Source organism: Sus scrofa, chromosome 18 (genome assembly GCF_000003025.6).
Source record: "Sus scrofa isolate TJ Tabasco breed Duroc chromosome 18, Sscrofa11.1, whole genome shotgun sequence".
Taxonomy (NCBI): Eukaryota; Metazoa; Chordata; class Mammalia; order Artiodactyla; family Suidae; genus Sus; species Sus scrofa.
Genome location: NC_010460.4, coordinates 48,062,696 through 48,134,784, shown reverse-complemented (window position 1 = coordinate 48,134,784; position 72,089 = coordinate 48,062,696).

Sequence of the window (72,089 nt, the reverse complement as noted above, 5' to 3'; positions counted from 1 at the left end):
TATGTAAGGAGAGGGAGAAGGATTGCAGTAGAAGCAGTGATATGAGGTTATTATGGACAGAGCTGAATCTACATGGATGAGGAGGGATTGTGAGCTATCCAATAAGAAGGTTGAATACAGGTTACAAAACTTAAAAAAAAAAAAATAGCCAGGTTATTCTGGGCTCTTGGGAACGAGGCGATTTCCCAGAAGCAGGATGTAGGAACTCTGAGTCATAAGACCCATTATTGTGCAAATTTCAGCAACAAAGCAAAATAAATTTATAAACACCCCATTAAAGCTCCAGGAGAAGTAAGCAAAAAAGTTTTTAGTAAGTGAGGAACAGTTTGCGGAAATTAGTAATGCAGCACCTGTTGTTACTAATTTAAGGTATGTAAAGTGTCATTCATATTTTTTTTGATTTAATGGACTTTTAAAAAAATACTTTACTTTTTAGCATACTTTAGACTCACAGCAAAATTAAGCAGAAGGTGTAGAGATTTCCTTTGTACCTTCTGGCCCCACACACGTCTAGCTTCTCCCATACCAACATCCCCCATCAGGTATATTTGTTACAATTAAAGAACTTACCTGGAACCATCCTTATTATCCAAAGTCATCGTTTACCTTATGGCTCACTCTTGGTTGCGTACATTCTGTGGGTTTGGAAAAATGTAGAGTGCATGTATTCACCATTCTAGTAGCATGCAGGGTAGTCTCGCTGCCCTGAAAATCCTCTGTGCTCTGCCTATCTTCCTGCTTTATTTCATGACAAGAAGACTATCCACAAAAACTTCCATTGCGTCACTTCCAATATATTTCTACATTTCTGTTTTGTTATATATTTCTCAAATGCAAATTCTCTTGCTAAGGGATTTCTCAGAAAGTTAACCCTATTACTGGGAAGCAAATACTGTGATACCCAAAAGACCGATCCCAGCTGCCATGAACTCCACAACCCAATCAAACCAACTTAAACCTTCCCACCATCTGATCTTTACCTGGTTCATGTACAAATCTGTACTCCATCAGTTTTTTTCCAAGGTCATCTTGATATCTCAAGTAAGTTTTAAACTATTTCTTTAAGGAGTCAGTTCCTAATAGTTCTAAGGATTGTAAGCTATGCACAGTGTCTGGCTCTAGAAAGTTCTGTCATGCAGTAAGATCTTTTAAGAATATCTATTAGAAATAGAATGGAATAATTGACTCTTACAAAAACAAATGTTTTGAAGAATTTATCACTTAACATTTTAATTTAATATGTTTATTTCTCGTTATTCAACATTAAATTTATACGTAATGGAATTTCCAACAGCTTGATTTTATGCCTTTGTTCTATCTCATAAAAGGGAGCAGTCTTGTTTTAAAAGAAGAATAAGATGAAGAAGAACAATGTAGCTGTTTAAATGTGCCCAGGAATGGCAAGGAATCAAGATGATATATTCTTAATTAGCAGCTGCTTTATAACCATTATTTTTCTAGTAACAGAAAATGTAGAAATACTTTAGCATTTACAGAGGAACTATTTGAAACAAAATTATGAGTATTTTGTATGTTTTACGTGGATATTAGAAAAAACCCTCTCTTCCATTTTTCTAGGTCTCAGAAGGCTTCAACATCTGTAAATCTAACACTGTTCTTAAAATAAGGTGTATTTTGTGAGATATTTTGGAGGACTCCACAATAAAAATGAAAATGTGATAGCCAAGGAAAAATGTCATAGCAGCAGATTCAGAAGGAAATTAAGACAATAGATAAAAAGGATCACCTCAGGAATTGTGAGAAAGGCAAAAAGGGGGAAATCAGGTTTAGAGAAATGATGCTCCCTGGACTGTGGGGTCAGCCACCTGAGAGACCACTCTGCCCACCTCACTAAGAATAAAACTGAAGGAAAGGGCCTGACGAATCACATCGTTCAGTTTTGCAGTATGAAACCCAAGGAAGCTGCAGTTCAGCTTGACTGAGATGAGGGCAGGATCGCTAGGGGGGGCAGCCACCTGTCCTCGTACCCCCTGCCTAGTTAGTGAGTCTTTCCTCAAATTGTTCTTGGTTGCCCTTTTCAACTCAAAATGTATCATGATTCTAAAGCAGTCAAGGCACAATCCCTAATTAATCATTTTGAATTAACCTTGTGTCATGATAAACCAGCAGCAAATATGACTAGTGAGAGGGGGATGGTGGATACTGGGCAGGGAGTGAGGGGAGGTGGGAGAAGGGGTGTGTGCATGCATTGTGACTGGGCGAGAATGTTCCAGAACACGGGAACTGCTGTGTGATGTAGGACGTGTTGTTGCAGCCACCCAGTACCCCTTGTTTTAAATGGTTGGCTTTTACGTAATAAAACAATTCTGGCTTGGTACATTACATAATAATGATTATCACATAAGAGCCAGCAATAGGCTTTATGTACATTGCAAACTAATTAAAGAGCTTGTGCAGGCACATCTTCCTTTCTTAGACGCTCTGTTTTTTTTTTTTTCCCCCCTTAAATACCTGAGGTGAGGAAAAAGCAATTTTACTGACAAATGAAGACGGGGAAGATTAAAAGCTGAGCAGGACGTAGTACCTCTGAATTCCCTTCTGACCTTTATGTGGCAGCCACTGCTGGTACATGTTTTGCATTTTGCATTTTTCTCTTTCCCTTAACTTCATATCAGGTTCCCACAGCTGGACACAGTCCACGAGCTTCTCATACTAATGCTGCCCTGATAGATGCCCATGCCAGTGACACTCGAATTCCATCCACTGGCACTTGGATTGTTTCCAGGTTTTGTCATTGCTGGATAGCTCTGCTAGGAGCTTCTTTTTACAACCCACCTTGGCCGTCTTTTAGCTTAATTCCTAAGGATGTACCTTGCAAAGTGAAATTTTATTTGATTATTTTTTTACAAAGATGACCAACAATTTAATAAAGTATCAAAGTGAAATTTTAAAGTATCACAATATAAACATCTTCTAGTTCTTCTTCTGATATTACCCGATTTCTCTTTGGGCTGAAACTTATAATATTGACAATACTAATCACATTTTTTCCATAGAATTGTGGAAATATTGGTGTTTATTATTTTTACAGGTTTATAATGTTACCCCCAGACCTTTAAAAGCTGCGTTTCCTGAATTGTTACTGAGACGATGGATTTTTTTTTTCCAGTGTGTACTTTTTAGCATGTATTTCCCTTTTCCAACTATAGAATAAGGTCTTACGTATTTGTATCAATTATTTATGCATGTTGAATGCTAAGCTTGAGTTATATTTATCACATTTCCCTCATTCTATTGCATTCCTACTTATGTGACAGGTTTTTTTTTTCCATATTTTGTTTTCATTTTTAAATTTATGAAAATATCCATCGTTTCTCTGAAGACTTCAAGTATTTTCAGTATTTAGAGTAGTTTCTTCTCTTTACAGAGAATCCATGTGCTTTCTCTAATTTTATTTTAGTTTTTAATTGCTGAAGTCTTTCAACCCAGCTGGAGTTTACTTCAGTTATATTGTAATATTGGATTCAGATTACATTTTTTTAATTAAAAAAAAAAGACTGACAGTGAGCCTTTCTCTGTGTCCAGCTCTGTACTGGGAATTGGAGATATTAAAAAAAGGTAATATCTCAAGGGAAATTCCTGCCCTCGAGGCGCTTGCAGTCAATGGGCTACACAGGTGAGTGTGTGTATAGTGTTAGGGTGTTAATAGGGTGAGGCTGTGGAAGAACACCAAGCAGGGTTATTGAACCCAGGCTTGTGGAGTCGAGGAAAGACTCCTGGAAGGAAGGGATGTCTAATCTGAGACTTGAAGACCAAGTAGGAATTGGTCAGGTAACAAGGAAACAGGGAGAAAGACTGTTGCAGGATGGAAAAAAACAAAGCCTGAAGCAGCAAGACCCGACACTTCTGTAAGGAATAAGAAGAGACCAGGGGCCGAGCATGCTTCCTATGCACTGAAGCACTTTGAAAAGGAAGCCAAATAACCTTGTACTCACCTACCATTGCCGACTGCCAAAACGGGTTAGTTTCTAGCCTTGCTACATTTTGCTGCTCTAGATCAATAAAGCCCTGGGTTCCGGGTGCCTGTAGCCAGCCTTGGGCAGAAATAAGACTGTTTGTCTCTTGCAACAAACTCAAAGAGAGCAGGAAAACAACAGACGTTTGGTGCCTTGTCTGGATTTCTCAGCCTCTCCCAAATAAGCCACTGAGGTTAGAGGATCTGGCTGTGCCTCAAGAAGAGTCCCTCCATTGTGTATCTCTTGCCATTTCCATCCCAGAGAGAAAGCCTGGACCTAAGGGTGGAAATACAGGGCAAAAGATGATTTGTGCCAATCTTTCCTGTGAGGCGCTGAGAAATGGGCCTCTTTCTTAAGAACCTGGTGCTAAAAGAGCTAAATTCAGTTGGCTTTCATGAAGGGACTGGGAAGGACTCAGGATGTCTGGAATAGAGTTTTGGCAAACGGCAAGGATTTGAGCATACACTGCAAGGTGAGGGGAGAGGGGACAGGTACTGTCTAGGAGCATTCCTTCCCCCCCCCCTTTTTTTTTTTACTTTTTAGGGCCCATCTGTGGCATATGGAGGTTCCCAGGCTAGGGACTGAATTGGAGCTATGGCTGCCAGCCTCCACCACAGCCACGGTAACACCAGATCCTTTAACCCACTGAGTGGGGTCGGGGATAGAACCTGCATCCTCATAGATCCTAGCCGGGTTTGTTACCACTGAGCCACAATGGGAACTCCCCTTCCTTTTTTTTTTAACATTCATGGAGCTGGGCACATTTTAATGCTTTAAAAAAAATCAGTTTTCCTGATGACGGGAGAAATGTGGCAGGCTAAAATTTTGACTTTAGTTTTTCTTAAATACATGTTATATGCTAGAATATTTTCAGAGAGGAAACTGTCTTCCATCTACCCCCCTAGATTCTTTGCCTGGCACCCTACACATCAGACTGACAAAAGACAGATTAACAAGAGAAAAACAGAAGTTTATTAACACATGCAGAGCGCATGTATGTGGGATGAATTCAGCAGAGTAACTCCAAGGGGTGGTTAGAACTTCAGGCTTCTTTAAAAAAGGACAATCAATTTGTAGAGAAGTGATAAGACGAAAAAACGAGTTTAGGCTTTTAGGGTACCAGACTGTGGCAAGGTATATATATGGAAAACTAATGAAGGTTAAGGGTGATTTTTAGTAAAGTTTTGTAGATGCCTCGGCTGATAAGAGTTTAAAGTTGTCTCCAGCCATTAGAGGTATCTTCCCTCCCAGTAGAGAGGATGAAGACAGCATGTTTTTCTGTGTTGGCTTCTTAATTGTCTTCAGGCCAAAATAATCCTTATATCAAAGTGGAATATTTTGGGGTGGCGTATTCTGATCTCCTATAATATCCAATTTTTGGTGAACCTTCCAAGGATATACCTGAAAATACTTTTAGTTACATGAAAGTCTCCCCATGTGCTGTTACAGAATTGCCCATTGTATTGTTCAGCTTCACAGTCTGTATTAAGTGTTTGTCTTCTTGACCCACTTCCTATCATCAGCCGTGACTTTGGTCTGTATTCTCGTATATGTCTCCTCTGAATGGCTTTCATCTGTTTTCTAGTTTCCATTGTTTCTCTTAATGATCCTTGTAGATCAAGACATTGTGCCAAATTGTTTCAGTCACTAGGTCTTGGGTGACGGTCCTTCTTTTAGAGAGAAGAGTCAGCTGGGTTGGTGTGTGTGCTGATCTCCTGTTTTCTGATCTGTGGATTTTCTCCCCAAGTCCCTCCTCTTCTCACTTGAGGCAAAGTCATACACTGTGCTTCCTCTCTCTGCTTTGTGATTTGTGAGTAGTTACGTCTTTAATGTCTAAAGCTTGGAAGGCTGTTCTGTTGAGAGGGGTCTTTGAGGATTACTCTTGAGTGGAATGCATTGCCTCTCCCTGCTTCTAGTAAGGCTTAGCTTTCTTTCAAGCCAGCAAAATCATCTGCTTTCTCCGGCCGTGCTCTCCACGTTCCTGGCCCTTTCACATCCATTGGGTCCTTCAGTTACAGGTGGGAGGGCTTCTCTTTTCCAGGTGCATGGGTTTGTCTTTATTGTGGTCTTCTGAGTGAGTAGTTTGCCTTTGGGCTTGCCCTGAAGGGGCATCTCAGGAGGGCTTCTTCTTGGCTGTTTCCACACTGAGGGCTTTTCCAACTCCTGCCTTAGGAGGCTGCCGAAGCTGCGGAAGTTCCTGAGATCTGTACAGAAGATACCAGAAGAAGAGCACAGGTGGAGGAAGTGTGCCCTAGCCGTGTCTCAGGGGAGGGCGTGAGAAAGAAAAGATACTGAAGGGGTGAAAGGGCAGTTAGAGGGAAGGAGGCCTAGCAGTGCTTCACTTTCAGGCGGGGGGGCCCTCCACACCTTGGAGTTATGACTAATATGATGTTTTTCCTCAGAGGAAAAGTATTTGAGACCCTCTCGACATCCGTATCTTTTGAAAACAGAGGTCTCCAAACCCTATCTCCTTCCAAGGACTTATCGATTGCCTGTGCGTGCTCAGGGTCCCTTGATGCTTGTGAGAGTCTGGGCTGGGGAATGTCTAGTCGGACTCAATCCTGTCTCAGTTCTGTGACTGTGAAGAGCAGAAGCCTATCTTGGATAATTGTGTTTAAATAGTAGTGGGGTAAAGACCCAGCTCCCCCAGTGGCCCTAGGTGTCAGGGCTCAGTTCCTGGTGTCTCAGGACAGGGAGGTTGTGGAGGTTTGAGCCATGGTGAACGAGTGTCCCAGCTGGTTTAGAAACGCTGGGGAGAGGGGTATTAGGTGTCTTCAGTGGCTGAGACTCAGGGGTAGAGTGAGGTCCTTGGCTAGACGGAGGGGTGCCCATCTGTGCCAGTAAAGCAGCCTTAAAATTAGGGCTCAGACCCCACTGGTGGAGAGTGGTCCTCTCCTCCTATGGATGGTCCTGGGGCTAGTCCTCTCCCCGCATTTCCTGGAGAAGAAGTGAGCTTCCAGAACCACACTTAGGTGTGGGCACTCAAGGCCTGGAGGCTGGGTGCTTGTGTGTTTTCCTGCTGGTGACAAGGGTTTTCAGATGCGCACAGGGCCACCTGGTAGAGCCAGAGCAGAAAGCAGAGGTCCCCAGTCAGGATATGGCCCCATCAGTACACCCCTTCTCGCCTCTTTTGTGACCATACTGGGTAGTTGCCTCTGTTTGATACATCTTATCTCTGGTTATAACCTATCTCATGAAAATCTCATAGTCTTGTACATGCGCCTATTAGAATCGCCCCCTTCCCCAGGAATACACTGATTGGTCCAAGTCCTACAAACGTGTCGGCAAGGGCCTCAGAACAGGGATGGGCAGGTGTATACCGCACAGTGCGGGGGATACCAGTCACGATGTTAACAGTGTCCCTGAGAGTTGTGAAGTACACAATCCACACAACCATACACAGCAGCCCTGATTCTAGTGCTGTTTTGAAGCAAAGACATTCATGTGTGTTCCATTGTTTATTTGACTCAACATATGCCTTTTTTGTCTGCCAAGGTTGGGGAAATAATGCATCTGTCTTCTCTCATTTATGGCCAGAGTATAACTATGATTAAGAAATAAATAATGACAAAAAGTAAATCTTATAAACATATCACTGACAGTAATAGCCATCTAGAGGAGAACATATGGTGATTGGCTGAGTATGGGATAATAAACACACAGAGAGAAATTCAAGGTCATTTAATGTAATGATTATCCATTGGCTGGTCATACATAGTTTTTTTTTTCCTCCAAGCAATATTCTTTGCTTCACAGAAGTAAACAAGGCTGAACACATAAAACATCTTGCATAATCACAATCCGGTGGAAGCATTAAGCGTGCTTGAATTTAATAGCATTAAAGCCATGGGGGGAAAGGTAACAATTGTTTGTAGAAAATTCATTTTGATGTGTATTAACGTCCCGATATATGTTAAGTACAAAAGTTAAACCGATGAATATACATAGAACATCAGTGAATGAAAAATAACTTAATCCAAACTCCTCATTTTGCAGAAGAAACCGAGTCACGATAAGTCATTTGCTTAAAGTTACGTAACTTGTCCATATTGAAACCAGGGATAGAAGATTATCTTCAGATGCTATACAAGGTACAACTGCCAGCAGTTATGTATAAAAGCAGATTTTTACGTGTAAAAAGGCCTCTAATTAAGAGAGCTTAAAGGGATTGTTTTGCTAAAACTAAACTAAATCCATATACATCCGACTTCGAGCAAACATGACACGTAAAATCCCAGATCTACACAAGGCGTACATTAGAGGGTAACTGGTTTTGAAGATGATTATTCTCCCAGTTATAAAACATAGCTATTGGATTCTTTTAAACAGCAAACCCATTCTCTCTCTCTTTCCCATATAAATGCCATCTGACTGAAAAAGCACAGTTAGCACATGTATTTTTAAAAAAGGAATCTATCATACAAAGCCAGGTTTATCTCTAAGTTATCTAATTGTAATTTTTTAAAATCACATTTTTTTTTTTTGCGTAGACCATAAAAAGCAGCCAAGCACTGATAAGGATTTATTCGTTTTCCCGAATATCTGTACCATAGTAAAGATTAGCGCTCAGGAGTTGGCAAGTTTGAGGCTCCTAATTAGGACTTTAGCTGTAGTGAGATCTGAATATTCCACTTCTGTTTCCTGAACCTCTTGCATGTGAGTTTTTCCTGAGTGGTAAATGCGTGTATAGAAGACGGGTGTTTTTTTCATGTGGACCTGATTTAAGCATTAGAGACACAGTGGTATTAGAGTAAGTTCCCTTGCCTGAGGTCTCATGGCAGGATTCAGCCCCCACTGAAGGGAGTCCTGTGTGGCTGTCTAGAGAGAAGCTTGTGAGGACGGATGGAAGTGGCCTCAAAAGGGTTTGAATCCCATTGGTGTGCAGGGTGTTCTGAAAAATTTTGCTGAGGTTTCCTGCACTATTGAGGGATGGATGCACAGAGAGGGATTTTATCAGAAAATGAATTCCTGCTGACCTCACAGGATTGTCGGGAGAATCCAATGAGGTGATGGGAGCCCATGCGCTTTGTAAATGATAAAATGCTGCATTAAAATGCCGCACAACCAGATTAAGCTTCAGCCCTGTGGTGAGTAAGCAGAAGCTTTAGGAAGGAAATATTTGAGGACTTGGAGAGTCACTGCAAGCGGTAGTGAAATGACTTACCCTCTTTGTTCTGACTTTTTGGGAGGGCAGGAAAGTACTCTTTGTGGTGGGCAGTCCACGGTCGGCTGGTGGTGGGGAGGGGGAGGCAGGGGACTTTTTGCAATTAGAAGATCAAGTCTGGGGGGAGGGATAAAAGGATAGTGTGAAAAATTCTTTGCTTTTCTGTTTGAGTTGCCTCTCAATCTGCTTTGAGCCAACTGCCTCTCTCTCCTGCATTTCTGCTCTCCTCTCTTCAATCCCATCCTTTCTTTCTTTCTTTCTTTTTTTTTTTTTTTTTAATGTCTAGTGTTTTATTATGAAAATCTACTAGCCCTGAGGCCTGGAATTTGTGGTGGTGGTGATTCCAAACCTGAGAAGTGACTCCTAGCCCTAACTCTCCTGGGGCAGTGGAGGAGCTGCTGTGTTCACTGTGCCTCCTCTTGTGTGCAGCTTTCACCTGATTTCCCGGAGGGGGGAGGACAGAAGGAGAGGCTTTGAGGGACTGACTCTACGCCACTTTTTTTTTTTTTTTTTTTTTTTTTAATATGGGCAGCACCCAGGACATATAGAGGTTCCCAGGCTAGGGGTCAAATCGGAGCTGTAGCTGTCCGCCACAGCCCTGTGGGATCCAAGCCGTGTCTGTGACCTAGACCACAGCTCATGCCAATGCTGGATCCTTAACCCACTGAGCGAGGCCAGGGACTGAACTGATGTCCTCATGGATGCTAGTCGGATTCGTTTCTGCTGAGCCACGATGGGAACTGCCCCCATGTCATTTTTAATTTTGACTTTCTCTCCTCTTTCAGTACCATTTGAAAAAGTGCCCTCATTTCTTAATGCCTCTCCATCTCCCCCCTAGACCATCTGTCATCCTGCTGCCTTTGCTTCTCCTCTCCACGGGGCTGGCGGTGGAGAGGCTGTGTGTTCTCAGGGAGGAGGGAGGAGGCAAGGGGCCCTTTCTGGTCTGGCCTGGGGCTGGCATGGTAACAGGGTAAGCGTTATAAACGTACCCAGGATTTGTCTTAAGCTGGTGTGTTAAAATTCACAGACAGGACTTCCCATGGTGACACAGTGGAAAAGAATCCGACTAGGAACCATGAGGTTGCGGGTTCCATCCCTGGCCTCACTCAGTGGGTTAAGGATCCGGTGTACCCATGAACTGTGGTGGTGTAGGTCGCAGATGCAGCTTGGATTGGCATGGCTGTGGCTGTGGCATAGGCTGGCAGCTGTAGCTCCAATTTGACCCCTAGCCTGGGAACCTCCATATGCCGCAGTACAGCTCTAAAAAGCAAAAAACAAACAAAAAACGCAGGCAAAAAAGTGATTGTCATGAGGAACAAAATTTACACACAGCCCCCTGGAAACAGGAGGTATGGCAGCCACACAGGGCCACAGGCAGAGCACGCGGTTAGAAGCAGGGAGGAGTGAGGGGAAAACTGGGCAAGAGGCTTTAATGCGGTTTGCCTGGGAAGGAACAGGTGCGGCAGGTGCGCTGGTTTAGGGTTGGTAGTTGGAATAATTTCAGATGCTTTGGGACGGCAGGGCTGGTCCTAGGTGTCTCGTACTTGGCTCTGGGACGATTAGGGGGTGGAAGCCCATAGAGGAGGTGGGTGGAGGTGTGGGCTCGGATTGGTTGGTTTGCTTATGAAAGACAGCCTCTAAGGTGAGCTATTTACTGTCATTGGGAACTGGCTAGCCCTGGGAGGCGTAGGCTGTCCAGGGTCAGCCACCCCAGATGTCAAAGAAGGACATGTTTAATATGAGAGAACCCTTTAAATGAACATTTATTTATTTATGTTTGCATTTTAGGACCACACCCGTAGCATATGGAAATTCTCAGGCTAGGGGTCCAATCAGAGCAGCAGCTGCCAGCCTACGCCACAGCCACAAGGGATCTGTGACCTACGTACACCACAGCTGGCTCCTTAACCCACTGAGCAAGGCCAGGGATCAAACCTGCATCCTCATGGATACAGTCAGATTCCTTACCGCTGAGCCAGCACAGGAACCTCTAGATGAATATTCCTGTTGCTGACATTGGCGGCCTTTCCACACAGCCTCCATGCGTGTACTGTGTCCTCTGAGAAAAAGCCTGTGTCCTTTTGAGAAATCCCTTTCTCTGATCCTGCCTTGCGATGGGTTGGAGGGCTAGAAAGGGAGGGGGCCAAGAATACGGAGGAGGCAGGAAGACACACCAAATAGTGGCCTAAGCAGCAGTGGAAAGTCTGAAAGGACTCCTTTGGGACACTTGGTTTGGTCATTAAGTGACATCATAACCTGCTTTCCTACCAATTTCCTAGACACCCAAGAAACCGCTGACTCCACCGGGCCAGATTTTCAAAAGCACGTTCATCTGGGTACTATGCTTGGGTGCAGTATTCGGCAACTATAGCAAATTGTATTTTTCTTACTAGAAAGATCGTTCTCCTGCTTCCTTAAAGGTCCCATAGAGAAATGTGGGCCCTTGTTCTCTTTGGCTGGGCTGTCTTTAAGAGGAAAAACAGGCTTTCTCTACTCAGAATGTATGGGGTCAAAACCTCACAGAGAACAGCGGCATCCTGCCCCAGAGAACAGCAGTATCCTTTATTTCCTATAACTAGACTGGGAACAAACCCTCCTTCTCCTTGCTGAAGATGGTGGCATGGCCAAAGAAATTCAAATTTGCCATTTGAAGATGCTTAGCTTTTTTCTGCAAAATAAAAAATTCTCCTTTGAGCAAATCACCTGTATCGGTGTCGTGACTCTCCCTCCCTGCCCTTTCCCAGCCAGGATGGTGTCTGGATGCAGAAGGGAGCTGGACCCCGGTGCTGGTCTCTGTGGTCTCTGGATTTCGCTTCCTCGCTGGGGATGTCCCTTATCCCTCTCGTTACTGGGCACCCTGTTGTTAGCTGCTGTCAAAGTCCACTTGGATCTGCTGGCATGATCCAAGACCATTGCTTCATTTCGTGCTCGTTCTCCTTTGAAATGCTCTCTTTTCCACCTGCAGGGCTTCTCCTTCCCGCCCTGCCTCTCCCTGTTCCCTTTACCCCACCTCGGCATAGCCTTTCTTCTGTCCTTAGTCAATGGATGTCCCTGACGTAGGCAGGTCCCAGCCCTTCTTCTTGGTGTGCTAATCCTTATAGCTCAGGTCTTATATGGCTGCTGGGACCACAGAGAAAAAGCAGCTTCCTTGCGTGTAAACATATTTAAAAAATATGTTACTGGTACATAAGCACTTAAATTGAGTCAAGTTACTGAAGAAGAAAAAACTACCTTGCTTAAAAAGAAAAAGGTACGATGAAGCTTCTCATTTTTGATGCAGCCATCTCATCCTTTCGTATATGAGTGAGACTGGCCAGAATCAATTCTCTTGAGGCTCTCAGGCAGTGGTTCTCAGACCTGGCTGCTGAGGGAATTCTAGGATGTTGATGCACATTCTTAAGCCCCACCTCCAGCTCTTCAGAATTTGGGAGCTCGGGGCCTGAGCTTTAGTGGGGTTTAAAAAGCTCCCAGGTGATTCTAATATGTGGCCAGGGTTGAGGATGACTACCTGGTCCCTGGGGCCTGCCGCATGGGCTTCACCTGGGCACTTTATCAGCCATGAATGGCTTGGAGTTTTAACCAGGTTCCCAGACAATTCCTACGGGAAACCCTGAGAGTTTGGGGACGCCCCCCTGGAGGAGTCTGGACCCAGCCTTCGCTCTAGGGCGCTGGACACACCCAAACCATCCCCCGTCTTGTGTCATAGGTGACATCAGGTTAAAACACACATCGCTTGCAGCCTCAGTGATCAGACAGTCAATCCAAAGCACAGAGAGGGTGCCAAGCCTGTGTGCATGGCACTGGTGGCCATGGGGTCACAGGAAAATGAGCACATGCTTGTGAGCCCTTGTGTTTAATAGGGGTTCTGCTGGCCATTGGCTCATTGGAGCCCCAGGCACCAGAGCCACCTCCTCTGGACCCTCCCTCTCTCAGTTTTCCGGAGCAACCTGGCTGTAGAAGCTGTACACACCGAGGTGGGGGTGGTGGGGGAGATTAAGAGAAAATGCACAACTTGAAGGCAGACAGAGCTGAGTCTGAATTCCAGCTTCCCCGTGTGACTTTGGACGGTCGCAAGTCCCACTGAACTCGCCGTGACTCAGCCTACTCTGGAAGGAGCACCGTCCCCTTACAGGTATCGAGCAACGCTAACTGTGTGACAAAAAATCCACAGTCCGTTTGTTCATAAACTTGTGCAAGACCGCCCTTCGCTGCTCTTTCATCTCAGCAGAGGTTCAGCGGCGTTAGAAAGGAAAGTGGGTTTACAGAACAAAAAAAGAAATGTCGGGAGGGTGTCTGATCGACAGCGACAGCCCGGGAAACATTCTCTTTGGGCTTTAGGTACCTTGACAGCCCTGGTTGGCTGCGAGGGGGCACGGGAGCAGTCAGGGGCCTTTTCAGAAGAGGCAAGGCTGTTGGGTGGAGGGTTTTCTGGGGCAACCACTGCCTGAAACAAGTGGGGTGGGGGGCTGCTGTTTCAGAGTGAGGATCTTTGGAGGGGTGCACTGCGGGGGCGCTGTCCTTTCTCTCGGGATCTCAGGAGCGACATCCTTTGCCTCTCGGGTCTGGACATTGTAGGCAAACCGTATAAAAACTCATCTTCCCATGGCTTCATCCTCTAGGCACAGTTGGGATCCAATCACAAATCCACTTTCGTTCTTCTTCCTGAGAACACAGAGCTGGACTCCGGGTTCAGGGTTGGGTGTTTGAACTTGGGCTTCTGCCCGCAGTTGGGAAAACTGTTTGAAAGTTATTTTCTAAACAGATTTTTCTTCAAATGAACCCCCCCCAAAAAATGTGCAGTGAAACATTTAATGGCAGCAAAGCAGCACTTTTTTTTTTTTTTTTTTTCAGCTGGGCCATTAAATCCCCATCCTTTTGGCTGAACCCGCGTTAAATTACATGTCATCCCAGTCATAGAAATTATCCCCAAAGATGGATGAGCCACTTCTGGCTTTCTAAGTACTGGTAGCCATCCCTGCTGCTATGAAAGCAGTGAATTGCCTTTTGATGGAAGTGGCGTGGGACTGCCTGTCCTCAAGTTAGCCTCTTAATCGACACGGCTGGCTGAGAACTGGGAGGGAGCTTAAGGACTTTGCTGGATAGGAAATGCTCTCAAATGGGTCTTTGGAGCCTGCGGAACCCCACATACGTGTGTGTTTCCAAATCTCTTTTCTTCCTGCGGCTTCCAGGAAAGCTAGGCTTTTACAGAGTCACATTTGCCATGGCGAATCCCCACTTTAAGACAAAATCATTCCCTAAGTCTGTTCATTTACAGGTACTGCTATTGACTCTGAACATGTCTCCCCAAAGAATTGAATAACTCCCCTTCCCTCCCTGGTCTCCCGCACCCCCCACCCCACCCTCCTTTATCCGACGCTCCTGGCTGCCGTCACCAGCTGGTTGCTCCGGGAGGAACCTGGAATCAGAAGGGAGGGAAAGAGTTTCTAAAATGGGAAGAAGAACGCCCATCCTCCTAAGAAATGAGGACTTTAAAAGAAGTCTAGCATGCCTGGGGCAAGAGTAAATGACTTTGTGTGTTTGGAAGGAGGGTAAAACAGATCACTACGTGAATGCTTGCAGAGGTGAAGGGCAGGGAAGGAACACGTAGGAACCCACTCTGGGGGGAAGGCCACCCTCTAGTAAGTCCCTGTCCCCACTGTATAAGCAGGTCTGTCCATGAGCAACCTGGGGCTGGGTCATACCGAGAGACCCATAGTGTAGCCATTGTAAACCATAAACAGTCATTCAAATTGTTGTTCAGTCTCTTGAGAAAATATATTCTTTTTTTTTTTTTTTTTCTTTTTAGGGCCACACCTGTGGCATATGGAGGTTCCCAGGCTAGGGGTTGAATCGGAGGTGTAGCTGCCGGCCTACACCACGCCAGATCCGAGCCGCGTCTGTGACCTACACCACAGCTCAGGGCTGAACCCACTGAGCGAGGCCAGGGATCGAACCCACAACCTCATGGTTCCTAGTTGGATTTATTTCCGCTGCGCCACGGCAGGAACTCTACAAAATATATTCTTAATGCAGTGAAGCCTCTAAAAGTTTTTCTCTCTCTCTTTCTCTCTCTCCCTCTCTGTCCCTCCTCCCCCTTTCTCATGCTCTCAGCCATTCTCAGCGAATTCTGTCTACCCAGACCACTGCTAAACACTGAAACTCTCTTTTCTACTCGCTCAACCCTGAAACCCAAACTTCCTGAAACCTGCCTCTTCTTTCCTCTGTCCATGACTCATCATTTTTAATCTGTTTTTATTGTTTCTATTTCTATTTTTTTTCTGTTTCTACTTCTATTCTGTTTTCCTTTTCAGTATGAATCTTCGATCCATCTTCTATCCACTGCTCCTGACTCAGGGTGCACAGTGACGTGAGGAGGGGAGAGGCCGGGGACAGCAGACTGTCATGTCCTTGAGGGGGAGGCAACAGGCTGTCAATTTCCAGACATTTGTAATTTTTGTCCTTGTCTCCTCACGTTGAGAGGAGGAAGAGGATGCATCAACCTCAAGGAACTGTGGGGTCCAGAAGGATGCAGAGGGAGGAGCGAGGGCAAAAGGGCAAACGGGCAACCCAGCTGATTCCTGGTAGGAGAGGGCCCTGCCTGGTCAGGTGCTGCTGAAGGCAGGAGGCACTGTCTGTGGCTGGGTGATGGTGGGATGGGCAGCTCCTCCCAAAAAGGATGCACTTGAACATTAAGAAGGAAGGTCATTGCTCTCCTGGTGACGAAGTGCTCTTTGAGCAGGAGCTCTGCGGTGGCGCAGAAGTAAGAGGGAGGGCAGGATAGGGGGAGCAGCCTGGGGTCTGAGGCCGTGGGAAATACTGCGTAACCTGGATAGAGCGCAAGCACTTGGATGAGGCCCTAAATCCCATCACACTAATCTGGGAGGACAGACTCTGCGCCCATAACTTCTTCTTCCGATAATTGGCTTATGATCTGAGATGCTTCTTCCCTCCCCAACTTGTTGAAAAGCCCCGTGGAGCTATTGTTCCCAGGACAGTGTCTCCAGCCCTTCTCATGGGGGTTAGAGAAGGATCTTGGGACTTAAGAAAGTGAACAGAGTGAGAAGTCATGTATTATTCTGAATCTGCAGCAGTACTTAAGAAGCCCGCCTTCCTTCCATTCCCCAACATCATTACTTAAGTGTCTGATGTGTCAGGCACTGTGCTGCTCCAATTCTGGACGGGAAGCTGAGCCTCAGAGACGCCCAGCAACTGACCACTTAGCTGTGAGCAGAGCAGGGACTAGATCTCAGGTCCCCAGATCCCTGGGTCAAGACCCTCGCTATCCCACCCCAAAGGCCTGTCTTAATAAAGTCACCTTGTCGACTTTCAGTCATTTGCATGTCTTCTCTCCTCTGTGAGCACAGAGGATCCTGGCCTAGCCTAGGGTGTCTTATCCTTGCTAGCTTAGTCATTTTCCATTCCTAAACCCAGTGGACCTTCCCAAGATAGGAGCTATTGAAAATCTCTTCTTTAATTAAAAAGTTTTCCCTAGAATGAGCATGGCTCTGTGGCCATTGCTCATAACATGAGTCACTGGTCAAGTTCAAGAAACATATCCGTGGTGTCTTGTAAGTTGTATACCACTTCTGTTTCTGTACGCCAGCCCCAGTCAGGGCTGGGCTCTGGACCATCCGTGCATGATAGTAGCTGCAAATTCTGACCTAGGAAATAGTCCATTTGTTTAAAACAACAGTGGCATGCACCCCGAGGGTAATGGGATTCCTTGACAGGGAGGCAGGAAATAGTTCAGCCAAATGGCAGGACAGACGCAGCAATAATTTCACAGTCGGACGTCCCAAGGCCCTTTCTGTTGCAGTGTGTCGGGGAAGCCTCTAGGTGTGCAGTAATGCTTCTTAGTTCTTCAGAAAATACGCCCATGAAATCCTTGAGTCTTTTGACAATACATTATAAAGGATGTGTATTTTATTTCTTCTTTTGGAAGGAAAAATACTCAAGACTGGGACATAGAAAAAGGAAAATATTTTCTTTTTTATAGAAAACAGTGACAAAATATTGCTTTGAATCTAAATGTGACTCACATGAAAAAACAAACCCTCAGACTGGACTCTGAATTATGTCAAGTCCGACCTTACCTATGAAGCCCTGGCAGGGTGAAGGGAGGGGAGAGGCTGTGTTCTCTTTTGTGGGGGTGAGATGTGTGATTATATGAGGCTGGGATGAAGAACTTCCAGCCTTTCTTCCTCCCGACTCAATGACGTAAAAGTCCTTGAGGCTCGGCCACAGGCTAGACCTCTGACGGTCCTGCCCCACACAGGCGGGTCAGAGGACTCGGTGGGGACAGAGGCTCAGGAGAAAGTTTCAAGGAGCCAGTGTCTCAAGTGCCACAGGCTGAGCAGACCCAGGGGCCTGGAGGCAGGGGATCTGGATCCAGGAGGGGAATCTGTGTCCGTGTGAGTTACCGGCAGTGAATTTACCTGGTAGTGCCGGTAGCGGAGGGAAACCAGCCTTTGTTCCTCCCTTCCTTCGCCAGCAAAGACTTACGATGCCTTGAGTGTTCAAGGTGGTGGGGGGGTATGCAAGTTTAGAGAAAGTTCTCCACTTCAGTAGCTAAGTTCGTATGTTAGTTTTCTCGGAGGCTTGGAGCAGCACGCCTTAGCCAAGCATGCTTTTGACCCAGAGTCCTGCACGGGATCCTCTGCTTGCAGGGACGTGGTCTGCCAACGTCTGGACTGACCGGGACACCTCTATTCTTGCCCTGTCTCTACCCTTCTAGCCTCATCCTGAGGACTCACCCGAGTGATGTGCTGGCTTTCCTTTAAGGGACTCTTGCAAATATTCCTCCCCCGGCTCTAGGGTAAACGTCATGTTGGCAAGTCTCCTCCTCCGGGAGGAGAAAGCAGAAGCCCAGACCAAGCAGTGCTTCGCCCCCACATGTCCCCACAAGTCAGGAACTGGCTTCTCGGGACTCCTGAGGAGCCACACTCAGCGCCTCCCCCCTGGCGGAGCGCACGGTCTCAAAGAGAACATGTACACAGCCAGAAGAGCCGACGGCCAGGGCTCAGGGATAAGGGGAGGGATCTTATCCATAATGGGTAGAGCCCATACTCTGAGCCACACTGCCTGCCTTCGACGTCACCCTGCCCCTTGTTAGCATGTGAACTTGGACTAGTTCCACAAGGGGTCTGTGCTTCAGTGGCCTCCTCTGTAAAATGGGCTTAATGACAGCACCACCTCACACAGAGGTTAAACACCCATGTGTAAAACGTAGAACAGTTTGGTGCCTAGTAAATGCTGCCTCATGGTATTATTATTGCAATCTGCAAGAGCGCATGGATTTTTCTTTGCTCTCTTTCTCTCGTTTCCTAGCTGGTCTTATAAAGAGAGTGTGATCTGAATAGCGGTGCAGGGAACCTTTAGAAACGGCTTCCACATCTTCCAAAGGCCAGACCTCCCGTGCTGCTCCACTCCTCCTTGCATAAGGCCCTTGCACTCACGCAGCTGAACAGGTGGGTCCTCCTGGCTGTGCCATGTTGTCCAGGGACTCAACCAGCATCGTCCCCAGTCCTTCTGGACCCCCGAGTAACTCAGTCTTCAGTGCTGTGGTTCCTTCCCTGGATTATTTCAAAACACACTCTGTATACCACTTGGGTTTCTAACAAGCAGGAAAGGGCTCATCAGACTGCAGCCCTTACCGAGGCTCCATGCCTTGGCCTGGAGATGCCTTCCTGTCTCTCGTCTCCCCACCCACCTGCAAGTCTTTCCACAGCGTGTCGCTGTCCATGGCTGCCTAGCACACCATCTCCAGTCTTCCCAGGGGCTCTTCTCAGAGAATCTGAGCACCTTTCATCCCAGATACCCCTCTACCCCTTCACAGGGTGTGTTTCCAGTGTATAAATCACATGACCTCGAGATAGCCATGGACTAATCTTAGAAAGCTTCCAAGTATGTCTGTTTGAGAGGACAGAAAGGAGACACGACAGCCAGCTGTTGAAATGTCTGTAGGGTGAAATCAGCCAGGGCGGGAGAATTGACCTCATGGAACCTGGCAAATGCAGAACTATCCCTACCCCCTTTTCTGGCATTTCTGGCAAAAATAAGAGAGAACTTGGAGCCAGAAGCAAACCAGCAGTGTGATCTCTCAGCTGTCTTCTCGAGAGGCTGGCTCTGCTCATGTCTGTAGAATCCAAGCCTGTCCCCTTCCTGTCACTTCCTAAAACAATAACTATAAGACCTTTTAGATATGGGTAGATTTAAAGAAAACAAAACAGGCTATTTTGCAGACACTTATCTTTGTCGCCCTACTAACCAAGCTTCCCAGGGAAGTTCCTGTTGTGCCTCAGCAGTAACAAACCCGACTACTATCCAAGAGGATACAGGTTCGATCCCTGGCCTTGCTCAGTGAGTTAAGGATCTAGTGTTGCTGTGAGCTGTGGTGTAGGTTGCAGATGCAGCTTGGATCCTGTGTTGCTGTGGCTGTGGCGTAGGCCGGCGGCTACAACTCTAACTGGATCCCTAGCCTGGGAACCTCCAGATGCTGAGGGTGCATTCCTAAAAAAATAAAAAAAGAAAGAAACCTCCCTGCATAACCAAGCTTCCCAGGAAACTCCAGCCAGATGACAAAGGAGATCAACTCAGCAGAGGGGTGGAGTCTCCCAGGATAAAGAAGCCAGTGGGGGGTGGGGAGCAAAGGCCACTATAACGGAACAGGTCCACCCAGAGGCATCTAGCACCACTGTCGGTGGGGATCCCCCCAGAAGGCCCGGGGCAGCTGGAAGGGTCCTGCTCCCAAGCCTGCGATCCCTGTTTCTCTCTTTCTCCGGCCTGAGTAATGCCCACACGGCTTCCCTTCTCCCTCTTCAGATGCCTCCTGAAGAGGAGCAGCTGGGGCTGCTTCATTTAACAGTTGGCTTCGCACTGACCCATATATTGCTCTGCAGACTGGGCTCAGGTGCAGCGCAGCCACCTGGATGTCACATCCCGTGTCGGGGACCTGGTGAATGGAGTGGAATGTCAGTCCTGGCCCAGAGCAGCTGCTTTGGCTCATGTTGTGCCAGCCTGGGCTCCCCAGCCAGAGAGGCTGGCCAAGTCTGCCATCGAGAGAGGCCCGGATCTGTGGAGTCAGCCCTGGAAAGTCGGCCTCGCCTACGTGTTAGAGTCACCTGAGTCAGTTTTTTCAGCTCCGGATGCTGAAGATGCCATTTGAACCAATTAAATCAGACTCTCTGCAGGTGGCACTCAGCCATCAGGGCTTTTGAAATCTCCCCAAGATTGAGAACCAACACACCGAAGAGGGAGGGCAAATGCCCAACACAGAGCCAGCCAGTGGTTCTCATTCTAGGGGGACACAAAACCCCTGGGGGACACTGGGAAATACCAGAGGATGTTTTTGTCTATTACAGCAACCGGGGCTACTACTAGCTTTTAAAGGGGAGTGCGCCAGGGATGCTAAAAACCTCCTGCGCTTTGTAGAATGAATGGTTCTTCGCAATGATAAATGTCAAATCTCTGAGACACATGTGAGCCCGTGTGGTGTGGTGTGGTGTGGATTGTGAGAGACACTGAGTACACACCTCCTCGTCTTTTGTGTGGAGGAAGATAGCCTGGTCACTCCCGGCTTGAGATCCTGGTAATGCAGAAGCAAGATGTAGGTGCTTTCCCTGGAAAATCAATAACCTGCTTGCCAAAGCCCCTCCTCAGTCATTTGTCTAGAACACTGGCTGTGTCTCTTTGTGTGTGTTTAAAGCAAATGGCAAAATTCTTTATTATTGTCTCCCAGAATCTTTGTGAATATTAAGGTAGATCATGGCTGGCAGTGGGTGCTGAGGGGCTGAGTGGGTGGGTGGGTGCGTAGAGGAAGAGGTATTTTTTGGAAATGGCATTGGCCAGGATTGACTGAGATGCGGGGGTTTCTTAATTTGGCAGATTCCACATGGTCCCCTTGGTGTCCAAAACAAAAACAGATGACACAAACTGGCCATCACCGTGACGGTTATGAGATACATATGTGATCTGATGTTACAGGCAGGGAGTCAGCTCCGAACTATAAAAATGTTTGTCCACATTTTATTGACCACCTGCCCTGCCTGCATGGATCGGCCAGCGTTTCTGTGCTATTTCAGAATCTCTCCTTATTGCACCACTTCACCTTGCACATCATGGCATCCGTACCTCATCTCCACGCACGGCAGGTTTTCGCCACAGCTGGCATCCCAGGGGAGAGTGCAGCAAAGATGATGGAGCATTCAGCTAGACCAAGAACCGAAGGTCCGAGGGTGTGTTTCTAAGCTCTGTCTCATGGGCTGGGATCATTCAGTCCTAAAGGAGAAGAACCTGCTTTTGCTGAAATCGCCATCAGCTGATTTTTTCAAGAGTGTTGATGGACCATTTTGCTAAAAGTCACAGAATGCAGAAGTATGAGAGTTTTATGACATGGAAGTGAAGGACCAGACTAAGGGTCTCCCTCCCGTCTGGGTTAGAATCCGCTGAGGGAGCTTTAAAAAAATACCAGTGTTGGGTTCCCACCCTAGACCATTTGAATTTGTGATTTCTGCCCGGGGTTCAATATTTATAAACTCTCTAGGTATGGTATATAGACTTTAGGGTGTTCCTTAAGGACCAGTGAGTCAAGTCCATCAGCCCTTGGTCTTCCACAGAGGACAGCTTAGACGTCTGCAGGGTAATTCAAATCAGGTAGCATCATCATATGGGGACTGGCCAGAGGGTGAAAGGAAAACCATTCTTTCTACTAAGGGGACAGTCTGCCCCCCCCCCCCCCAAGCAAACTGAACTATAGTTTAAATCACAAGTTTTTAGGGACAACATGGAATATTTAGATTATTGAAAAATGGAAAATAAGTCAAACATAACATCTGTATCTCACATTTCTCTAGTTTTTCTGTATCGTCCACACATTCATCTCAACTAGATAGAAATGCCCTTTTCTGCTGGAACCTGCTCACCATATACCTGTCCTGGAGGGGGTATCATGCTTCCTTCTGGTTGTTGGAAAACCATCTCTCTGGGGCATCAAAGAACATTACTTGGCTCCAGATAGTTGAACCAAGGCTCCAGAAGGTTGAAGGTTCCCAAACAAATTTTTAGCCATCCGTCACCCAATCATATTATTCATGATCTTATGGGGTTTCAGCTTTCTTCTTTCTAAACGGAAGATGTCCAAGTCTTTAGTTGCTAAAGAGCTAAAGCATACAGCCATGTTGTCTGCAAGAGCCCCCAGCTGAGGGCATAAATGGGTTCTGAAATCTCCACTGAACTGGCCAAGTTGGACATTGGGAGATGGGGTTACGTTTGTCTGAATTCTCCTTCACCCACAGGCACTATATGGGCAGAGTTTCTGCTATAACTTGTTCTCACATGGTAGTCAAAAATGGAAAATTTCTCTTTAAAAATAATCAATTCATAAGTCAAAGAATGTTTAAATATTTACCTTGGCTGAAATAACTTTCTAGGCCCATGATGGAGACACTCCTGTCCCAGGGGTGCCAATCAGCCAATGAAATTTTCCCAGGGGTGCCAATCAGCCAATGAAATTTAGATAATGTGCGTGTCCCTATAAATGCTCCATTGACCGGAAGTATAGTGTATCACACATGCGGTAGGATATCCCGTCGCCAGTCTCCAAGGGCCAAGTTAACTCTGGGCTCTTCGCTTCTCTCCTTGTTCCTTCTCACTCCAAACAAGGTTGACTATGTGCCTCCAGCCATCAGATATGTTCTGTTTTCTTCATCCTTGTTCTTTATTCTTTACCCTAGAAAACCTTTCTGCCTTCTGCTCCATTTCGCTGTTCTTCAAATGGAGATTTTTTTTCATGAACTATTAAGGAAGGTTTGTTTGTGTCACCTAAATTATCTTCTTTAATCATTTTTTAACAGCCTATTTAAAGAATACTCCATCTTAGAGTTCCCACTGTGGCACAGAAAGTTAAGAACCTGACTTCAGTGGCTCAAGTCGCTTTTGAGGCATGGGTTCAATTCCTGGCCTGGAGCAGTGAGTTAAAGCATCTGGCGTTGCCTCAGTAGGTTGCAGTTGTAGCTCAGATTCAATCCCTGGCCCAGGAACTTCAGGTGCTGCAGGTGCCCTGTCTTGAAGGAAATCCCTCCAAATCTCCGCCTGTGTTAGAAATACAGCACAGGAAGTCGTGTCAACATGCTTCATTTTCCATGGAAACAGTATTTTCAGGTTAAAAACCATCTTATCTATGCTCATGCTCATGTTTACTTGAGTGAATTTCACTTTTATCTCAGCCATGTAATTTGGCTGAGAAAATGGTGTTTCTATAATGATTAGTTACAAATTATATCTAGCTACATAGTCTCCAAAGTAACCAACCACTATTGAGAAAATGATTAAAAAATTGGCTTGCTTTTTTCTAAAATAGCACCCCGCCTCCCAAAAAAGTAATACTAGGAGAGGTTACATGTACTAGTTTTGTGAAGATGTTGCTTTAAAAAGCATTGTTCCCTGAATTGATTCCTTTTTAAGAAAGTAAATAAGTATATGAATTGACCCCAATGCTAAAAATTCCTCTCTTGTCATCTTGTTTCCTAACAGATATAAAGCCAAAGAATGCTTTTACTCCATATCTCAATTTATGGCCTTTTTTTTTTTTTTAAAGACAGGTTTATTGAGGTATAGTTTCATCCAGTAAATCTTTTTAGATTATAGTTCAATAACTTTTGGCAAACTCATCTCTCATTCCTAAATATTTATCCAAGAGAAAGGAAAAGTCAAGTCCACATAAAAACTTGTATATGAATGTTTATAGAAGCTTTGTTCATAATCACCAGAAACTGGAAATGTCCCAAATATCTTTTAACTGGTGAGAATAGATAAACCAACAGTTCTTTCCAAGGTGGCTATGGGAGCTTGCACCCCCATCAGCGATGAAGGCGAGTTCCAGTGGCTCCACATGGCACTGTCATTAAAAAAATTTTCTTTAGCCCTTGTAATGGGTAGGTAGTAGTAACTTTTGTGGTTTTAATTTGCTCTCCTTTAACGACTAATGCTGTGTGCATCTTTTCATATGTATATTTGGCATCTGTATATCGTCTTTGGTTGATAACTGTTGATTCTTTTAAAAGGTTTAGTTATTTTCATGATGTTATGTATTGGGAGTTCTCTACATATTCTGGATACATGTTCTTTATCACGTGGTGATTTCCAAATATTTTCCGCAAGTGTATGGCTTGTATTCTCATTCTCTTAACAGTATCTTCCACAGAGTTCAAGGTTGTAATTTTAATAAATTTCAGGTCTTTTTATTTATATATCTGTCCCTGTCAATACTACACTGTCCTGTTACTGTAGTTTTATAATGTCTTGAAATTGAGCAGTGTGAATTGTTTAACTTTGTTCTTCATTTTAAGAGTGGTTTCAGCTAGTTCAGCCTTTTTTCCCCTTTCCACATATATTTTGTATCTCTCTCTCTTTTTTTTTTTTGTCTTTTTAGGGCCACACCCATGTCATATGGAGGTTCCCAGGCTAGCGGTTGAATTAGAGCTGATGCTGCAAGCTTATGCCACAGCCACAGCAACGTGGGATCTGAGCTGCATCTGCGACCCACACCACAACTCACTGCAACACTGGATCCTTAATCCACCGAGCAAGGCTAGGGATCGAACCTGTGTCCTCATGGTTACTAGTCAGATTCATTTCTGCTGAGCTACACCAGGAACTCTGCTTTCCATATAAATTTTAGAATTGGCTTGCTGATCTCTATAAGAAATCTTCTTGATTGATATTGTCTTGAATCAACTAGAGAGAATTGACATCAGTATTAACTCTTTTAATACATGAAATGGTCAATCTTTCCACTTATTTAGATCTTTGGTTTTTTTTAATCGGTGTCTTTCACCAATGTTTTTAGGGTGTAGATCTTGCATTATTTTGTGAGCTTTACATCTAATGCTTCATTTTCCATGTACTGCTATAAATGGTATTTTAAAAATAGACCAAATTCCAAATGCTCACTTCTGGTGTATGAAATATGATCGACTGTTATGTATATTGATTTGCATCCCTACTAATCTTATTCATAAATTCTAGAGCTTTTGGGTTGATTAGTAGATTAGTTCCAGGAGCTTTTCCTGTAGATTATTTGGGGTTTTCTACAAAGACATATATGTTGTCTGTGAACAGAGATAGTTTTTTTTTAATTTCTTTTTTCATGTTCTGTTTGCTTTTTGTTTCTTTTTCTTCCTTTTACATGGGCTAGTGCTACATGCAGTATTAAATAGGAGTAGTGAGAATGGACGTCTTTGTCTCGCCCCAGCTGCAAGGACAGCCTTCAGCCTTTCACTCTCAAGTACAATGTTACCTATAGATTTCACTGAGAATTTTTGTCAAAAATGGAAATTGTATTTCATCAAATGATTTTTCTGCCTCTGTCGATCTGATCACTTATCTTTTCTTCTTTAGTCTGTTAATATTGTAAATTATACTTGATTTTTGAATGTTGAGCCAGTTTTGTATCCTCAGGATGGATGATACCAACTATTCATAATGTATTACCCTTTTCATATATTGCTGAATTTAATTTGCTGTTTTTTTGAGGATTTCTGCATCTATTCATTAATGAGGATAAATGAGAGAGGAGTCTGATTTTGGTGTTAGGGTAATACTGGCCTTGTAGAATGAGTTGGGAAGTGTTTCCTTCTCTTATATTTTCTAGAAGAGGTTATATAAAATTGGTATTACTTTTTCCATAAATGTCTAGAAGCGCTCACCAATGAAACTGAGTTGGTGTTGTTTTCTTTCTTATTTTTTAGAAAGTTTAAAATAAAATCCAGTGTCTTCGAAGGATACAGGGCCGCATCCCTGAGTCTCCTAGGCAGGGCTTTTCATCTTTCTCCTCCTTCAGTGGGACAAGTTCTCTAATATTCCAGGCCAGGACAATTTCCTAACCCACTCTCAAGAATAGAAGTGTTTTTATTTCTCTTTCCAGACTATGAATTTTTCTTTTTCAGACACTACAGATTTTCTGTGCTCCGAGGCCACAGGCTTGGCTCCCCTTAATTCAGAGGGCTTAAGTCTTTTTTCTTTCTCAGAACTTGTGCATCTGTTATGAACACGGTGCTATCCCCAAAGGCTGCATGTGATACATAGGTGTAATCTCATCCGAAGATGGAATCGCATACCTCGCTCTAGCAGGGAGAGAGGAGTAAAACAAATGGCTTATGAAGGGTGAAGTGAAGTCAGTTCTGCACGAGATATAATCAAGGGGCTCTGGGCCTTCAAATGTAGGAAAGCCTTGCTCTTTCTCTCTCTCTCTCTTTTAAAATGCCTTGGCCTTAATTTTTTTCTTCCGGTTTGATTGAACTATAATTGGCATAGAGGACTGTATACGGCCAAGGTGTACGCTGCAATGATTTGACTGACTTGCATCTTGAAATGACTGCCTCAACGAGCTGAGTGGCCATCCACCACCTCATGTGTGTACAACATTAAAGGACGAGAAGAAAATTGTTTTGTCCTTGTGATGAGAACTCGGGATTTGCTCTCTTAACGACTTTCACGTGTAACGTACTGCAGTGTAAACTATATTATTCATGCTGTACATTATACCCCTGGTACTTGTTTATCTCATTACCGAACATTAGGATCTTTGGATTTACTTCATCCACTTTTCCCCTCCTAAGCTACCCACTTCTGAAAACTACCAATCGGATCCCTTTTTCTATGGGTTCGTTCGTTTGCTTTTGAAGTATAATTGGCTCACAAAATATGTTAGTTCCTGGTATACAACATAGTGATTCAATATTTCTATCCATTTCAAAATGATCACCATGACAGGTCTCGTTACCGTCTGTCACCATACAGAGATATTACATAATTATTGACTGTATTCCTGGAGTGTACATTTCATATTTGTAACTCATTTATTTTGCAACTGGAAGTTTGTAACTTTCCATCTCCACCTATTTCTCTCATTCCCCCATACCTCTTCCTCCTGGCAACCACCTTTGTTCCATGTATCTATAACTGTGTTTCTTTTTGATGATGTTTGTTTATTTGTTTTCTTTTTCCTACATATAGGTGAAATCATACATTATTTGCCTATCTCTGTCTGACTTATTTCCCTTAGCATAATACCCTCTAGGTCTACCCATTTTGTCACAAATGGAAAGATTTCATTCTTTTTTTATGGCTGAGTAATATTCCATTGTGTGTATGTATATGTATAATATACATACATATATATACACACACATATATATACATATACACACATAATAGATACATACCACATCTTCTTTTTCTATTCATCTATTGATGTGCACTTAGATCGCTTTGATATCTTGGCTATGAAAAAAGAAGTGCTGCCGTGAATAGAGAGGTACATATCTTTTTGAATCAGTGTTTTGTTATTTTGGGATTAAAAACCCAGGGGTGAAACTGCCAGGTCATGTGGTAGTTCCATTTTTAAGGTACAGAGCAATCTCCATTATGTTTGCCATAGTAGCTGCACCAATTTATACTCCTACCAGCAATGCTCAGTCATATCATTTTCTGCATATCCTTGCCCACACTTGGTATTTCTTATCTTTGTGTGATAACAGCCATTCTAACAGGTGTGAGCTAGTATCTCATTGCAGTTTCGATTTTCATTTCCCTAGTGATTAGTGTTTTTAGCATATTTTCATGAACCTATTGGTCATCTGTTTGTCTTAATTGGAGAAGTATCTATTCGGTTATCTGTTATTTTTCTTTTCTTTTTGCTTTTTTTTTTTCTTTCTTTTTTAGGGCTGCACCTGCAGCATATGGAAGTTCCCAGGCTAGGGGTCAAGTCGGAGCTGCAGCTGTCCGCCTCCACCACAGCCACAGCAATGCCATGCCTGTGATCTACACCACAGCTCATGGCAACGTGGATCCCCAACACACTGAGTGAGGCCAGGGGTCGAACCCACATCCTCATGGACTAGTCAGATTCATTCTGCCGTGCCACAGTGGGAACACTGATGTTTTTTAATTGATGTTTTTGATATTGAGTTATATGAGTTCTTCATATATTTTGTGTATTAACCCCTTATCAGGTATGTTGCTTGCAGATAACTTCTCCCACCGGTCGGCAGTTTCTTCATTTTGTGGATGGTTTCATTCGCTTTGCAAAAGCTTTTGATTTTGGCATGGCTTCCATTTTGTTTGCCTGAGGAACCATATAAAAAATATTGTTAATAATGATGTCAAAGAGTATACCTCCTTTGTTTCCTTTAAAAAATGTTATGGTTTCATGTCTTACCGTCAGGTCTTTAATCCATTTGGAGTATATTTTTGCATATGGTGTTAGAGAATGTTCTAATTTCATTATTTTGCATGGAGCTGTCCTATTTTCCCAACACCATTTATTGAAAAGGCTGTCTTTCCCCCATTCTATATTCTTGCCTCCTTTTTCATAAGTTAATTGCCCACATAAGCACTGGCTTATTTGTGGGCTTTCTATTTAGCTCCATTGACCTATTCATCCATTTTTATGCCAGTACAATGCTGTTTTTTTGTTTTTGTTTTTTTGTTTTTTCTGTCTTTTTGCCTTTTCTAGGGCTGCTCCCATGGCATATGGAGTTTCCCAGGCTAGGGGTCTAATTGGAACTGTGGCCACCGGCCTACGCCAGAGGCACAGCAACGTAGGATCCAAGACCCATCTTCGACCTACACCACAGCTCACGGCAATGCCGGATCCTTAACCCACTGAGCAAGGCCAGGGATCAAACCTGCAACCTCATGGTTCCTAGTCAGATTCGTTAACCACTGAGCCACGACGGGAACTCCAGTACAATGCTGTTTTGATTACAGTAGGTTTGTAGGATTGTTTGAAATCAGGGATCATGATACCTCGAGCTTTGTTCTCCTTTCTCAAGATTGTATTGGCTATTTGAGGTCTTTTGTATTTCCATCCAAATTTTAGAATTAGTTGTTCTAGTTCTGTGAAGAATGCCATTGGTATTTTGATAGGGATTGCACAGATCTGCAGATTGCTTTGGATAGCATGGTCATTTTAACAATATTAATTTTTCCATTCCATGAGCACAGTGTATCTTTCCATTTGTTTATGTCATCTTCAGTTTCTCTTAGCAGTGGCTTATGCTTGTCTGAGTATGAGTCCTTTACTTCCTTAGTTAGATTTATTCCTAAGTACTTTACTATTTTTGATTCATTATAAATGAGATTATTAATTTCTCTTTGATGGTTTGTTGGTGGTGTATAGAGATGAATCAGATTCTGTTGATTCCTTCCAGGATGTTTTCACTTCAGTTGTTGTCTTCTTCAGCTGTTCAGTTCCTATAGTTTCTAATTCTTCAGTAGAAACTTCTAATTTCTCACTGTTTTCGTGCATCCTTCTCCCAGGGTCTTTGCATTTTTAGGATTGTTCCCTGGAACTCCTTACTGGGGACATGACTTACCCTCCATTTCACAGAGTTCTTTGTATGGGGTTTTATTTTGTTCCTTCAGTTGGAATGTGTTCCTCTGTTGCCTAATTTTCCTAATTCTCTATTTTTATTGCTCTGGATTTGGTAGGTTGAGTACATTTCCCAACGCTGGAGAAATCATGTTATGTAGGAGACATGCTGTGGGGTCCAGTAGTGTGCTCCCTTCTCATCACCAGAGCTGTATGCTCTAGAAACGCCCTCCATGGAGGCTGCCTGGGCCCTTCTGTTGTGGCTGGCTTTCTACTGGGGGTGTGCTGGCAGATATGGCTGGCCCCCAGGCTGGTTGGTGCCAGGCTCCACCTAGCGTGGAGTCTGCTGGCTGCTGGTGGGTGGAGCTGGGTCCTGGAACTGCTTGTGGTCTGGGCTAAGTTATGAGGTGGCTGGCTCTGGAGGCCCAGAGCTCCTGAGACTAGTGCTGGCCCACTGGTCATCGGAGCCAGATCCTGAGGTAGCTGACTGTGGAGCTGGGGGTCTCAGAGCTGGTGTTGACACAGGGGTTCTGGGGCTGGTGCCTCCCTGCTGGAGGGTGAGGCTGGTCCTAAAGTCTCTGGTTATGGGGCTGGGGTCCCAGAGCTGGTGCTGGCCTGCTGGTGCCTGGCCTGCAGGAGAGTCAAGTCTTTTGTTCCATGGAGAGAATGGCTCTGGAAGGGGTGTCTGCCTTTCTAAATACGTGGTCCTTCCCCAAGCCCAGATCTGTACTACTGTGGAGGCTCTCTTCCATCTACCGTCTTGCCTTCCTCTGTGCATGGAGAAGAGCCTGCAAACTACCCTTGTATCTGTGGCTCTTAGGGTTTCTCTTCTCTCATGCTAGTCTGTATTTAGCTTTTTAGTATTTTATTAAACATGTTTAGGAGTTCTCGTTATGGCTCAGTGGAAACAAACCTGACTAGGATCCATGAGGATGCGGGTTCAATCCCTGGCCTCGCTCAGTGGATTAAGGATCCAGCATTGCTGTGAGCTGCAGTATAGGTCGCAGATGAGGTTTGGATCCCATGTTGCTGTGGCTGTGGTGTAAGCTGGCAGCTATAGCTCTGATTCGAACCCTAGCCTAGGAACTTCCATATGCCTTAGGTGTGGCCCTAAAAAGCAAAAATAAATAAATAAATAAGTTTAATTGCATTCTTCTTACCTACTTGTGTGGTGCTTGGCTTTTTTCTTTCCCTGCTTTGCCACTGGTGAGTCTGCTCATGTCTCATCTATTCTTGGAGGCATGTGTCTTTCCTTAGACTTGATTGTCTGTGACCTCAACTCTCTGATAGTTTCAAGAAAATGTGGGTATTTTTTATTATGTAGATGTTCCTTATTGCGAGGGTAGTATCAAAGAACTTTACAGCTGTGTACATCCTGAGCAGGGGCTGGAACTCGCAATCCATGTCATCTTGACCAGTAATAAAAGGCAGAATTAAGCACTATCTCGTTCATGTTAATGTTATTTTCTCACCTCCCTAGTTCAACTTTCCTGTTCAGTTTATCTTCTCTTGTCTGCAAGCCACATTTTTATTTAAAAATTTTTTTATTATATTTGATTTATAATGTTCTGTCAATTTCTGTGGTACAGCAAGGTGACCCAGTCATATATGTATACACACACACACACACACACACACACACACTCTTTTTCTCATTTTCACATTTCTTTTTCGCATTTTTAGTAGCAAGGATATCTAGTAGTGATTCTCAGTCCCCATTCTCAACTGTGAAATCATTTGGGGACCTTTAAAATGTGATGATGCCTGGGCCCCACTCCAGGCTAATTGTATCAGTTTTGTGGAGTTCCAGGGTCCACATGTAAGTATTTGTTGTTAATGCGTCACTAGTGATTCTAATATGAACCTGAATATTAGTCGTCTAGATACTTGATATGTAGATTATTTGCCTCTGGAATTTTTTTTGCAGATTAAAAGAGAATAAGCACTGTGCCTAGAGAGTTACTATGACAGCATTTAAGGTCTCTGTGGCAAGCTAGGAGGGGAGATATTTGGAGGCAGGGTGGGGAGTCGCATGCTTCTCTGGGCATCTCTAGGAAAGGAAGATATGCCTGAGGAGAAAGAAGGAAATGACTCTTGAGAGAAAGTGGGGGAAGACCAGGTAAGCTGATTCTGGTGTTACACAGGTTGCCTCCCCAAGGCAGAGATGAGTTAAGACCAATAGACCAGTAGCAGCTTTGCAGGTTAATTTGCAAACATAAGAAGACACTACCAGGTAATCTCTTTCCCGTTTAGGAGACCAGTGGTGCAGTCTGAGGGCAAATGACCTGGAACAGAATTCCTGGGGTCTTCTCCAAAACCTCCCGACAAAATGGCGCCTTTGGTCTCTTCCTTGGGGGCACATTGGGTTCACCTGGGGGCATAAAGAACTGAATGATACTGGATCCCACTGGAGAGATTCTTGCCAGGTAGTGGAGGACCAGGTGCACTTTGGGAGGTTTAAAAGCCCTCAAGATGATGTAAAGGTCCTGTTTTTACTGAGATTGCATATGTGAGATTCTCTCGGAACAGATAAATCATAAAGGAAACTGATTGTTCAGTTGTACAGTTGTGGTCATCAGAGAGGTTGTAGGGAGATGTAATGAGGGAATGGGCTTTTAAACAGCTAGTCCCCTGGAAGAAGGCAAACCTGGGCATGAGAAATTATGATTTGGGAGTTCCTGTCATGGCTCAGTGGTTAATGAATCTGACTAGGAACCATGAGGTTGCAGGTTCGATCCCTGGCCTTGCTCAGTGGGTTAAGGATCCGGCGTTGCTGTGAGCTCTGGTGCAGGTGGCAGATGTGGCTCAGATCCTGTGTTGCTGTGGCTCTGGCATAGGCCAGCGGCTACTGCTCCGATTAGATCCCTAGCCTGGGAACCTCCATATGCTGTGGGAAATGGCCCTAGAAAAGTAAAAAAGAAAAGAAAAAAAAAAAAGAAATTATGATTTGGTATCAGGCACACAATGTGGGTAAGAGGAAGTTTGTTTTCTCCTCTGACCTTTAGGAGATAGATTGCAGATAAGGGGATGCCCATTAAGGGAAAAGGAGAGAAGCCAGCCCCGCCATTGTGATAAGATGAGGGCTGCTAAGTGAGGTTCCCAGTTAAAGACTCCTGTGGAAGGGCTTGTGCCTGTGGGTTCTAAGAGCAGCTAGCTATAGCTAGTATCGAGTTTTCTGCAGCCTAATTGCTTCTGTGTCCCCAAATTCCTCAATAAATCTTTGTTCAAGACTCCAACTCCTTTATAAAAATGTTGAATCACTCTGTTGTATACCTGAGACTAATACAATATTGTAAATCAACTATACTTCAATAGAAAAAGACTCCACTTCCATCGCAGCTCTGCCTGTGTTCACCCTTAAGATCAAGCAAAGCCAGCAGTGGCACAGTGTCAGGGGCTGATGATCTGCAGCTGGAGCAGTGCTCAAGTGCCAGATGACCGAAAACCACCAACCAGGGGGATGTAATGATGTGTTTGAGGGCAGAGATCTTTAAAAAGTGGATCTGCTGCCATTTGAGCATCCAAGGAAAATATGACCTTTGAAGTCCCCACATGTCTCGAATCTTAGAATTTTATGAACTCTAGGTGGAAAATTGTTTTGACTGGTAGGGATCTCGATGTCATAAGAAACAAGATAAAAATGCTTCTCCTGATACTGTGCTCACCTCTGATCACTATGTAGTAGCAATTAAGCTGTTCTGTTCCCATCTGGGCACATATGATTTACTTTGTTCAAGGAGATGTGAGTAGAAGTGACATCTGCCACTTTTTGGTGGAAGTTCAGAGCCAATGTGTCAAATCTGCCGTGTTTTCTTTTTCCTTCTTTCATAGCAATGGGCACTGTCCATACAGGAACAGCCAGCTCGGAGTCTAGAGTGGGGTCACGGAGCAGAGGCCCCAGCTTATCCTCTGTGGACAGGTAGTGTAAGTGGAAATAAAAATGCTATACACCACTGAAAACTGGGGCTTGTTCGTTATTGCCACGTAAACCTAACTCATCCTGACTACTACCTATTAGGAAGGAATAATTGATATTTACTGGTTGTTGAATCCTAAGGAAGAGTTTACTAGAAGTCCCTGTAATTATTACAATGCTCTCATTTGGCTTATGTCGCCAGACAAGGCCTGTGCAGAGGCCCTTCTGGAGGCTGTTTTGCCATACTCCGGTGTGCTTCCCAGGCTGAAAGCAGAGTGATTCATACTGACCCCAAATTGTCCTTTGATTCAGATATATTTTAACTGTCATAATAGGATCCACCTGTTCATTTATTGTTTGGGGATGTCTCCGTCAGCTTGGGCTGCTGTAACAAAACACCAGCGACCAGGTGGCTCACACAACTGGAATTTATTTCTCACAGTTTTGGAGGCTGGGAAGTTCAGGATCAAGGTGTCACTCGATTTGGTTCTTGGTGAGGGCCATCTTTCAGCTTGTATGTGGCTGTCTTCTCTCCCTGTCTCCTCACCCAGCAGGGGTTCGGAGAGAGAGAGGGAGGAAGAAGCGGGGAGTGAGTGAGAGAGACGGAGAGAAAGAGTTCTGACTTCTCCTCTTATAAGGACACTAATCCCATCACAAGGGCCCCACCCTCATGATCTTCTAAACTTATTTGCCCTCCAAAGTTCCCCTCTCCCAGCATAATCACAGTGGGGGTTAATACTTCAACAGGTGGATTTTGGAGAGACGGAATTCAGCCCAGAACAGGGGAGAATTAAAGGCTTCAACCTTTTTCCTGGACGTGTGGGATCTGTGCTGCTCAGGACAGAATACAACTGTATGCTTAAAATAGCAGGCTCACATCTGAGAACCGTTGGCATTTTGTCTGTTTGTTTTCTTAAAAAAAACAATAGATGTTGTTTAATTTTGGCATGAGAAAACCAAAGGAAGGCTAGATAAAATTAGGGAAGGATGAAAACCTATGGAGACCCTGGAAATCTCCCCTGTTTTGAAGCAAATGTGTTTTTCCTTCACTAGTTTATGCTTTTCAACATAATCTTAGAAATAAAGATTTTATTTGCCTGAGTTTAAAGAGGCTTTCTTTCCAGGACGGGTGGCATGTATAAGGGTCTTTTTCATATATTTTTAGAGGAACCTGGTTGCCACTGCTTAGATAGCCTATGGACCCAGAGAATGATACATGTGCTGACGGTAGCTGTTGTTGAGAAAAATAATTCTAATGACAGTTCCTTATTAGGATAGCCCTGCACATACGATTTACAAAGATGTTTATAGGTATGACTTTATTGTATAAGAACCCTGCGAGATAATTAGCTTAACTATTCGGATCTCCACTTTACAGCTAAAAGGAAATTGATCCTCAAAGATATTTAACGTCTGAGTGACGTCAAGGGTGGAAAATGGTAGACTCACTCTGTGCCTTCTCACTGCCATCACACTGGACCGCACGAAAGCTGAGCATTTGGGGGTCTCTACAGATAGCTCAGGAGTACTTTTTGTGGTGGGAGGCAGGTGTCCAAAGTCCACCCCCCTCATCAGCTCTACAGGCTCAGTTATTACCTTGATCAACCTTTCCACTGAGCTTTTAGCACTTTAAGTGGCCAAATGGCCTAAAGAAAATTTTCTCCTTTTATTTGTTCACTTTGGCGTTTAGATCCTCCATGGTGATGCTGACAGCATACAGCAAAACCAGGCATTCTCAGGAATGAGAGAATCAGAGACCTAGAGAAGCTGCAGACTGGCAGTGAAGGGTGGAAAAGCTAGTGTGCTCTTCCTAGTGTTTGTTCGACTAAGCGGAGCAAACTCAGTGCCAAGCACAGAGAAAGGGCGGTGAGGCCACCATCCCTGCCACCACGTCATCAGGACACCCAGGACACAGCCTTTCCAGTTCCAGCGTCCTCTTTCTTTTTGCTGTGGCTGCACTGCCTTGATACAATGTCACAAGAGTTAGGAAGAAATTCGCAGGACCCTTGAGGTTCACTCCTACTGTTCCGCTTTTACTTGACAGGCTGTGAGAGGTCACCGATGGTTCTGTTGGTTCTGCTGAAATAGGAAGCGGGTGTGAAGCTTCAACCCCTGTCAGAGGGGACCTCTGGAAGGGTGATGGAGGCAAAGGAAGGCCAGCTGTAGTCTGGAGAGGGGCAAACCACCAGAGAGAGTCTGTGTTCGGGGCCACAAGACAGCACAGAAGGGTGAATGCTGATGCCCATTCTTTCAGCCGTTTGCTCATTTATTCAGGAATTCGTGGTGCGCGTGTGTTATGGGCAGAGGTGGGAGCATTGCTAAGAGATGCTCCAGTCTTGGGAGGAGAGTCATATATTTAAAAAACAAACAAACAAAAACACCCTGACGTCACCAAGGAGAGTGACAGCTGATGTATTTATACTCAGAGGACCCAATTCCGGAAGAGAGGCCGGGTTTTGAGAGCTTCACTGGGAGTCATGATCGAATGCTTTCTCATCACCCTTACAGCCTGATCTGAGCCAGTCTGGTCACACTCCTGCCCCAAGGACCTTTTTTGCAGTTGATGCCAAAGAGGTGTGAGGTGGGTGGGGGCTTGCCAACGGCCCACAGCATGACTTCTGTGAGATATGGAAGGGAGACTCAGACCACATCCTTCCACGGGTAGGGCTATTTATAAAACAAACATGTATCAGCTGGCACCCACCAGTTAACCTCCTGTTCCATACAGTTGTGAAAGTTCTGGATGTCTCAGAAAAACCAGAATCCTCCGGTCTTAGCCCATTCAAGCTGTGTAGTAAAATACCACAGACGGAATGGCTTACAAAGGGCAGAAAAATTTTTTTGTGTGGTTCTAGAGGCTGGCAGTCTGAGATCACAGTGCCAGCACGGTTGGGTTCTGGTGCGGGTTCTCTTCTGGGTTGCAGACGGCTGACTTCTTGTTGTGTCCTCACGTAATGGAACGGGCAGGGGAGCCCTGGGGTGGCTTTTTTATAAGAACATTAATCCTACAATGATCTAAATAGCTCTCAAAGGCCCCACCTTCTCGTACCATCACATCAGGCATTAGGACGTCAACATATGAATTCTGGGGGAACACAAACATGCAGACCGTAGCTCTCCTAAAACGGCTAGATGCAAGACCATCTAGGGATTAGAACTCAGGCACCGTTTTAAGGGTGCAGGTGATAGGGTAACTAGACTCTTATGTCCTGTTCATGTGATAAGGGTAGGTGTCTCTAAATCATTTCAACCAATCCATGCTTCTCATTTAGTTTTTAGTATTTTTGTATGACGGTGTGATTGTTGTATATTGCATTAGCTTCAGCGGTACAACATAAGGATTTCCTGTTTGTACACATTGTGACGTGATCACCACAATGAGCCGAGTTAACCCCAGAACCACACACAGTTACAGAATTTTTTTTCCTAGTGATGAGAGCTTTTAAGGTCTACCCTCTTAGCAACTTTCACAATATGCAATATGGTGTTACTGCCTGGCGTTGGCCTGCTCTGCAGTATCTCTCTGTGACTTATGGCACAACTGTCATTGTGTACCTTTTGACTCACTTTACCCTCGTCACTCAGCTCCAGCCTCTGGCAACCACCCATCTGATCTTTGTATCTATTAGCTTGGTTGCTTTTTTTTTTTTTTTTTTTTTTTTGCTTTTCTTTGATTCCACATATAAGTGAGATTATGTGGTATTCATCTTTCTCTAACTTCACTTAGCATAACGCCCTCAAAGTCCATGCATTTGTTTGTTTGTTTGTCTTTTTGCCTTTTCTAGGGCCGCTCCCATGGCATATGGAGTTTCCCAGGCTAGGGGTCCAATTGGAGCTGTTGCTGCCAGCCTCCGCCACAGCCACAGCAACGCAGGATCCGAGCCGCGTCTTCGACCTACACCACAGCTCATGGCAATGCCAGAACCTTAACCCACTGAGCAAGGCCAGGGATTGAACCTGCAACCTCATGGTTCCTAGTCGTTAACCACTGAGCCACGATGTGAACTCCATGCATGTTTTCATAAGTGGTAAGATTTCCTGCTTTTTTATGGCTGGATGATATTTCACAGTATCCTATACATATACAGCAACTTCTAAAACCATTCATCTGCCAGTAGACAATTAAGTTGTTTCCAGGTCTTGGCTATTGTGAATAGTGCTGCAATGAATACGGGGTTGCATGTATCTTTTCTAGTTAGTATTTCTGTTTTATTCAGATAACTATTCAGAAGTGGAATGGCTTGATTGTATGATAGTTCAATTTTTAATTTTTTGAGGAGGCTCCATATAGTGTTTTCCAGAGTGGCTGCACCAATTTATATTCCCATCAACAGTGTAAAAGGGTTCCCTTTTCTCCACATCCTTACCCGTCCTTGTTATTTCTTATATTTTGATAATAGCCATTCTAACAGGTATGAGGTGATATCTCGTTGTTTTAATTTGCGTTTCCCTGATTAGCGATGTTGAGCATCTTTTCATGTACCTGCTGGCCATCTATATGTCTGCAAAAGTGTCCGTTCAGATCACCTGCCATTTTTAAAATCAGATTTTTTTTCCTGTTGAGTTGTGTGAGTTCTTTATATGTTTTGACTATTAACTCCTTATCAGATATATGACTTGCAAATATTTTCTCCCAGTCAATTTGCCTTTTCATTTTGTTCATAGTTTCCTTTGCTTTGCAGAAGGTTTATAGTTTGATGTAGACTCACTTGTTTATTTTTATTTATGTATTTATTTATTTTTTTTGTGGTTTCAGTTAGTGTTTATTAAGATGCTTCCCAAATTCTAATGCTATTTCAAAGATACAGTCAGATGATTTAATTTATGAGAACCCTGTAAGAATCAGAAGAGATAAGGCAGTGATTGAATGGTTTTAAATAATACATTTTACCCAGATTTAATTCGTATGCAACTAGTGATTCTTTTCTCTGTTTTTAATACTTGTCATTGTTTGTTTCTTTTCTAGGAAAACCATTACTTCTTTTTTTTTTTTTTTTTTCCCCACTGTACAGCAAGGGGATCAAGTTATCCTTACATGTATATGCTACAATTACATTTTTTTCCCCACCCTTTGTTCTGTTGCAACATGAGTATCTAGACAAAGTTCTCAATGCTACTCAGCAGGATCTCCTTGTAAATTTATTCTAAATTGTGTCTGATAAGCCCAAGCTCCCGATCCCTCCCACTCCCTCCCCCTCCCATCAGGCAGCCACTCACTTGTTTATTTTTGATTTTTGTTGCCTTTGTTAAAGTAACAAATCCATGTGTCTTGAAATACTTTTAATTTTTACCAGTGAAAGCCCATTTCTGACATTTATCATGCTAATTAGCAACTCACTATTTTCATAATAAAAAGACCAATTCTGATGTTCATTTTCTAATTAACAGAGCCTCAAGTATTGATTGCTGTTTGGATTGCTGAAGCACATACAGTCAGGTCCCCAGCGGGTGGCATTTCTTATATCCTGCTGGCTGGCCACCACGAGAACCTTGGGTCCTCTGTTAGGGCAGTTGACTGCTCTCAGTGTCAGCGTTTAAGCTAATCAGCTATTCTATAATGTCACACTATTTATGCTGAGCCGTGTTTTAGGGTGACACCATGAGGAATACGGGTACCCTTTGTTGAATATTTTACTGCTGAGTTGTTGGTTTAGTACCAGTCTCTACTCCAACCCTACTTTCCTGGAAGTTACTCCTCCCCACCTCCATCCTCATCGTAATTAATATGGCCTTGTCCTCTCTGGACACACTGATTAGTCCAGGATGGGATGATCCAAGCATGGCCAATTAACTTACCTTTCCCTGAAACTGGAACTTGATCCTTTTGCTGTCTGGCCCATTCAATGGAAGCCTGGTTTGTGTGTGGCATGGAAGAGCAGAAGAAGGCGGTTTGGAGATAGAAGAAAGAACAAAGACAGAAAAAGCAGAAAGAGACCTTGAGAGAGAAGGAGGGCTCTCAGGCTTCCCAAAGGCCTTGGATTCCTGATTTTGGTGACCGTGAAAATGTGCTCCCCAGATGTCCTTTTAGGGGAAGCAATTTGCCTGATGGCTCTCGCTTTTGTCCTCTGAATCCACCAATACCCTGGCTCCAAAGCCTCTTTCCATGGGCTTTTCCTTGACAGTGACCATGCACAGCCAGGTGGAAAGGCAGGCTCATTCTTGCAAAACATGGGACTCCTCAACCTGGAGACTTGATTCAAAGGCTCAGCCTGTCCAAGATGTTCTTGGAGCTCTACTACAGTCCAAGCCTCTTCCTGCCCAACCTTGCTTCCCTCCCCATCTCCTTCACATGTGTCAGACGAGGACTGTGGTCCAAAGGCCCTTCCTGTCTTCTCCAGCTCCCTCTCCTACTCCTCTTAATAGGCATCTCCTCCATTCAACTCTTGTACAACTAATCCCACATTGACATCTACTTCTTGGAGGACCTGAACTAACACACTGGCTCTAGTCTCTTACTAAGGCTTGATTATATTTCTCCTCTTGGGTTTTATGAGCCACCTGTGTCATCTAATATTAAACGACCACTTTTAATCCTGAACCCATGTGGCGGTTACTTTTGTGTCCACTTGACTGGCCATGGGGTGCCCAGATTAGATGGTTTTTTCTTTTTGTATTTGTGAGGGTTTTTCCAGATGAGATTAGCATTTGAATCAGTGGACTCATTAAAGTAGACTGCCCTCCCCAATGCAGATGGGCATCTTCCAGTTTGTTAGCAGCTTGAATAGAACAAACGGTGGAGGGAGGAGGAATTTGCTCCTCCTTGTTGGTGGCCTCATTGCTTAAGCTGAGAATCTCATCTCATCTTCTCCTGCCCTTGGTCTAGAACTTATATCATTGGCTACCCTCATTCTCAGGCGATCAGATTCAGGCTGAATTATATATACCACCAGCTTTCCTAGATCTCCAATCTGCAGACAGCAGATTGTGAGATATCTCAGCTTCCATAATTGCATGAACCAATTCCTCATAATAAATTCTATCTATCTGTCTGTCTGTCTGTCTGTCCGTCCGTCCGTCCGTCCGTCCATCCATCCATCCATCCATATATATATATCCTATTTGTTCTGTTTCTCTGGGGAATCCTAAGAGAACTCAAAGGATTTACTGTTATTTACAATGAAAGGAACACATAGTTTCCAGGTGCCAGGCATCTTGCTACACTCTATAGACACATTTTCTCACTTAAGTCTTAAATATTCTGAGAGGTATATCTTATTATCACTATTTTCAAGATGAGGAATCAGTTTTAGAGACTGAGTCATCTGCCCTGGATCGCACAGTGGGCAATGCTAGAATTTGATCCCACAACTTTCAGACTCCAAAGCCAGTATTCAGAGCCATGCTATTTTGTTGGGTGCTAGACACTGTTAGTTCAAAATCAAAACTATCCAACTTGATATTGAACTTCGCTTCCTAAACCAAACATTCACATAAGTCCCTGCCATATAAATCTGTATTTCTTGGGATATTTTGTTGGACTCAGATAACTCATCGTCCTGTCCTTCTTGCCTCTTAATCTTCAGTCCCTTCATCCTTGACACTTGAAGCAGGTGCCATTTGTGAACTAGAAGATAATTGGCTTCATTCCTATTGCAAATAAGGAAAGGTGAAGCTTCAGATTTAATGGCTACCATCTCTCGCCATCCCCACAGAGCCCTCATTTCCACTGGACTCAAATTTAGAGGAGATAGAACAAATTACGTCTTGTGAGGGGACAGACATAATACAAAATGCAGAAGGAATTATAAAGAGACTTTTATGTGTTTTGCAATTGTTCAAGTTAGGAGAAATTTGGTGGCTCTATACATTTTTTTTTTTTTAGAAATAATAATAATAAAAAAAACAACCTAAGTAAATAGTTTGTCAGATTACTGAGAAATACTATGTTCTTGAGCCACTGAAGCAAGCTTTTTCATACCCTTTAAACAGCCCTGAATTGGGCAATAGAAAATATGAAACTACATCTGAGAATGAAGTACAGAATTAATACAATGATGAAAATGGAAAGCAGTCAAGCCTGAGTTGTCTCTTTCTTGGGGGAATTTCTGCAGGTCAGATGTAGGCTCCCTGCCTGGGAGATAATGCCTTCCTCGTGCCCCGCTTCTTAGCACACAGCAAGGAACGGACTGCTGTGGGGCACAGAAGGCTGGTCCCCTTAACAGAGTGGGGACTGACCCTGCGGTGTATTTTATGTCCCAGAGCTCTCTAAGGGACCAGGCTGAAGCCAGACTCCTACTGAGATCGCACACTTGCTTAGCTCCTTTCTCCGCCTCATCCTGATTGTTTCCTTGCCCATGGGAAAGCCCTCAGCCAATAAGTGCATCTCTAGGAATCCTTGCCTCAGGCTCTGCTTCTGGGAAATCTACTCTAAGACAGTGGCTTAAAGGAGTTTTACTTTGGAAGAGCTAGACTGCAGCCTAGACTCTTGGATACTTTCTTGGACTCTTGGGAACGTTGAAGAACAAGTCTGTGGCTAGTGGGAGATCTTAAAGGAAAGGGGGAAAGAGGAGAAGGGTGAATCCTGAAAAGTGAGAGAAGGTAGGGAAGAAAAAAATTCCTGACCGATTAGAACTTTGTGGTGTCATTGATTCGATTCCTAAGAATATGTGAAAATGAGCAACACTTTTCCAGTGTGTCCTCAAACTGGAGGATGAGCTATTTGCAGGCTGTTGCACAACTACTCCTCTTGGATCTCGAGTTCACCTTTCCCATGCTTCCTGGCGTGGCCTTATTTTGAAACACCAAAAAGACTTTCTCCAACTTACTTCCAGTCCTATTCCATAGGGGCTTTCAGCTACTCAGTGGAGATTTTGCATTTTTCTAGCTAGCAGCTGGCATTGATTATTTTTCCACAGGACAATCAGAGTGCTGGCATCTGTAAAATTATTTGCCGTAACAGCTAAAGGAGGATCTAGGATTAGTCATTTCCTTTGTTTAGCACAGTCTCAGAGCTACCATTTAAGGAGGACACACCCTGAGCTCTGGGAGGCATGAAGTTCATTGGTAGCACCAGAGCGGTTCAAAGCTTGGGATCTGTGGTCAGCTTCCCCCTCCGGGGTTTGTGATGATTCAATGAGACAATATGTTTAGAGCGCTTAGCCCAAGGTTGGGATGAAGTAAATGCACAGGGACAATTCCTGAGCCTCTCCAGCACAGTCTCTCTTTTTTTGCTTCTTTTCTCTTCTCTAGTTGCTAACACCTTAGAGGTCTCAGAGTAACCCCTGCTTCTGAGGCTGGTGCAGATTCTCTTTGAATCCCAAACTCTTCACTCCTGGTTTTATGTGATGACTCCATAATACTCCATCTCAGCTTCTGGCCCCTGTTAGGGTGCCCCATGCCCCTAGTTTCTGCTTTGGGTAGCATGTACCTGGCCCTTCTATTCGGCATTCTTGCATCTTCAGGTTTTGAAAATTACCATGATTGTGGGTGAGAAAAATTGCCTCCACATTAATGTGTAAAGGACTCACACAGAACCCCCTCAGCTGAGCTTGTCTTCCCAGCCCCTGAGTTGGAGGGAGTACAGCTGGCTCCTTTTGCTTTAGGTACGGACAAGAAGGAACTTGGGAAGAAAGAATACTACAGCCCAGTCCTCTTCCCCTCGCCTTCAACCCTGGATACCAAGACAGGGGCTAGATTATCAGGTGATATGTCGTTAGAAACTTGTGTTTGGTGTTAACGTATTGGACCTAATTGCTATTTTTAGACCCATTTGATTGGAGACTCATATACCCTACTAAAAACACCTCAGTGTCTGGTTGCTTTTGAGGTCAAATGCTCCTTTTGAGTGCCGCATTCCCACTGTGATGCCACGGGATGGGCAGCGTCTCCGCAGCGCCAGGGTGGAGGTTCGATCCCTGGCCCAGTGCAGTGGGTTAAAGGATCTGGGGCTACTGCAGCTGTGGTGAGTCGCAACTGTGGCTCAGATCTGATCTATGGCCCCGGAACTCCATATGCCACAGGGCGGCCAAAAAAGAAAAACTAACAAATGAATAACGGAAGTACAGCCTGTCATGACAACATGTCAGTGCTTTGTGCCTAAAGAGGCTTGTGTTTGGGTAATGGGAGACGGTGGTGGTCTCTGTTTAACCTTCACGCCTAGAACCCTGCACTTGGCATTCCTGGTCTTGGAATTTCTCCAAATTTTCTACCTCGGAGAACACACTGAGACGTCCTCCCTCTCCGGTTCCCCATCATTCTGCTTTGTGTGGGATGTGGGGAAACTTGGCCCAAAGCAGCTTTATCTTTTTTTTTTTCCAGGAGTATTTTATTTTTTAAAGTTTTTTTTCAATTAAAGTATAGTTGATATAGAATGTTGTTCCAATTTCTGTTGTACACCAAATTGACTCTGTCATATATATATAATATAAGAAAGGGAATGTGTGTGTGTGTATGGAAGATAGTATATATGTATGTATACATTACACATACATAATATGTATGTATGTGTGTATATATACTTTCCCTTTCTTATATTATCTTCCATCATATTATCAGGCCATCCCAAGAGATAGGATATAGTTCCCTGTGTTATACAGCCGAACCTCATTGCTTATCCATTATAAATGTAATAATTTGCATCTACTAACCCCAAACTCCCCATCCACCCCACTCTCTCCCCCTCCCCCTTGGCAACCACAAGTCTGTTCTCTATGTCTGTGAGGCTATTTCTGTTCTGTAGATAGGTTTGTTTGTTCTATATTTTAGATTCCACATATAAGTGATATCATATGATATTTGTCTTTCTCTTTCTGACTTCACGTAGGATGACAATTCCTAGTTGTATCCATGTTGCTGCAAATAGCATTATTTCATTCTTTTTTATGGCTGACTAGTATTCCATTGTATATATGTATCCAGTCTTAATCCATTTATGTGTTGATGGACATTTAAATTATTTCCATGTCTTGGCTATTGTGAATAGTGCTGCAATGAACACATGGGTACATGTATCTTTTTTCTTTTTGTCTTTCTGTTTTTTAGGGCCACACCTGCAGCATATGGAGGTTCCCAGGCTAGGGGTCCAATTGGAATGGGAGCTGCCGGCCTATGACAGAGCCACAGCAACATGGGATCCAAGCTGCATCTGCGACCTACACCACAGCTCATGGCAACACTGATCCTTAACCTGTGTCCTCCTGGATGCTAGTCGGGTTCATTAACTGCTGAGCCATGATGGGAACTCCCACCTGTATCTTTCTCAATGAAAGTTTTGTTGGGATAGATGCCCAGGAGTGGGATTGCTGGATCATGTGGTAGTTCTATATTTTAGTTTTCTGAGGAACTTCCATACTGTTCTCCATAGTGGTTGTACCAATTTACATTCCCACCAACAATATAGGAAGGTTCCCTTTTCTTCGTACCCTTTCCAGCATTTGTTATTTGTGGACTTATTAATGATGGCCATTCTGACAGTGCAAAGCAGCTTTATCTTGAGCACTCAACACTACCTGAAGGGAGTTAGTCTTCATGGATGGATCTAGAGACTCTCATAACTAAGTGAAGCAAGCCAGGAAGAAAAAGACCAATACCATATGATATCACTTATTTGTGGAATCTAAAATATGGAACAGAGGATCCTATCTAAAAATAGCAAACGAATAAACAAAACAGAAACAGATCCTGGCTAAGAAGAGCAGACTTGGGGTTCTGGGGGGGAAGGGGAGGGAGTGGGATGGAGGTGCATTTTGGGGTTGCTTTTGGATACAACTGTTATATTTGGAATTGATGGGCAATGGGCTCCTACTGTGCAGCACAGGGAAGTGTGTTTGATTGGGTCACTTTGCTGTACAACAGAACTTGCCAAACATTGTAAGTCGACCATACTTCAGTAATAATAATAAAATATAAATAGAATCCCACGAAAAACTAAAATACTTAGGAATAAACTTGACCAAGAGGTGAAGATTTATGTGCTGAGAACTATAAAATACTGTTTTTTTTAAAATTTTGTATAGTTGTTTTACTATAAAACATTATGAAAGGACATTAAAGATGATTCAAAGGGGAAAAAAGGGAGTGAGTCTTTGAGCATAAGACAAATAGAAAGTTGAAAGCGCTCTAGGAACTTCCTTGTCTTCTTTATGACAAATAGTCCAGTAATGTTGGGGGTCATTTTTATGGGTTTTCTCTCATTATTTTGCTGAGAGACAAAGGTCTAGGTTCTAGCTCAGCCTTCTCCATGTGGTAACTGAACCATAGGCCTATGATAGTACCTAGGTAAGATTTTGGTTCTGCTTCCTCAGAATGGGGAATTGTAACCACCTGATGGAGTTGCTGTGAGGACGCACGCGCCCGGCACATGCAAGTCATCAGTTAAACAGTGGATGCTGTCGTTGCCGACTGTGAAGACTAGTCATAATATCACAGAAGGAATGGGACCTTTACTGGCTAAAGGCTTGAGCTTTTCATGAAAGAAAACAAATATATCAGATGCTGCATTACTTTTCCCATAACTTCCCATAACGTAAAGGTATTCAGTATGATATGAGATCAATATACAGGCAGAGGAATAAAGACTTAATGTCTAAGCAGGCTTTATTCATGTTTATAGGTTACAACAGATATAAATATTTTGCTCCCCCTTGTTTCGTATGAATCCAGAATTTATTTCTAAATATCCATTGGATACAGAGGATGAGAAACAGGCGAGCTTTGGGTTGGAGCATGTTTAACTTCAGGTATGTTGAATTCATGTTTGTGAATTACTAGTACAATAAATGCTGATTTCATTCATAACCAAGCGGGGCTATTTATGTTTGAATGAAAATGCGCATACATTTGCTCAGACAAAGCTCTATCGTGAACTAGAAAAATCAATTTTTATTGTTCAAACAATTGTGCACTAACCAAAGTCTCAAAATGAGTGTTCTGAGAGTCATGAGCATAAACTGGGAATGCTAATGTATTCAGTTTTTTACATGGTATCTAAGGTGGGTTAGGGCTTAATAGAGGTGACCAGGCTCAAGAATATTTTCCAGTGGCTCAGTGCTGGTCACTGAGGCTGTGTTATTTTCCTTGCGTGAATCTCTAGCATGCGGAGGATGAGCTCCTGATTTCTTCACAGCTTCACGGAGGATGAGAAATGAACAGTGTCCAAAGCAGTAACAGCAGCAGCTGTGTTTGTGGACACTGCTTCACTTATAGGTTTGAGAAACAAACAAGTGCTGCAAGTACAGAGCCAACAGGTGCTTTTGGAATTTACCCCAGACTGAAGCTCTAGCGGAATTAAAGAGGGGCCACTGGCTTAGTGCCTTCTCCCCAGGGATGGCTCCAAAGAATGGTCATGATGTGTATGGCATTTTATGCTTGTGTATAAGACCTCTACAGGCAAAGAACAGCTTTAAGTAACTATTTTCCCTAATTGCTATGAAGAATACTTATAAATTGGAAAAAATTTTAAAGTTGAAAGAATAAAATTAGCTCCTTAAATCTCCTCCAAAGAAAGCTACTGTAACATCATGATATGAATAAATAGCATATGCAATGTACTCAGTATAGTGCCTAGAACGTGATGAGTTCTTAATACATAACAGCTAAAATTTTACGTATATATATGTGATTTTTCTTTCTTTTCTTTTTTTTTCATATATATATGAATTTGTTGAATAGGTAAATATCCAACCATATTCACTGAGGACCAGGACCTGGCATTGGCTAGAGAGGGGAGGAGAGCTGCATTAGGGCTGACAAGACATAATCTTTGCTCTGAAGTTAGTCCCAATTCCAGGCACAGAAGGTGACAGGAAATGAGTGTTTCTGAGTGATGGGAGGCAACCTAGTAGGCACTCTGTGGAGACCAGCACAGGCTCCTTAACCTCACTGAGGGCTTCCTGGAGATGCCAACGTCCATCCTCAGCCCTGAAGGATGAACAGGGGCTGTTCAGTCACTGGAGCAGGAATCTCGGCAGACTCCTGCCGAGAAAGTACTGCTTGTTAGGTTCCTAGAGCAGAAGTGAGCATGGCATCTTCATGAAACGCAACAGAATTCTGTGTGGCTGAAGAGTATACAGCTGGGACTGGAAGGACTGGTGGGGGGTGGGAGGGTGGAACAGGATGGGGGTGAGACTGGGGAGGAGTCAGCAGGAAGGGTGAACCAGGATGCTGGAGGAGTGGGCAGCGCTGACGGAGGACGCTTCGCAGGAAGCCCCCTGAAAGCTGAGATTTCATCCTGAGGCTGGTGAAGAGCCACTGATGTGAGAGACACAATCAGATTTGTGCTTTAGGAAGAACACGTGAAGTCAGGGGAAAAAGGTTGCTGGATAATACATAACATCATTTAGTATCTTAAAGATAGACACAACCAATACATAAAATAATTGGAAAAGGATGAGCAGAAGACAGTCTACTTTAAATTTTTAAACGTGCTATTTTTTGGATAAAGAGTACGTTATAAATCATAAAATTTAAAAAAAGAAATAACACTGAAATTACTGGATTTTGAGAGCTGGGATATGAGGCACTTTAAAATGACATTCCAGGCAAAACTTGCAGCCATAAAAGTCTTTACTAGAAATAAATAAAAAGGGAGAGTGAGTTTTGTAGGGTAGGAAAAAAATAGAAGTTTAAGAGTTGTTTGGTAGAAATAAATATTCAAATGTACATTTATTGTTGGTGAAAAATACTTAGAGTTTAGGAGTAATACATTTCTAGAAGTGTCCTTTACTGACCCTCACCTTCATCTCTGATGTTTAGGGTCTGAGTGAAGAGAGAGGGAGGGTGTGAGGTTTGGACCAGTTTTCGGGGACAAAGGAGGGCAAAGAGCACTTAGCAACTACCTGTCATGTCCCGGTGATGCCATGTGTGGTATCTTGCCAGGGAGGGTGTTATTATCCTATTTCATGTGAGTCAGGGGTTCATACCATCGAGGTCACACGGTGTGGATGAAGTGAGTTGGCTTTTGAATCCGGGCTCTCTTCCTTTCCACTGTACCTCCTCTTGGCCACTTAGCCACAATCAAAGTGACATTTTTTCCCAGATACCCTATTCTGAACCCAGAATATCTGAGATGGAACAACTTTTCTGCAGTCAATAATCCCTACATGCTGCTTTCTGCTCTGGTTGAAATCTTGGAGCATCTAAAGGCCAGTTTAGACCTAGAGTCCTTTTCCTCTGGATAGTACATGGAAGCGCCTTTCAAGGAAAAGATGAGCCTGGTGTGATGAAAATCATAGAGATTTCAGAAAGATCCAGCCTTTTCCCTAGAGCTGCTTTTACTTCCTGACAGCTTTATCCAGATGACTGGCTCCAGGCACTTAACCCTCTAACTCAGCCCTGCCATTTGTTAACAGGCAGTCTGGTGGGGCCCGCCTCTAATAGCCATGGGAACCAATCATTCTGTGGCAGGGCTTGGGGTGCGTGGAAGCATCTGTGTGGACCACATGGGCTCTCTCAGCTTGTAGGATGTGTGGTAACTTGGAGCCATTTGCTGTAAAGGTCTATTTGCTTTATCAGCAAAGAATATGGAAAACGGCTCAATTTCAGCTGATTACCCACTGAAGTGCCTGGGAGCTGCTCTGCAATTTTCATCGTTGCTTGCTGGGCTCTTCAGCAAAGTTTGCAGGCGAATTTAATGGAAGGCATTCAGCCCTGCTGAATGGCAGACAGAGAAGGCACCAGCTTCCTGTTCTCTTTGTTTGAAAGCATCTGTTACCAGAACATAGTAAACAGTTTTTTAAGCTGTTTTGGGAACAGCCATCTGTGAGACACCTCTCCAGTGTGGGCTTAGGTCCAGACTTTGGTTTTCCCACAACTTCACCCAGAAAGCATTATCTCTGTTATCTAAGGCCAGCGAGACCTGGCTCTAACAAGGATTTCTAGGAAATGGCTCCTGGCAACCTCGGTGGATAAACTCTCCCAACACTAGTTAGAGTCAAATAATGAAACTCTAGCCCTGTGGCGCAATCATGCAATGCTATACTCGTGAACCAGTCAAAGGCTGTTGTAGACCTCACTTCTCACAGTTTAAGGTGCTTATGAATCATCTGGGATCTTGTTAAAATGAAGATCTGATTCAGGAGGGTGGCATGACCTCAGGTTGCACAGTTCCAGTGAGTTCCCAGGTGATGCCATGCCGTTGATCCTTGGACCACACTGTGCGAAGCAAGGCTGCAGAAAATTTATAATTGCATGGAAGGCGGTCGTGGCTCCAGGAACTTCAGTGTTTCTCTCCATCTCATTGCCTCTGGATAAAAATTCTGTCACGGGTTCCCTTGTTTTTCTGCTCACTTTAGGCTATACGTAGTCCCACAATTACTTAAAGCTACAAAATTAGTTTCAATAGAGTGGAAAAAAGGCAAAGCAACAATCCTTTGTGACCCCAAAAGGATCCTTAAATTTTTTATTAAGGTATCATTGATTTACACTGCTCCTTCAATTTGCTGTCCTACATCAAAGTGAGCCAGTCACACAAGGATATACATTCTTTTTTTTTTTCATACTATCGTCCATCATGTTCTACCCCAATTCTGACTTAGCTTTCAGTGTTCCTGCCTCCCTGAGCTGGGATCTGGTGTTAGGAAAGGTAGGTTGCCCAAACAGTTAGCCCTCCTCCCTCTGGATTTCCTGGGGCAACTCTGACGCCCTTTGGGTCTGGTACCCATTCACTGGTGCCTCAGATGAAACTGAGGCAGGAAGAGCCCCTCCTAACATCCGGTCCACGGGGACAAATATAGGTTGTTCAGTGGTTGCTTCTGGAGAGTGGAGCTGATGATGGGAGGTTAGGGGAAATAGACTTTCATTTTTACCTTACAGTCTTTATAAAGTACATATGTGTGTACATGTACCTATACACATATGCACACAGACGTGCGTATAGACACTCCTGTGTATATATGTACTTATGCACATAAATGCATATACGCATAGACATACAGACCTTGCCACAAACAGGTGCCATTTTTGTAAGTTAAAAAAAAGACAGATGTGACTGTGTAAGAAAAATAGGGAGGGGTAATCTAAGTTCATTAACAGCTTTCTAATGGCACTTGAGATATATAACCAATAGCCATCATTGAAATGGAAACTTTTTTTCATTGTTGCAAAAATGATCAATGAATACCTTCATTCGTTTTTCCTACAAGAGGGAATATTCAACTTTAAACAACACTGAAAGAAAACTATTTACTCTGAAAACACATCCTCCGGGTTCTGTCTCCTTGAGCTGCTCAGGGGAGCCCCGACGATTCTTTGACGCCTGTGGCCGTGGGGGGTGAACACCTGGGTTTCCAGTTTGAACCGGTGCTGGATTAAATCAGACTGTAGCCATCACTCTGATACAGGAGACGGCACAGAGGCCCGCTCTCTCCCCTCTCCGCAGACGTGTTCGATGGTCTGACTCTTGGCTAACAGTCTTCGGCACTGCCCTGTCATAGCTCAGAGACATCCTTCTTTTGAGCTGTCGCATCGTTGCTCCACAAACTGTCAGCGAAGAGCTCATTGGGAGGGCCCACACCTGGACACTCACCTGCCAACAGCAAAATTCTTCTCCGTCTCTTTTACTTCCACCTTCTCTCGTGTGAGAAACTTCTAGAAACCCCACCCTCTGGTTGGTGCTGAATAGTCTCCAGGTAGATGGAGATCAGCTGAAACCAGTGACTGAATTAATGGCTAGAAATGCTCCAGGTTTCTGTGCCAGCCTTCGCTGTGCAAGAACTTCCATGCTTGCAGCCTCTGAGAAGAACCTCAAGGAAGACCAGGCCTCATGGGGGTGCGAAGAGGACCAAATGATGCTGTGGATGGAACGTGTGAGCCCAAGGCCTGCCTGCCAAGAGACCTCGCAGTAAAACCCCGCATCTGCCAAACGCCTCCTTTGTGTCCCAGAAAAGGTGCAGACTCCAAGAACCTGAGCGTGGAGACTTGAAAATATGATAGACAGCTGCAAGTTCCAAATTCAAACATGTATCCTCGTTCATAGAAATGAAGAATCAAGGACTTCACGGAAATGAAGATATTCTGCTAGATAAGCATTATGAATGTGTGTATATCTATGTGTGCTTTATCTTAAAAATCTGTATTTCTCACCAAGATTTAGGAGGCCTGACCCTGCTTTCCCTTCTGCATCCCAGCTCACCTGCAGCTCTGACTTGCATCCCATCCTCTCGCCCTTTTGAAGGTCACTCTGTTCTAGAGAATTTCTTCCAGGTCTCTCTTACCTGTTCTGCCCCTCACCTTCTTCCCTCCAGGCTTCCCCTGGCCACGTTCCACGCGTTTCTTCTGTCTCAGCACACTTACCACTTAGTCCTGGACGGCTTGGGAGCTTCCAGCTGCCCTCTCTGTGCTCTGTGCAGCTGTCCTTGCCTAGAACAGCCTGCGGTGCCCCGCATCCCCGCAGCTACGCACAGGGCAGGGCGGTGAGCCTGCCAGCCCTGCTCCGAGCTGTGCCCGCGGTGTCTGGCACAGCCTCACACTCTGCACATAAGCGCTCAAGACTGTTTCAAATCACATGGAAATTGAATATACGTTTCTGAACCAGTAAGGTGGGATGATGGGTCATTTAGTTCCTCACTTTTTCTTATAATAAAAGGAAAAACGCTGATTTTAAAACTATCATTGTACCCTATTAACAAAATAATCCCTTTTGTACTCCCTTTAAGATTTTGTCCATATACTTGTTTTGCTTAAATGTTGTACGTTGTGTTCTGCTTTTTTAAAATGACTGCCATTATTATTTGAGTTAATAGTATATAAACAAATTGCAGTTTTCTACATAGTTCTTTTTTTTTTCTTTTCTTTTTCTTTTTTGTCTTTTTTAGGACCACACCCTCAGCATATGGAAGTTCCCAGGCTGGGGGTCGAATCGGAGCTATAGATGCCAGCCTATACCACAGCTCATGGCAACTCTGGATCCTTAACCCACTGAGAGAGGCCAGGGATTGAACCTGCATCCTCATGGATACTAGTTGGGCTCGTTACCGCTGAGCCACGGCAGGAACGCCTACATGGTTCTTCATATTTATACTTTTGTTGGTTGTATTGAGTTGGTCTATTATACTTGTCTGTCCTCTGAATGCTGTGATTGGATCAGGCGTAGGGAATTCTCTATGTTCAGTGAGGTAGCGCTATCAGCTCTTTCTCATTCTCTTCCAGTCACCACCTCCCTTTCCTGACCTTCATATCTTGGGATGATCCCACAGCTTCAGAGTCATTTCTCATTATTAAAAAGGTCTGTCTGGTTCAGTCTGAATCCAGGTTCATCTCTTCTCCCTTCCCTCTCTGGCTAGATCATGCCCTTGGGATCTGTAGTTGGAGGAGACGGGTTTTGCCAGGAGTGCTGGGTGGGAGGAGAGACTTGGAAAGCGGGGATAAGCTCTACTGCCTTCTCTTTCCTGTTGGTCATGGGCAGCAGCCCCAGTCTTTGACTGCTTGTTTGGTGGGTTACTGGGGCTCTGCTGACGTGGTCTCTTTGTGTCATGCGATCTTTCCGAGCATATGTTCACCTTCCCTCTGGTCCCTCTGTCACCCTGTTAGAGAGGAAGCGTGGCATCCCTTTCAAGCCATGTCATTGGCTCACAAACTCCGGTGACAACAGGGCCTCCCCTCACTTGGCCAGTGGGCAACAGCTCTTGCCTCTCCCTCTGCCTCGGCTCCTTTGCATGGAGTCATTTTCTCTTCTCTACCCTCCAGGGGTTCTGGGACACTGTGGGATGGAAGGCCATTTTTTTGTTTTTTGGTTTTTGTCTTTTTGCCATTTCTTGGGCTATTCCTGCAGCATATGGAGGTTCCCAGACTAGGAGTCGAATCGGAGCTGTAGCTGCTGGCCTACGCCACAGCCACAGCAACGCAGGATCCGAGCCGCGTCTGCACCTACACCACAGCTCATGGCAACGCCAGATCCTTAACCCACTGAACGAGGCCAGGGATCGAACCCGCAACCCCGTGGTTCCTAGTTGGATTCGTTAACCACTGAGCCACGACGGGAACTCCTGGAAGGTCATCTTTTACAAGCATGTTGTACCCTGATTCCTTTTCACTGTTGTACAAGCTGTTCCAGCATGTTCCCACTCTTGGAAATCTCCAGCCAAGATGCTGGCCCCAAAGTGGGCCTGCAGATGCCACAACCTGGCAACTCTGCAGTCGGTGGATCGGTGCCCGTCTCCTCTCGCGTACAGGTACGTTCGTTCCCTATGAGTGACTCTTTGGAGTCCCAGTGTCTTAGAAGTGGGAGGAGCACTGTTAGGCACAGAGGGGATGGCAAAGCCCCTCACCGGGACAGTGACTCCCGACGGCCCCTTCCACCCACCTCCCTGGGTGGTCAGCTGAGGTCTGGGATGTTGGTTCATGGATGTACATGTACGTTAAACGTTATTACATTTTATACTTGATGTGCACATCAGTTATATCTCAGTAAAGCTGTTCAAAAATATTGGGGCAATTCACTGCCTGTTCATCCTCTTGAACTTTTAGTTATAGTTCTGTAAATAGTACTGCATGACCATAATCACGCTTATAGGGTTTTTTTCCTTTTGATGCTTCCTTAAAACAAATTCATAGGAATTGGATTACTGGCTAAAAGAAAATAACCCTTTTTATAGCTTTCGATACATATTTCTCTATTGCCTTTCCAAAGAATTGTGCCAATTTCCAATGTAGCTGCAAATATGAACACACTAATTTAACAGTAAACTCAAACGAGTTATTTTTAAAATGTTCCTAGTTATAAAAGAGTGCATTATTTTTTATTTCTTAGATTAATATAAAGGATAACGCATGCGTGTCTCTTTGGCCAGTTTATATTTCCTCTAGGAGAACTGCCTGTTCTTATTCTTTACCTGCCTACTGGGATTTTAATGTTCTTTTATTTTGATTTCTATGAATGTTGTTTGCGAAATAAAACAAATGTTTTTGTCAAAAGCAATGTTTATTCCCATGATTAGAATTTTAGAACAAACTGACCAGGGTAAGTACAAGTGGTGGAGCTCTGTCAACTGCCTCCTCTTGCTTCTAGAATAAGGGAACCCTCTGTCTACGCAAGTGAAATTGGTTTTTCCAGGCAACCTAGTTTTGCACCAGTAACACAGTCTCCCTGCTTGTTATCATTTCTGATCTCTGAGTTTTCTGGAGCCAATCTCTTAGAGCTACATGTTTCCTTTCAGGGCAGGGTTTTTAAACTGGGAAAGTGGTAGGAATAGCAAGTGGACAGAGTAGTGGCAAAGGCATGTGCAATTTTAAAAAAGTCTTTGGGAAGAGTTCAACCTCCTGTCAAAGCAGTCAGAAGGTTTTATTTAAAGTCTTTTGAAATTTCAAGTAGTGTAAAAAGATTTATGCACACAGTGTACAAAAGTTTTTTATAAAAATCAACACTGAGCAGAGCCTAAAAAGATTGAGAAATTCTGCTCTCTGCTTCTTTTCAAGATGGTAATATGAGTTCATGTTTTCAGCTGCTTCACAATAATGAAACATTTAAACACAAAAACCAAGCTAAAGGTCTATGTTGACAAAAATCCAAATGGAAGGGTCCAGCCACCAGTGGGGCTGAAGTGACAAGCTTGCTGGATTCTGACCATGGAAGTACCCAGGGTGAGCCTGAACTTGGGTTCCGCGGTAGATGAGATCAAGAGCATCCCATGTGCAAGTGGGTGGCATTCAGTCTCCCAGAGTGATGCCAGGGGCAAGGGTGGGGCTTCTCACACACGGAAGGACCACTGACTGGGCCACAGCTTCTATACTGTTAGTTTAACACTGGCAATTTAAAAGAGGATTTCTGTTTGTTTAAAAGAGTAAATACAAGTAAAGCTGTATTTACCACTGAAACATCTGTGGTGGCTAAAGGAAGCAGAGAAGGCAACGGAGACAGAATCTATAGTAGGACGTCTGCTGAGTCAATGGCTAAATCTGTGATATTGCTCTGAAGTGAAAGCCCTCAGCTGCTGACATAAGACCTGTTTTCAAGTAGAAGTCCTAGGAGCTGGATAGAGGCACAGCAAAGCCACTAGAAATAAGGGAGTGAATGAAGAGAGAATGAGGAAATGCTACCCTATTAAAGAAAATAACAAAGCACATGAAACCAGCTTTAAGAGACTAGTCATTGCATCAAGAACCCAGGAAATTTAATTATTGAAAAAAATAAAAATAATTGAACAATTCCCAAAATGACTTTAAAATATGTATGTTTAAATTATTTAGAGATGAAGGAACAACAACCATAAAAGTTTTGTGAATAAAAACTGACATCAATGGATCAAGGACAAATGGCTAACATAAAACTAATGTAAAACACCTGGAAATAAAAAATATAATACTTGTGAGTAAAAAACTCAACAAATTGAATAAATTTAAGTCAGTAGCAATCAAAGAGAAATACTGAATTTGAAAATAGTACTGAAGAATTTCCCTAGAAAGAACAGAGAAATGAAGAGTGAAAAATAGTAAAGAAATGCTCAGCAAAATAGAAGATGGATTGAAAGGCCCACATTTTCCCCCAAAATACATCCCACCACAAATCTGGTTGGGAGAACTACTACAGAAACTTCACCAAGAAAAGAGGAAATCCAGAATAAAGAAATGGATGCAAGAAACAGTAATGAGCAAAGGAGCAGATCAAAATGTATTGGTAAATCAAATGAAATTTGGCCACATCCGCAGCATGTGGAAGTTCCATGGCCAGGGATCAAACTTGTGTCATAGCCATGACCCAAGCTGCAATGACAATGACAGGTCCTTAACCCACTGAGGCACAGGAGAACTCCAAATACTGACAATTTAAGATAACATTTTTGTTTGTTTAAAAGTGAGTTAGGAATAAAATTTACACAGTGAGTGCAAAGAAGATGAAAGAGATGAACTCTCATGGCTGATGCGCAGAGTCATCGCTTTGTTTGGAAGGGTGAGGATGCTGTGTAACTTTGGGCTTTGTTAGATAAGATCGAGTTTAATACATATGTTAATTACCAGAAGAAATGCAATCTAGAGCTTCCAAGCCATTAGAAAAGGAAAAGAGAACAAAAGCAATTTTAGCAATCTAAGCAAAGGAATGAAAGAGAGGGAAAAGCAAAAACAAAAACAAAAAACATGGTGGCAAGATGAAGGTATTACAAAGAAAACAGTAGAAATTAATCCAAATATATCAATGATCACAATAATCATTCATGGATTGAACTCAGGTTCTCTAAAGAAAATGATGGTCAGATTTGATTAAAACAAATAAGAAACATACAGCCAATATCATATTTAGTGGTGAAAGACTGAATGCTTCTCTCTAAAGATGAGGACCAATACAATTAGGTCTGTCTGTTTTTAGCGCTTCTATTCAGCATTGTATTAGAGGTTCTAGCCAGTGCAACGTGGTAAGAAAAAGAAGAAAAAGGCATCTATCTTGCGAAGGAACAAGTAAACCTATCTTTGTTCACAGATAGGATTGTTGATTTAAACATGCAATGGAATCTATGAAAAAAAGCTACTAGAACTAAGAAGTGAGTTTGTTAAGCTGCAAGATACAAGATCAATTTACAAAAATTAATTCTATGTCTATATTCTAGCAATCAGCAATATGAAATTCCAATTTAAAAATAATCCCAGGAGTTCCCGTCGTGGCGCAGTGGTTAACGAATCCGACTAGGAACCATGAGGTTGCGGGTTCGGTCCCTGCCCTTGCTCAGTGGGTTAACGATCTGGCGTTGCCATGAGCTGTGGTGTAGGTTGCAGACGCTCGGATCCCGCGTTGCTGTGGCTCTGGCGTAGGCCGGTGGCTACAGCTCCGATTCAACCCCTAGCCTGGGAACCTCCGTATGCCGTGGGAGCGGCCCAAGAAATAGCAATAACAACAACAACAACAACAACAAACAAACAAACAAAAAAGACAAAAAAATAAATAAATAAAATAAAAATAATCCCATTTACAGCAACATCAAAAACTACCAAATGTTTAGAGATAAATCTTTCAAAAGATTCATCAAGATATGTATAATGAGAACTAGAAAATATTGCTGAGCAAAATTAAAGGAGAACCAAATGAGAGAGATTCTGTTCATAGGTCAGAAGATGCAATTTTGTTAAAGTGTCAATTTCACCAAAGTTGCATTTAATCCCATAGATTAAAAGCAATTCCAATAAAAATCCAGCAGCCTTTACAAAAACATAATTTTTTTGTACAAATTAAGAAAGTACAAACAACACTATAGCAAAGTTGGCAATCGATTAAATTATAATTTTTATTTTATTTATGTCATTATTCGTGGTTTTATAATTGCAAATTTGCCTACTTGCTAAATTTCTTTGTCACCCCCCAAATCAGTACTCACAGTCCTTTCATGGTCACTCAAAGGCATATGCAGAGCAGCAAAAAAAATCGGAGTCACTCGAGGCACATGTTCCCAGCTGAAGTCCAAAAAGATGATGCTTTGCCTTCTTGTTTCAGTTCTCTTCCTCTCAGTATCCTTTTATATATATTTAATTCCAGGGTTTTAGCATTTTTTTGTTCATAATTTCATTTTTAATATGGTTCCAAACGTGGTCTGAAATGCTGCCTAGTGTTCCTAAGTGCAAGAAGGCCGTGATGGTCCTTGGGATATCTCAGGCATGAAGTATAGTGTTGGCCGTGAGCTCAATGGTAATGCATCAACAATATATTAAACAAAGTCTTTAAACAGAAACACACACAATGCAAGTTGTGTATTGATTGGTGATGAAAATGCTGCGACCAGAGTCTCGCAGGAACCTACCCCTGTATTTCCCTTGGTAAGAATGAATGGTTCCGTAGAAGAAAATAAGAAGTAAAATACTGAAAATAAGGACAGAAGTTACTGAACTGGAAAAAAGATAATCTACAGGAATGTTAATAATCAAGTTAGTACTTCTGTAAAGGCTAATAAAAGAGATACCTCCAGGCAATGCAGGTTAAAGAAAAAAGTGACAGAAGCAACAGAAGAAATGGTGAAATGCTACAGATATCTAAAAGCTTATGAGAGAAAATTGGAAACATCCTTTTGCTAATAAAATTGGAAACATACGAAATGGACATATTCCTAAAATATATCTAAGTTTGACCCAAGAAGAAAAAAGAATACCTAAAAATTCCTATGTCTATTAAAGTCATTAAATCAAGGGTTTAAAAGCTTCCGTAGGAGTTCCTGTCATGGCTCAGTGGTAATGAACCTGAGTATCATAAGCATGTGGGTTTGCTCCCTGGCCTTGCTCAGTGAGTTAAGGATCTGGTGTTGCTGTGAGCTGTGGTGTAGGTCGCAGATGCAGCTCCGATCTGGTGTGGCTGTGGCTGCGGCCAGCAGCTGAAGCTCCGATTCCACCCCTAGCCTGGGAACGTCCTTATGCCATGGATGTGGCCCTAAAAAGGCAAAAAAAAATCTTCCTACCAACATCAGGATAGTGATTATCCCCAGAGTTCGAGGAAACAGGGATGGATGATGGGGTGGTACCCAGAGGGCTTCACGGGTATTGCTACGTCCTCTTTCTTAAGCGAGGGTAAAAACATGCCTATGCTTTTCAGTCTTCTTCTTTATATTTTGTATATCTGTTAGCTATATTATTTAGTTTGCATTGTATTTTTAAAGATTATATATACTAACTCAAAAGCAGTGCTTTAAATCTTTCTCTAAACCAAGATACTCTAATACCTATGTTAGCTCCAAGATGCTCCCCAAGGCAGATTCCTGTATTGGAAGTATTGGAAAGGATTCATGTGAAGAATTTACCATATAAAGGGCTTTGAAACGGATATAAAGGGCTATATGACCAGCACGATCTTCAGCGTACATACATACACACCAGCTTCCATGGAACGATTCTGCAGGAACACGGCTGTGCTTTGACTTCAGTGTCGGGCCAGAAAACACCAAGGAGTTTAACCGTCAGGATTATTTAGTGAGGTCCTTACCACATCCCCATGAAAACAGATGTTCGTCTACTAAAATAACTAAAGCCAGTACCACGTATGAATTTTTCTGAGTATCCAAAAGTAGAACTGCTGAGCCAAAGGAAATAGAAGTTTTCAACTTGATTAGATTTTGTCAAACTGCTCTCTGCAGTGTTCTTACCAATTTAAACTATCACTGGGGTGCATGGAAGTTCCTGCGTCCTCACATCTTGAAAACAGTTTGTCGGAGTATAAAATGCTTGCCACTCTGACAAGCGTGACATGTTTCTGTTTATTTGCCTTTCCAGGTTGTCTGTCAGTATATTTTGTATGTTTATTGTCTGTACACTATGTACATGGCTGTGTGCATGCGTACACACACACACACAGGTGATTCTTGTTACTTATGGTAATTACAGCCATAAAGACACCTCAGATACTGATGGTTATTTCTGAATTTTGAGGCTATTTTTTTTTTCTAAAGTATTCAACCTTAATTTTTGGAGAAGTTTTAGGTTTACTGAAAATTGAGTAGATAATACAGAAACTTCTTATATACCTTCTTTCTCTCTCTCCTTGCTCAATCTCCCATATTATCAATATCTCGCATTCGGGTGGAACTTTTTTTTTTTTTTTACAATTAATGAGTCAATATTGATGCATTGTATTAACTAAAGTCCATAGTTTGTGGTTCACCCCTTTGTCTATGGGTCCTGTGGGTCTTGATATATATACATATAACATCATGTATCTTTCATTACAGTATCATATATAATAGTTTCACTACCGTAAAATTACCCCTGTGCTACAGTTATTATCCCTCTTCCCAAAATCCTAGCAACCATTGTGTGTGTGTTTTTCCTGTCTTGATAGTTTTGCTTTTCCAGAATGTCAGATAGCTGGAACCATACAGTATGTAGCCTTTTCAGACCAATGCCTTTCACTCAGCAATATGCATTTAACCTTTCTTCATGTCTTTTTGTGGCTTGATAGCTCATTTCTTTTTATCACTGAGTAATATTTCATTGTCTGGATATACCACGGTTTTTTTTATCCACTTATCTTTTGAAAGACATCTTGGTTGCTTCCAATTTGGGCAGTTACAAAGAAACTGCTATAAACATTTGAGTACAGATTTTTGTATGAACATAAGTTTTCAATGTATTTGGATAAACACCTAAGAGCTTCATTACTAGATTGTAAGATGAGACCATGTGTGACATTGTAAGAAACTGCCAAACTGGCTCCCAAAGTGGCTGTGCCATTTTGCATTCTTACCCGTGATGAGTGAGACTTCCTGTTGCTCCATACCCTTGCCAGTATTTTGTGTTGTCAGTGTTTGGAATTATAGCCATTCTAGTAAGTATGTCATGCCCAGAAATAAATCCATGCACCTATGGTCAAGTAGTCTATGACAAAAGAGGCAAGAATATACAATGGAGAAAAGATAGTCTCTCTTTGATAAGTTGTGCCGGGAAAATGGGGCAACTACATGTAAAAGAATGAAATTAGAACACTTTCTACACCATACACAAAAATAAACTCAAAATGGATGAAATACCTAAATGTTAAGGCCAAATACTGTAAAACTCTTAAGAGGAAAACATAGGGCAAACGTTCTCTGAAATAAACTGCAGCAATATCTTCTCAGATCCACTTCCTAGAGTAATGAAAATAAAAACAAAAACAAACAAATGGGATCTAATTAAACTTAAAAGTTTTTGCACAGCAAAGGAAACCATAAACAAAATGAAGAGACAGTCCACAGAATGGGAGAAAAATATTTGCAAATGAAGTGACTGACCAAGGATTAATCTCCAAAGTATACAAACATCTCCTGCAGCTTAATATCAAAAAAGCAAACAACCCCATGAAAAAATGGGCAGAAGATTTTATAGGTATTTCTCCAAAGAGACATACAGATGGCCAAAACGCACATGAAAAGTTGCTCATCACTAATTATTAGAGAAATGCAAGTCAAAACTACTGTTTTTGTAGCAGTAGAGTACCACCTCACACCAGCCAGAATGGCCGTCATCAAAATTCTACAGACAGTAAATGCTGGAGAGTGTGGAGAAAAGGAAATCCTCTTACACTGTTGGTGGGAATATAAACTGGTGCAACCACTATGGAAAACAGTATGGAAGTTCCCCCCAAAACTAGAAATAGAACTGCTATATGATACAGCAATCCCACTCCTAGGCATCTATCCAGAGAAAACCATAATTCAAAAAGATACTTGTACCCCAATGTTCACTGCAGCACTATTTACAATAGCCAAGACATAGAAGCAACCTAAATGTTCAACAACAGTGGAATGGATAAAGAAGATGTGGTACATATATGCAATGGACTAATACTCAGCTATAAAAAATATAGAAATCATGCCATATGCAGCAACATGGATGGACCTATAAATTATCATAATAAGTTAATCAGTGAAAGATAAATATCATATGATATCACTTATATGTGGAAGGTTAAAAAAAAGGATACAAATGAACTTATTTGCAGAACATAAACAGGCTCACAGACTTTGAAAACCTTATGGTTACCAAAGGGGACAGGTGGGTGGAAGGGAGGGGTGGACTGGGGGTTTGGGATTGGCATATGCACACTGAGGTATATGGAATGTGTGGCCACTGGGGACCTGCTGTATAGCACAGGGAACTCTACCCAATATTCTGTGATAGTATCTGTGGGAAAAGAATCTTGATGTATATACATGCATAACTGAATCACTTTGTTATACAGCAGAAATTATCACAACATTGTAAATCAACTACACTTCAATAAATCTTTTAAAAATTCACACATAATGAAAAAATAGATATGTAGTGGTATTTCATTGCTTAAATTTTCAATTCCTTAATGATATATGATGTTGAGCATCTTTTCATATGCTTATGCTCTCTGTATGTCTTTGGTAAATTTTACTGATATTTTGCCCATTTTTAACTGAGTTGTCTGTTTTCTTATTGTTGAATTGTAAGAGTTCTTTGTATATTTTGGATAACTGTCCTTTATCAGGTATGTATTTTGCATACTTGTCTATGTTTTTTGCCTATGCCAAAAGTTAAGCAGTGTCAGTCTTCCAGCCACCTTTGCTTTCTCCTTTTATATTCTGGTCTTTTGCCTTTACTTGCAAACTTTAGAATCAGTTTTAAGCATCTGCCAAATAACTTGCTGGGATTTTGATTGCGATTGCATTGAATCTATAGATCAAATCGGGAAGAATTGACATCCCAGTAATGTCAGGTCTTCCTATTCCATTTATTTAGATCCTAATTCTTTCAGTCAGAGTTTTTTAACTTTCTTCATATAGATTTTGTGCATATTTTATTATATTTATTCCTGAGGTATTCATTTTTAGGTACTAATGTCAGTGGTAGTGTGTTTTTATTTCTAGTTCGAGTTGTTCACCTGTTCATTGCTGGTATATAGGAAAGCAATTAAATTGTGTGTACTAATCTTGAATCCCAAAACTTCTCTATAATTGCTTATTAGTTCCAGGAAAGTTTTTATTCATTTGTTTTTTTTTGTTTTGTTTTTTGGTCAATTCTGTGAGATTTCTGTGTTTTCTTTGTTGATGTAAAGTTTAAAGCTGTTTTGTCTGTTTTGATTAATTGAAAACTTTTTCATTATTGGTCACCTTATTCATCCTAGAAATACTTCTTTCTTCAGAGTATCTTTATTACTTAAGAAAGCAGACATTAGGAGTTCCGTCGTGGCTCAGTGGAAACGAATCTGACTAGCATCCATGAGGATGCAGATTTGATCCCTGGCCTTGTTCAGTGGGTTGGGGATCTGGCGTTTCTGTGAGCTGTGGTGTAGGTTGCAGACTGTGGCTTGGATCCTGCGTTGCTGTGGCTGTGGTGTAGACCAGGGGCTACAGCTCTGATTCGACCCCTAGCTGGGAACTTCCATATGTGGCGGAAAAGAAAGTAGCCATTAGATCTTTTGTCTAATATACGCTTTTCAGTTTTTTTGTTTTCAACTTTTCTGAGTCTTTATGTTTTAGGTCTGTCATTTGAAAACAGTACAGCGCATATCTGTGTGACTGCGTATGTGGGCACCCTACCAAATATGACCATGTTTGCTTTTTAACTGATTTATATTTATTGTGGTTAAGTTCTAATTTAATCCATTTGGTCACAGTACATACTTTATATGACTTTAATCCTTTCAAGTGTATTAATAGTGGTTTTATAGTTTATCTTGATAATGTTCTTATACACTGGAAAACAATGTGCATTATGTTCTTTGGGGTGGAGTGTTCTATAAATGTCAATTAAGTATTGACATCTCTAAGTATCATTGTGACTCTTTCTGTTTCTCATAGTTCCATCAGTTTTGCACCAAACACTTTGAAGCTCCATTATTAGGTGCATGAATTGTTATCTTCACCAATGAACTGACCTCTTTATGATGATGAGAGGACCAACCTTATAATATTCTTTGCTTTGAAATCTACTTCATCTGATATTAGTAGTCACTCTAGACTTATTTTTATTAGTATTAGTCTGGCACATTTTCCATCCTTTTACTTTTAACCTATCTGTATCTTTTTAAACATTGAAGCATAATGAATATAGAATATTATAGAAGTTATAGGAAAACAATACAGTGATTTAAAATTTTAAAGGTTATACTCCATTTATAGTTATTATAAAATATTGGCTATATTCCCCGTGTTGTGCAACATATCTCGATAGCTTATTTTATACCTAGCAATTTGTACCTCTTAATCCCTATCCCTGTATTGCCCCTCCTCCCCTCCCCCTTCCCTCTGGTAACCGCTAGTTTGTTCTCTATACCTGAGCTTGCTTCTTTGTTGCTCTATTCACTAGTTGGTTGTATTTTTTAGATTCCACATAAAAACAGTATCATACAATCTTTCTCTATTTGTGTCTTTACGTTTAAAGCACACGTCTTATGACAGCACATAGGGAAGTCCTCTTTGTTATCCAGTCCGACAACTTGGGTCTTTTAACTGGAGTGTTCCAAGCCTTTACCTTTAACGTGGTTATTGATAGAGTTAGATTTAACCTGTCACCTTGCTATTTGTTTCTATTGTCCCATCAGTCCTTTGTCCCCTTTCACCTCTTTCTGGCTCCTTTTTTTTTTTTTTTTCTTTTTCTTTTTCTTTTTAGGGCCATACCTGCAGCATATGGAAGTTCCCAGGCTAGGGGTCCATTTGGAGCTACAGCTGCTCGCCTACACCACAGCCACAGCAACATCAGATCTGAGCCATGTCTGCAAACTACACCACAGCTCACAGCAACGCCAGATCCTTAACCCACTGAGTGAGGCCAGGGATTGAACCTGCAACCTCCTGGTTCCTAGTCAGATTTGTTTCTGCTGTGCCACAACGGGAACTCCATCCTTCTAGCTCTTTTTGAGTACAGTGTTCCTTATTAATGATTCTCTTTTATCTCCTTTGTTGCTTTATCAGTTATAACCCTTTGATTGCTGTGCATCACTAACTTACCTCAGTCAACCTTCAAATGACATAACACTTCACATAAGAGTGTAAGAACTTCACAATAGTGTACTTATCGCTTCCTCTTCAGTTTTTGTGCTGTCATTAAATGCTTTATTTTTACATATAACATAAATTTCACAATACATGGTGATCAGTTTCGTTTAAATAATAAATTTCCATGAAAGATTTCAGATGATGAGAAGAAGTACATAGTAATCTACATATTAACAATTTTCGTTTGTGTGTGTGGATCTGTATTTCCATTTGGTATTTGCCTTTGGTCTAAAAGGCTTCCTTTAACATTTCTTATCCTGCAGGCCTGTTGTTGACAAATTCTTTCAGACTTCGTATGTTGCCTTCAATAGCTGAGTACAGACATACATATTGGCTTTTTTTCCCTTTTAGTTCTTTAAAGAGATTGCTCTGATGTCTTTTCATTTATCTTATATCTGAAGGGAAATATGCTGTCATCCTTATTTTTATTTCTCTGTTCATAACTGCCTTTTTTTCTCCAACTGATAACGTCTCTTTACCTTTGGTTTTGAGCAATTTGATTGTGATGACTCTTGGCAGAATTTTCTTCATATCCCTTATACACAGGGTTCATCAACATCTTTGGATCTCAGATTTTATAGTTTTTTATCAAATTTGAAAAATTTCCATAGGTCATTTGTTTAAATATGTCTTCTTTACTCTCCTCCTCCTCTTCTCCTTTGGCGAAGCCAGTAAAACTTACATTCGGTTTCTTGAAATTGTCCCTCAACACCGAAAAATAATCTTGTCTGTTCATTTTGAATAGTTTCTACTACTGTGCCTTCAAGTCAACCAATCTTTTCTTCTGCAATGTTTACTCTTCTGTTAATCTAATCCAGTGTATTTTTCATCTCATATATTGTAGTTTTCATTACTAGAAGTTCAATTTGTACTTTTTTTTTTTTTCCCGCTTTTTTTTTTAGGGCCACACCCATGGCGTATGGAAGTTCCCAGGCAAGGGGTTGAATTGGAGCTGTCGGCCTACACCACAGCCATAACAACACAGGATCCGAGCCACATCTGCAACCTGCATCACAGCTCACGGCAATGCCAGATCCTTAACCCACTGAGCGAGGCCGGGGATCAAACCCACATGCTCATGAGTCCTAGTCGGGTTCGTTAACTGCTGAGCCACGAAGGGAACTCCCTGCACTTTTCTTATCTCTATCATTAACATTTTTAACATATTGAGTACAGTTGCAGTAACTGGTTTGCTATCATTGTCTGCTAAGTCTAACATCTGTTTTAATCCTCAGTTCTCCATATTATGGGTCATATTTTCCTACTTCTTTACATGTCTGATCATCTTAGATTGGAGGCCAGATAGTCCAAATTTTTCGTTGTTGGGTTTCTCTATGTTTTCGCATGTCTAGAATTATCATTGACCTTTGTTCTGACCTGCATTTAGTTACTTAGAAGCAATTGGGGCCTTTTGAGTCTTGTTTTTAAGATTGGGTGGAGCAGTATTTAGTCTAGGACTGATTTTGCCCCTGACAGAGACATGACCCTTCTGAGTGCTCTATGCGGTGCGCTGTGAATGATGAGGTTTTCTCGTCCAGCTGGTGGGAACAGGGTGCTGTTCTGTCCTTAGGGTGGTTTCCTGGCGTGCACACACGGATCCATGTGCCCCTGAATCTCCATGTGCTCCTGACCTAAACCTCGATGCATAACCTTGGAGGAGGACCTTGTGTAGCTGTCTCCTCCCCGGTACTCTGTCCTGCCACCTCTAGCCTCCTTTCTTTGTCCTGTCTCCTACTTCCTCATACACTCAGGGAGCCCGTCAGGCCCTGCCTGTATTTCTTTCTGTGCCACTGCCTGGAACCTCGGCAGGCAGCAGGCTGGGGAAGTCAGTGTGGTGCTTCTCATTTGTTTATCTCTCAGGGATGGTTCTTTCATTCTCAGCTGATCTGGTATCTTAAACATTATTTCTTTTATTTTATCCAGTGTTTTTGTTGTTTCAGATTAGAGGATAAATCTGGTCCCTATTATTCTGTCTTGGCTGGAAGTGGAACTCCTTTCCCCATTGGTTGATCAATGATATATTTTGAATTTTCCTACTATTTTATTTTGTGCTTTCTATTTATCCTGATTTTTCTGGTTTTTTTTTCCCCTATATATTTCCCCCTCCTTCTCATGACAATAATCAAATATTCCATTTATCGAGTGTTCATGATGTACCGGGCTCTGTATTTCGCATAAATTTCCTCATTGAGTGCTCACAGTGACCCAAGGAGGTAGCCATTATTGGCATGCTTCTTTTTCTTTTGGGTAACCTGAGTCACAGAGCTTTTGCTGACTTCCTCCAAGGTTATACATTGAGGTTTACGTCCGAGCCATTCTCTAAAATCTGTGCTTTTTCTATCTGGTACTGTCTTACCACCAGCTGAAAGGTAATGTGGTAAGTAGGCTAATTTAAGACTTTGTTTTAAAGCAGTTTTCTTGGATTGAGGGGTCAGGGCTCTGGCTGTCTCACTAACCTTTACTTTTGTTGTCTGTGGAGCTAATCCAGAGTAAATTCTTGGCTTACACTTTCAAATAATTTGATATTAGCAGAATGAGTTATGCTGTTAGTAACAATATGAAAATACCCTGCAGGAATTAACCATGAGGTACCTTTGGGAATGAGCCTGTTGGTTTGGGGGAGGGTGGACTGTAATAATAACTAATTTAAAAATCATCATTTTCTCTCTCTTTGAATGGAAAGCTCACACTAGATGTCCTGTAGAAATTATCGCCTTGAATTTTAATTGTTCATTTCTGATTCCTTGAAGGCTTATTGACGGTCTTGGCTTGGGAGCCTGGCACAAGCCCAGAAGGTATGAGAGGGCAAATGAATAAACCTGTTTTCGGGATGCCCCTGCTTGTTCAGTGCCAAGCCTTCACGGTTGGCACACTATGCCCACCTCCTCGATGGGGGAAGAGCAGCCAGGGCCCAGGCTCTAGGAATTCTCTTGGCCACTCTGTGCACTATTCTTTGTCATTGTTATAATTTAAAGTACTTTAGCCTCTGTCAGTCCCGCCATGCCGATCAGGGAAGCTGCACTAGGTTGTAACAGGAATGTATGACTTCATTCCATTAAACATTGATTCGGTGATTTTCAAATGTACCCGAGACCAGTAATATGACGGAACAGTAATCCACTGAAGGTAAAGGCAGTTAAAGTCCTTGCGAAGCAGTCCAATGGCACATAGTGTGTCATGCACCTCCTTACCGAATTCTAAGTGTGTTCAAATCTTTGAAATTTGTGGTATATAACCCAAACCCCTTTAAGAGCATGGGAAAAAATAGAAGGTTCCGAAACCGCTCAGGCTTCTTAAGTCACTGCCATGTATCATATTGGGCAGGCATAGCTTTGCAGACAAAGATGGAAACGTGTAGCAAGACCACAGGCACAAGGCTGCTTCCTCCTAGTGCCTCTTGAGAACAAAGGGGAGGAATGGAAAGTCGGTACCACGTGGTGAAACTCATGCCAGAAACGTCAAGCAAACATAGTCCATTTCGTCCGGCTTCACAAACTGTACATTAGACATTTGCTATAGGGAATGGCCTTGGAATTGGAAATCTCTCACGCTAAAGAAATGACAGGTTTTTCTTTTTTTTCCTTGAGAACGGTTCTTATTCAGAACTTTCACACTCCACGCTTTCCAGTGTAAGGAAGAGGTGAGCATTGAGCTCTGTAGGTCTGCATCCCTGCAGCAGGGACCTGAGTGAGGAAAGAATGTACTTCCGCGTTCAATGAACATTTATGGAGGACGCAGCAGGTGTTATGCATCACGTGAGGTGCTACAGGTGGGCACGGGATTGAGGAGGATGCAGATATGACCTTGAAATGTGAAGAGAGGTATGTGAAACGTGTAGGTAGTGATGGAGAGGGGTGTACAAAGCACATGGGCGCAGAAGTGCGCGGCGCTGCCTGGGAGAGTGCGATGGCTTTGCAGAGGAGGCGAGGTTTGCGCTGAGCTGAAAGGATGCTGCAACATAGAAAATGGGCAGAGGAGAACATCTGGGAAGAGGTGGCAGCACATACAAAGGCGTGGAGGCCGGAAGGGAACCCACGGCTCTGCGGGAGCTGATGAGGAACCTGGTCCCCCGTGTGTAAGAATAACCGGAGGGGCGCGCCCGTCCTGGCGCAGTGGTTAGCAAACCTGGCTAGGATCCATGAGGGTGTGGGTTCAATCCCTGGCCACGCTCAGTGGGTGAAGGATCCGGTGTTGCCATGAGCTGTGGTGTAGGTCGCAGACGCGGCTCAGATGGCGCGTGACTATGGCTGTGGCTGTGGTGTAGGCCGGCGGCTACAGCTCCGATTAGACCCCAAGCCTGGGAACCTCCATATGCCACCGGTGCGGCCCTAAAAAAGACAAACAAACAAACAAATGAATAACCGGAGGAAAGAGAAGCGTAGAATGTCAGGATGAGTATGGGGAGGAAATTGCCTGTTGTGGATTTAAAGTCGGGGAATTACCAGCTCAGATGTGTATTTAGGAAGGTAAGGCTGGAGGGAGCATGGAAGGGACACATGGAGATGAAGGCGGGCCTGGCGGGCACAGGCTTTAGGAAGGCAGGTGTGCTGCGGGGGAAGATGCAGGTTGTGCTGGGGTCTCTGCTGTTATCTGATAAGTGCTCTCCGCCAGAGGACATGTCCTTGGCCCCTACTTGCCTGGCTCCGTGGCTGGAGGGAGCTCTGGTCTTCTCTTGTCTTTTGTGATTTTGCCCAAATCCGATAAAATCCCGCTCTGCTTGAGTGTCAGACCCGCCTACGTTTGCATCCCGCCTCTTCCTCATTTCAGCTGTGTGCCGTTAGGGAGCAAATTGGCCTCTCTGGCCTAATTTGCTTCATCTGTAAAATGAAGTCTAGGTATTAGCTGCCCAGGTGCTGTGGTCTGTTCATCCTCACGGCCACTGCAGGTCGTGTGAGCAAGGAAAGGAGTAGGATTGCCTAAGCCTGTGACTCCTTGAAGGGTGACTAAGTCATACATTTTCAGACGGTGCTCATGCATGGGTTTTAATTGACTTGTCTTGACTCAAAGGATGCCTTCGAGTGAGGGGTTTAATCTCTGGACTGCTCTGCATAGTCTGCCTGCTTTCATCGTTTCGCTTCAGTGTGGTCTGAGAAATTGTTAATCTGGACTTTCCTGTGCATTGTTGGGTTACGCGGTTACATTCTGGAGATGCGTGTAGATATCTGTTAAATTTTCTCCCTCATTTCTTTTTCCTTCACCCAGCAAACAATGACAGAGTGTGCAAATGTGCCAGCTATTGTGCTAAGCACGGGCAGAAGTGAATTAAACCAAAACCCTGTCCTTCAGATGCCTAGAGCCTCTGGTTAGAAGTAAGCACGTGATCTGTAACACAAAGAACCAAGGAGAGGAGAGGAGAAAGTACAGCTGTAGTGAACAGGGTGAAAACACGAGTTCACAAGGAGCTGACCCTTGAGCCAAATCTTGAAGCCTGAATCCATATTTACGAGGCCAGCCTTGCAGGTGATGGAGGGTCGGAATTCCAGTTACTTTTGGCATAGTAAAACCCCCCAAAATAAGGGGCTTGAAGCTACATCAGTGCTTTATTTCTCATGGTTCTGTGCAGTGATAGGGCTCAATGGAGCTGGTCTTCTCCAGGTGGTGCTGGTTGGTGTCTGTAATGCTAGGAGCTCTGATGGGCCTGGAAGGTACAAGGAGGCTTCGCTCACATGTTTGTGCATCAGGTGAGGTGGCTGGAATGACTACACTCTGAATCTCTCTCTCTCCTTCTCAATCCCCCCTCACCCTCTCCATGGGGTCTCCTGTCACTCAGCTGTCTAGTCCAAACTCCTTTACATGGTGGCTGGATCCCAAGAGAGTAAAGCTGCAAGCTGCAAGGCCTTTCCAGGTCTAGACCCAAGAGTCACACAGCATCCCTTCTGCCCTTTTCTATTGGCCAAGGCAAGTCATGAACCAGTTTTTGTTCAAGGAGAAGAAAACATGCTACCCCTTTAAGGGAGAAGTAGTGTACACGTGCAAAGATGGGCAGGACTGTTGGTGGCCAGTTTTGCAGACAAAATTTGCAGGAGGGGCCTCTATGCTCATTGTAAGGAAGACAAGGTCAAGGTCAGCTGCTGAAAACGCAAGGGCAAGAAGAGGTCAGCGATTAAGGAGAGCGCAGGTGTGAGACAGGAACGTCAAGAAGGCTTATCGAGCCACGTTGGAGGTCACACCACCCTGCAGCAGCCCTCGTTGGCAGCAGGAGTGGAAAAGACTTGTGAGGAGTCAGACCCAGGAAGAAAAAAGTTCCCTCGGGTCACTCAGTGAGACTGTGCCGAACCAGGAGTCAAATCCTAGTCTCCTACCACCAGAAAGTTCTGGGCTTTCTGTGCAGTGTACGAAGCTTTCTCTGATACGTATGGAGCTGCAGACTGCTGCTTCATCACTGCGGCTTCACTCCTTAGATTACCTAGGATGGTAAACCCAGCCAACCCAGACACGGATCAAAACACACATGTTCAGGACGAGAAGAGAGAAGCTCCGTGGTGGAAAGGCAAGGGAAAACAAAATAATTTAGCCTTGAACCAGGAGGTCTTATTGTGGCTCAGGGGGTTAAGGACCCGACATTGTCGCTGAGAGGATGCAAGTTCGATCCCTGGCCTCACTCAGTGAGGATCTGGCATTGCCACAAGCTGCGGCATAGGTCATAGAAGCTCTGATTCGACCACTAGCCTGGCAACTTCCATGTGGTGCAGGGGCAGCCATAAAAAAAAGAGAAGAAAACAGAACTAAAACTACATATCCTAGAGTCATGAAAATTCTGAATATACAATAGAATGTCAATGTTAAACATCTTAATGGATTAAAAAAATCAAATGATAATAATGAGTGAAAATTAGGAGTTGGGATCTGTTCTAGTTACCTTTCATAGCAGAGAATTAATTAATATCTGAAATTGAAATATACATATGTATAAATATGACCCTAATCATTAGATTTTTTCTTAATCTTATTTTCTTAATCCTATAGGAAATCTCCTGCAGAAGACTTACCCAAAGACCAGTAGTTCCTTTACTTGCATTTTTTATTATTAAAAGCAAGTAAAAGTTCCCATCGTGGCTCAGTGGTTAACGAATCTGAGTAGGAACCATGAGGTTGCAGGTTCGATCCCTGGCCTCGCTCACTGGGTTAAGGATCTGGTGTTGCTGTGAGCTGTGGTGTGGGTCACAGACACAGCTCAGATCTGGCATTGCTGTGGCTCTGGCATAGGCTGGCGGCTACAGCTCCTATTAGACCCCTAGCCTGGGAACCTCCATATTCCGTGGGTACGGCCCTAGAAAAGGCAAAAAGACAAAAAAAAAAAAAAAAAAAAAAAAGAGAGAGA